Below are 72,089 nucleotides of genomic sequence, written 5' to 3' on the forward strand. Positions count from 1 at the left end.
CTTTGCAGAGAAACAACCGGCACACCCCCGCTGACAGGACAGAGCTCTGAATTGTTAACATTGACAGAGCTCTGCCCTATCTTTCTCCTTGCCGATCAGCGGTTGCTGGTAATCAGTCGTTGGCCGGCACCCACTGATCGGCTTGTGCTGCGACTAATCATGGCACAGCCGGAGCGCCCTCTACCCGGACGTACGTGATCCAGCAGAGGGGAGCCACTCTGCAGCCATTCTCCTATGGGAGGCGGTTGGCAGGTGGTTAAAGCAATACTTCACTTATTTGAGAAGGCCTTCCACACCTGTTTTTTTTTAAATTTCCTTCATGCATACCTTTTTCCAGGTGGGTCTTTTGGCAGGTGGCACGACATCCTCTTTTCTCTGTACTGACCGTAGGCAGTTTTCAATATTGCAGAGAGAATGATGCTGATGTCATAATATCAGTGCTACTTTCCTTAGTATTGAACTATGAGCCCAGGCTGAGGTGGTGATGCTCCCCAGGGTGTGTCCATGTAGGCTCACAGGCCATCATTCAACCTGGAAGAGGACCAGCAGTGGAGCAGCAGCATTTCTGTGGAGGACAACACTGGGGACAAGATGGGTATAGCAGCAAGAGCTGCTTTATTTTATTCTTAAAAAGCCCAGGCACTTAATTATTGAAATAAAAGAAAAAAGAGAGCGGCTTTAAAGGCTTCACCTTAAACAAAAAGAGTTACAGGTAAAAAAAAAGTGTATTATTTTTTTAACACTGGGATGGGTGCAATGTCATTCTGCAGCACACTCTCCCTCCATATCTCTGCCCTTACCTCTGTGCGGGTTTTCAGTTAGAAAGCTGGAGGGAGTGCAAATGGACTGATCAGTCCACTTATAGGCCATTGAAGCTAAAAGTCCTTCTGCTGCAGTGACAGATGGGACTTGTAGTTTATTCACAGATCCCTGTAAATGAATGACAGCAGCACTAATTTCAAATGAGACATCAGTTGCGGGGAAGAAGAACCCTACCCACTGTCTCTTGGAGGGAAGGGGGGGCTGCGGAACATGTTACACCCTAAGTATGGGTGTAACATGTTCAAAATGTAAGCTTGTCCTTTAATGTGAGTGTTTCCCAAAGTGTGGGTTGTATAGCAATGAAAGTGCTCTCCTTCACTGTGTGTACAAACACAGCTTTTGTTTTTTTTTTAAAATAAAGATACAAATGTTAGTTGCCTAGCTGTCATACTGATGGCTTTAGTACATTTTCAGCTACTGACCTAGAAAAAAAAAATTATTAATGAATAATTTTATAATTTTTTAATTAATAATTTTAATTAATAATTATTAATTAAAATAATAATAAAAATAATTTCGGTGTTCTGACTACACGGGCTCTATGATTGTGCCTGGTCTGTGACTCAAAATATTGCAGACAGGCAGCCACCTGGTTGATGGCAGTGATAAAGTGTTGACATTTTGGAACATCATCAAAACAAGGAGGGGTGTGTTTTGGAGTACCTTTTCCTGCACTATGAACAGGTAAGAGAAAGGAAAGGCATTCCCAGACCACCAGACAGAGTTAGTTATTGAACATGCTTTTTTTTTTTTTTTTTTTAAATAACGGGTTAATACTCACCTGATGGAATTGCCCAGAGCAGCTCTGAACCTCCTCTTCTCATGTCCCCCACCTGCGCTTCTGTTTCCTTCCCTCCAGTGAGTGCCCCCATAGAAAACCACATTCTATGGGGGCATTTGTGCGGGATGGCTCCCAAGCACTAGTGTCTGTGTCCATTGACTCGTCCCACTCCTTTGTCACTGGCTTTGATTGACAGCAGCAGGTGCCAATGGTTTTTGCGGCCTCAGCAAAGCCTGTGAGGCCAGGGAGTGAAGAGCTGCAGATGTGCACAGCTCTGGATCAAATGAGGGCTCAGGTAAGTAAAAAGGGGGTAAGGGGGTACACCACTGCCTAAATATTTTTTACCTTAAATCAAGGAATGTATTAAGGTAAAAAATATTTAGGCTTTGGAACCACTTTAATTTGCATTGAGTGGTATGCTACAGCAATGTCTGTACAAAAACAGAAGCCTTGAGCTGGTCAGCTGTTCTCCCTTTATGTGTTACAATACTTTTTCAGTTTTGACTGGAGCCTGTTGTATGTATTGTGTCCGTGAAAACTTTTTTTTTTTTTATTTCAAATCAGTAATGCATTAAAATTTGCAGATCTACATGATAATATGCAGTTACAGTGCCTTGAAAAAGTATTCATATCCCTTGAAATTTTCCACATTTTGTCATGTTACAACGAAAAACACAAATGTATGTTATTGAAATTTTATGTGATAGACCAACCACTTTGTGGTTGTGAAATGGAAGGAAAGTGACAAATGGTTTTCAAGTTTTTTTTTACAAACAAATATCTGAAAAGTGTGGCATGCATTTATATTCAGCCCCCTTTACTCTGATACCCCTAACTAAAATCTAGTGGAACCAATTGTCTTCAGAAGTCACCTAATTAGTAAATAGAGTCCAGCTGTGTGTAATTTTAATCTCAGTATAAAAACAGCTGTTCTGTGAAGCCCTCAGAGGTTGGTAGAGAACATTAGTGAACAAACAGCATCATGAAGGCCAAGGAACACACCAGACAGGTCAGGGATCAAGTTGTGGATAAGTTTACAGCAGGGTTAGGTTATTAAATAATATCCCAAGCTTTGAACATCTCACAGAGCACTGTTCAATCCATCATCCAAAAAGGGAAAGTGTATGGCACTAAACTGCCAGGCCGGGAAAGGAGAGCATTAATCAGAGAAGCAGCCAAGAGGCCCATGGTAACTCTGGAGGAGCTGCAGAGATCCACAGCTCAGGTGGAAGAATCTGTCCACAGGACAACTATTAGTCGTGCACTCCACAAATCTGGCCTTTATGGAAGAGTGGCAAGAAGAAAGCCATTGTTGAAAGAAAGCCATAAGAAGTCCCGTTTGTAGTTTGCGAGAAGTCATGTGGGGGACACAGCAAACGTGGAAGAAGGTGCTCTGGTCAGATGAGACCAAATTTGAACTTTTTGGTCTAAAAGCAAAATGCTATGTGTGGTGGAAAACTAACACTGCACATGACAAAATGTGGAAAATTTCAAGGGGTATGAATACTTTTTTAAAGCACGGTATATAATTTGAACTGCAGTATTCAGACATTTTTATATGACTGTTCAGTGGAGGTCATAGAAGTGATCAAAGCATATATAAAAAGCGCACATCGAAACATCTGTCTGCATATTTGTTTTAGAAGAAGGGGCTGTCATGCCATGTTGATGAAAGTTATATATAAACCATATAAAACAGATTGTACATTTCTAGAATCTTTTAATAATCTGATATCTCATTATTCCTCCTACAGCTGCCGCCAGTTTCTTGGCATCTCTGTACATCGGCGATATGTGGCTGGGAGCGAAATCACCTGTTATGTTTAACACTTATGTGAAAATGGTTTGTAAAGGAGCCGGCAAGGACAGTTCAAGCTCGAAAATAAAGAGCCCCCGAAAGAAGAGGAAGGAGGACCAGGAGGCCATGGTGTCCCTCTGTAGAGACATTTCTGCTGCCATTCCGAAGAGTTGATGTCTGTTGTGTGCCTTCCTTGAATGTAGACCTTGTTTATTGTAAACGTGAGAGGTTCACCCAGAATTCTAAGCCCTGAACCAGTATGGCTCTGGGAACTTGTGACAAGAGTATTGGGCTTGGTTCTGTGTTCTCTTTTAATGTATACATAAACCCTCACCATGTAAAACAACCCATTCAGTTTAAAATAGAAATGAAAGACAAAACATTTGTATATAGATATAAGAAAAAAACAAACAATTTCCCCCCATTTTTTTTAATACGTTATCACATTCCCTCTATTCGCAGCTGTATAAAAGCAGGAGGAGGAGAAACAGCACACTGACCTTCCCAGTGAATGGCTGTGTGGGGGGGCATGCCAGATTATGGCTGATCATTGGGGAAGAGCACAGCTGGAGAACTTGACTGTACTGTGCACTCCTGCCTATTGTGGTCAGTTTTTAATAGGAAAGCAGAGGGACTGGGAGGAACACCAGGGATTTCACACAAAGGAAGCAATACAAAGGGAACAGGATAGTTTTTCATATATGGTACAGCAGGCACATATCAGGAATATGAGATATGTTGTGTTTATTTATTCTTTAACCACTTCAAGTCCAGATACTTTCACCCCCTTTTCAGCTTTCAGTGCTATCACACTTTGAATGACAATTGCGCGGTCATGCAACACTGTACCCATATGAATTTTTTAGCATTTTTTTGAGACAGATAAAACTTTATTTTGGTGGTATTTATTCGCCACTGGGAACTTTTTTTGCTATATAAATGAAAAAGTCCAAACATTTTGAAAAAAAAGTGTTTCTTATAAAATTGTGCAAATAAATGATCTTTCTTCATAAATCTTGGCCAAAATGTATTCATCTATCTTTTTAGCACAAAAAAATTTCCCAAGTTAGTTTATAACCAAAACGTATAATTTTTCAAAAACTTTTTTTACATTTTTATTTTTTTTTTTATATTATAATATTTTTTTTTTTTAAAATACTGTCACCCTAGCAGTACAGTGTCACCATAGTGACACTGTACTACTTGTGGGGGATGATGATTTATTTATTTTTTTCCACTGATTGCTTTTACACCCATAAAGGCTGTAAAAGCAATCGTTTCTCCTTCTCTCTGGCTGTATTCCTGCAGCCATTGAGAAATGCTGTGAGAGCTGTGATTGGTCACAGCTTGTCACATGGTACAAGGCTGTTGTGAATAGCCTTGTACCATGTGATCTCTGTGATCATTCACAGATTTCACAAGTAGTAATCAATGATGTTAGGAAGTGACATCTTGTTTACTACTATTCATGTGATCACTGATTGGCCAATCGGAGATCACATGAATCGGGACCTCACACAGAGGTTCCGTACAGCAATCTGTGTTTGATTGAGGTGCCGCATGCTCCCAGGGAGCATACACAGGCAATGGATGCGGGGAAGACGTTTAGAAATGTCCATCCGCTTCTTCAGCGTTTTCTACATGGGCCAGACAGGAAGTGGTTAAGCCTTCACTAAGTTTCTCACACCTTTTTAAATTCAGCATCCCAATTTACATAAAACCAATGACGGGCAAGCACATGTTTGCAGGGGCGGACTGACAACTCATGGGGCCCCTGTGTCCTTGCCCAAACTCAAAAAGCCTATGAAAAAGGTACCAGGGGCATCTCATGGGGCCTTCAAAAAAGGGGGGTTTGTGAAAAGAGATTCACAGAAAAGCGGCTACATTATGAACAGACCGTGACACTCAGAAAATTTTCCAAAAATTATGCTTTATTACACAGATATAAATATGACATATGGGCATTCGCCCTGGTTTACCATCACCTCAGTATGAGACAATAACACACAGACCTAAAACCATATAAAATGACATCAAGACCGGTCTAAATGTATGTGCAACAGAAAAAGTGACAGCAAGAGTCTAATATCTCTGTAGTACAAACACATAGGTAAACACTTCCCTAAAGAGGTGTATCCAAAAATTATACCATAGGTATACCATAATATTGAATAATGAATTTACACCAATATCATAATGGTGAATCCCAAACAGGGAATCCAAAAATTATACTATGGATATACGTATATCACATGTATGAAATGCAGTAAGCACAATAAGCGTGAAGAGGGGAACAGTAAGCCTCAGGCCTGTTTGGAAAAAGACATAAATGTCAAATATATGATGCAATATGACGTCATACGTCAGATACGTCACTTCCGGTCATGCGCACTAGGTGGAACGCACGCTGACCCATAAGGAGGAAGCCATCTTCACATGTTATGAGGCAAGCGTGAGCAGCACAGGCGCTGAGAGGGGGCTGGAACCCGCGGTATATCGGCGGATGTCAGCGGTGGTTCCTGGGCCTCTGTGGCCGTGTTTGGCAATATCCATGAAGGACATCTCTTTCATTCCCTTTATCCACGGCACAGGTGGTGAGTGGATTGTTACAGGACATTAGATATACGGTCCTCTGTGATTAATATGACCTACATATCTTATTGAGTGCAAGCTCTGTCAGTGACTTCCCACATTATTTGTTTCACTACAGGATGGGGACATTATGGTGCTTTGTGTAGGATACAGGGCATACCGCATATAGTTCAACAGGCAGAAGATTCCTTGGGATATGTCTTGCTTTTCCTACAAAGGGTGGTGTGTAGTCCACATACAGTGGTGAAGACACCATTTCAAGCAGAGTGCTGCAATCTGCACCTTTTCTCCCATCCTGGGAATAAATGGGGCTTATTTCCATTCAAGAGCTTTATGACACAGCTGTTTACATTACAGATGAACGGGCCCCAACCACGTGTGCCGGCACAGGAATGTATTGCATCATATATTTGACATTTATGTCTTTTTCCAAACAGGCCTGAGGCTTACTGTTCCCCTCTTCACGCTTATTGTGCTTACTGCATTTCATACATGTGATATACGTATATCCATAGTATAATTTTTGGATTCCCTGTTTGGGATTCACCATTATGATATTGGTGTAAATTCATTATTCAATATTATGGTATACCTATGGTATAATTTTTGGATACACCTCTTTAGGGAAGTGTTTACCTATGTGTTTGTACTACAGAGATATTAGACTCTTGCTGTCACTTTTTCTGTTGCACATACATTTAGACCGGTCTTGATGTCATTTTATATGGTTTTAGGTCTGTGTGTTATTGTCTCATACTGAGGTGATGGTAAACCAGGGCGAATGCCCATATGTCATATTTATATCTGTGTAATAAAGCATAATTTTTGGAAAATTTTCTGAGTGTCACGGTCTGTTCATAATGTAGCCGCTTTTCTGTGAATCTCTTTTCACAAACCCCCCTTTTTTGAATGCCTTTTTTGGCTACTGAATGGAAACCAAACATTGGGTGACACGATAACTTAATTAACAACCTCTTAATAACTACCTATAGTATATATGCATCTCATGGGGCCCCCTACTGACCTCGGGCAGTGCCCGAGTTTCCAAATGGTCAGTCCACCCCTGCATGTATGATTAGGAATTTAGTCAGGCAACTGATTAAGTATAATACGTTGGGCAAATTGGTTCTAAATTTCTGCAGAGATGCTGTTATAGGTAGCATTAGAGCAGTGGTTCTCAACCTTCCTAATGCCGTGACCCTTTAATACAGTTCCTCATGTTGTGGTGACCCCCAACCATAAAATTATTTACCCAGTAATTATAATTCATGAGTGTCGTTTTACCTCCAATACTGCTGCTTTCAACACAGCAGCTGCTTTCTACACAGTAGCTGCTCTTTACACATCGGAAATATGTGTTTTCTGATGGTCTTAGGGGACGCCTGTGAAAGGGTCGTTCCACCCCCAGGTTGAGAACCACTGCATTAGAGGATGCTGAGAGTAAGCAGAAGCCCCTTACCCATGGCCTACACCACGGGTAGGCATCCTCGGCACTCCAGCTTTGGTGAAACTACAAATTCCATCATGCCTCTGCCTCTCGGAGTCATGCCAGCGGCATCATCTTGCAATGCCTCATGGGAAATGTACCACAGCAGCTGAATTGCCAAGGTCGCCTTGCCCTGGTCTGTAGTGTGACGTGTTCAGTAAACAGACATTCTGTATAGTGTAAGGTGTATTTTTATAACTTAAGACATGGACATCGGGTTATAAAACCTTCTGTTGTCTAACAAGTTGGTAGATATTTTTATACCTCTGTGTTCTATTTTTGTATTTGTATTTTATACAGACTGATACTCCTTCTGCATGTATGTGTAAGGACTGTCACTAAAGAGGAGAATCATTGTGCCATTGTTCAGAGCAGGGATCTGATTATAGAGATGCTTCAGTGAATGGAATTAATATGAAATCTTTGGTTTCCCCCACAGTGAACTCCCAAACTGTCACTGTCAGTTGGACTGGTCCATGTGATCGCTCTTCCGCTTCCATTTTATTACTACACAGTGCCGTTTGTTTTGTAACTAAACCTCAACTCCTGGAGGATATAAAAACACAAATTAATGCAGCTCTGTATTCATTACATTATGTGTTTTCTTCATTCAAGCAATGTAAGTACCTGTATTTGATTTGGTATTGGCCTCTTGCAGTCCACGTTCAGCAGACTGGGAGAAAGAGCAGCGGTACATGGAGAACGGTCAACCGTGCTGTAGTGATCATATTCCAGCATGTTGACAGGTGAAGAGAACAAAGTGACAGAGATGTGCTCATCAGCTTTCTGCTTCTTTCCCTGCCCAGTCCCATGCTGTGGGTGGGGCAAGACCTTTACGCTTTTCTGAACTGCAGCAGAGAAAAATCAGGTCTCATGGTTTGCTGGATAGGGCTGGGCTGTGTGAATATTAGAATTGTTCCTTTGGCATTCTCTCCCTTATACGAATTTTATCTGTTTATTTAGCAGTTTGCATTGAGTTCAGATTTATTTAAAATAAATCCTCTGTATTTCTGGCTGCAGCTAAAACTGCCAAAAACATTTTTTTTTTTTTGTAACCATGGCCACAGTAGTCTGCATTCAGAACTCCTCAGTCTTTACCCCCCCTTCTCATAGCATTAGCTCATTGCTTTTCCAAAGCAGTCTGCATACAGTCTAAAGGAAATAGGCTGCCATTGCTGCTAGTTGCATGGCTGTTATGTTAATGCAAAGGCTTTATTACTGCTAAGTATTCAGGCAAGGTGTTCTTATTTTCTTTGACTTTACTAGCTGCATGCTTGTTCTGATCAAATCCTGGTTTTCCAGCATATCTCTTCAACATAAGCTGGTCAGTAAAGTGTTACTAAACCCACAACAGTACAACAGTACCACTTTAAACTGGCTTTTGTTGAGCAGACAGCTGTACACACTGACCGGAAGTCAGCCGGTTCCTGCTGAGCCATATTCGATCAGTATGTACCCAGCTTTAGAAAGTATTGAGGGTAAAGGTGGTCAGGAACCTAACATTTCAAAACCAAGTCAGTCATGACAGCCTCCATATTTCTATTGGTATAGTTTTCCTTTAACCACTTCTCGATTGCCCTATAGCAGAACTACTGCTACAGGGCGGCAGGGCTGTGCAAAACCACACACACACACACGTATTTGAACACCCTGCGATTTTGCAGGTTCTCCCACTTAGAAATCATGGAGGGGTCTGGAATTCACATTGTAGGTACATTCTCACTCTGAGAGACAGAATTTAAAAAAAAAAAAATTCAGGAAATCCCATTGTATGATTTTTAAAGAATTTATTTGTCTTGCACTGCTGAACATAAGTATTTGAACACCTAAGAAACAGCAAGAATTCTGGCTCTCAAAGACCTGTTACTGTGTCTTTAAAAAGTCCACCTCTACTCCACCCATTAATCTAACTTAGTAGCACCTGTCTGAGCTCTTTAACCACTAGCCTACAGGGCACTTATACCCCCTTCCTGCCCAGGCCAATTTCCAGCTTTCAGCGCTGTCACACTTTGAATGACAATTGCGCGGTCATGCAACACTGTACCCATATGAAATTTTTATCATTTTTTTTAGACAGAGCTTTATTTTGGTGGTATTTAATCACCTCTGGGATTTTTATTTTTTCTTAAACCAAAAACCACTGAAAATTTTGAAAAAAAAAAGTTTTGTCTTAGTTTTTGTTATACAGTTATGTAAATAAGCGATTTTTCTCCTTCACTGATGTGCGCTAATGAGGCTGCAGTGATGGTTACTGATAGGCTGCACTAATGAGGCACTGGTAGGTTGCACTGATGGGCATTGGCAGGCATCACTGATGGGCACTGAAAGGCAGCACTGATATATGGCACTGATAGGCAGCACTGACTGGCACTGTTAGGCGGCACTGACTGGCACTGATAGGTGGCACTGATTGGCATTGATAGGTGGCACTGACTGGCACTGATGGGTGACATTGAAAGGCAGCTCAGATGGGCACTGATATGTGGCATTGATGTGCACTGGTGTGCACTGATATGTGGCACTGATGAGCACTGACTGCTGGCACTGATGGACACTGACAGGTGGCACTTCTGGGGCCACACTGATCATCAGGGCACACTGATCATCAGTGCCCTGATGATCAGTGTACATGTCCCCTCCGCAGAAAGCCGATTACCGGCTCTCCTCTCCTCTCCTCTCGAGATGTCAGCATGACAGCTCGAGAGGAGAGAAATGCCGATAACCGGCATTTCCGTGTTTACACGTGATCAGCTGTGATTGGACACAGCTGATCACATGACAGAGCCGATATCTTCGGCTCTTTCCGTGATCCGCTGTGTCCGAGGGACACAGCACACCGGCGATCGCCGCGCTGCTCGCTCGCGCGGTGAGAATGGAAGGACACGTCCTATCAGAACGAGAGAACCACCTTGCGCCCATCATTGTACTATATGGCGGGCGGAAGGTGGTTAAAAGCACCTGTCAACCCCACAGTCAGTCAGACGCCAACTACTACCATGGGCAAAAACACTGAAATTTTGCACATCACTGAGCAAAGTCGCAAAATCGTTTTCAGTGTCTGATGACAAATTTCTCCACAAATCATCACTCAATTCTGCAAGTGGTTCTAATTTACTATCGCTGTTCTCTAGCCGGTCTAAAACCGATTTGGACCTAAAGGGACGCTTTTTGGACGCCATGGACGTTTTTCAGTTTCCAGGCAGAAAGAACAGTAAAAATGCAGGCAGGGCGCAGGACAAAGCACTCGGGACAAATGTATGTGAAATGGTTTGATACAGTAATGTTTTACTATGTTATTTTAGTGTATTTAGTGAATGTCACTTTTTGTCATTTTCAAATTTCCCACCGTTCTGTCCCCCATACGTCCCGAATTCGCAGGGAATGGAACCCAGAAGACAGATGCCGGCATCGGCCGGAGGACATTTCAAGGTAAATGATCGAGGGATCCCGGAGCAGCGCCGCATGGTAAGCCTGAGTGTAGCTCGGGGTTACCGCTTGTGGTACTGAAACTTTACCCCGAGCTACACTCGGGAATACCGCCAGGGAGGCTACGAGCCTAGCGCATCCAAAGGGATGCTGGTGCAGCAACGTTTCTTATTACAATGCTAAGGGATTGATTTACTAAAGCTGGAGGGTGCAAAGTCTGGTGCAGCTGTGCATTGCATCCAATCAGCTTCTTACTTCAGCCTGTTCAATTAAGCTTTGGAAAAAAAAAAAACTGGATGCTGATTGGTTTCTGTGCAGAGCTGCACCAGATTGTGCGCTCTCCAGTTTAGTAAATAACCCCTGAGCCTCTTTAGATATAACGTAGGCAGAGCTCACCACTTAGCAGTTAGTTTTTGAAAGTGCAGGCAAGGTCTCCCTCAAATCTAAGAGAAGAAAGTAGATAATGATCTAAAATAAAGTTTGCTAAAATCCTTGTAGCGTGCACAGTTTACCTGGAGACAATTTTATTTTTCAGTGGAACTTTGCTTTAAGATGGAAAAATTAAAACCAATTGAAATATCATGTATTATGCCAACTTGCAAATTATGTTGATTACTGTAAGTTTCAGATACATCCAGAGCTCTGCATGATGTACTTTGGTGCCTTATATACAAGATTGGCGGCAGGGGTTGGGAACACCTAAACTATCATTTTAGCATTAACGGCCACTGCGAAGGATCGCTCTGGTGGGTATTTGAAAGCTGTGCATTGCCAATAAAATCACAAAATTCATAAAGCTGCACATTTTGTAAATGTGTTTAAAACAAAAGCTCCTAAATGAGGAGACAAATGTAAAGTGGCTCTGTGATTTTCCAGTGCAGGGCAAAGCAATTGGTTTACTTTAATCCTGACTCAACTAACTTTTTACTTACCACCTCCCCCCCCTTTTTTTTGCCACAAAGAATGAGAAAAGTTATGCTATCCATACACAGCTTGTATTTTAGCTGTCCTGCTGAATTGCCCTGACAATTTTCCATCAATTTTCAATCAAAGTATGTTGAGATGGATTGTACTGACAGGGCAATTCAGTACAATCCATCTCAACATACTTTGATTGAAAATTGATGGAAATTTGTCAGTCAAACCGTGACTGCATTCCTATCAGATGCAGTCACTGTTCAGGTATTCAGACAGCCATGGGAGTCGGTGGCTGTCAGAATACAATAGGCAGCAAGGGATTCCTCCATCCACCCTGAATGAGAGAACTCAAAGCATGTATGACCAGCCTTAGACCGTTATAAGCTGCAGGATGTGACTTGCAGCTTGTAGAGCAGCTGAAGTCCACCTCCATGTGACAGCACTCCTTGACCAATCACCAGTATTGTCATTGGATATTGTCCTTCACTCCCATTGGTTGAACAGTATGGCAGGGAAAAAAAACAAAGCCAAGGTGAGAATGTGCTGCAGGTGCTGCTGCCATTAGAGTGAACCTGTTTCTTCAACCTGCATGGGCAATATACACTCACTGGCCACTTTATTAGGTACACCTATCATTACATCACCACCACCAGCCTGAACCGTTGATACAAGGCAGAATGGATCCATGCTTTCATGTTTACCCCAAATTCTAACCCTACCTTTTCAATGTCCCAGTAACCAGTCTGCCCATTCTCTTCTGACCTCAACAAGGCATGTTTGGCGACAAGTGCTGCTCACTGGATATTTTCGGACCATCCTCTGTAAACCCTAGAGATGTTTGTGCGTTAAATCCCAGTAGATCAGCAGTTTTTGAAATACTCAGACCAGCCTGTCTGGCACCAACAACCACGCCACGTTCAAAGTTACGTAAATCCCCTTTTTTTCCCCATTCTGATGCTCTTCACTGTGTCTACATGCCTAAATGCATTGCATTTCTGCCATGTGATTGGCTGATTAGTAATTGAACAGGTGTACCTAATAAAGTGGCTGATGAGTGTATAGGTTCACTTTAAAGATGTGCTGCACAGAGGCTTGCTGGTGAATATCCCTCTTCCACATGATACAGTGAAGCAGATCTCTGGGAGTGCCAAAATACACTGAAGATTGTGATGGCTAAAGCTGGCCATAGATTGATCGAATTTTGGCTGGTTCAGCAGGGACCAGATGAGATTCGATCCATCTATAGACAGGCTGGTTGTACCCAAGTCGATCCATCAATCAACTAGGAACAACCATCCTGTCGATTTTTTTTGTTCATGCAGTTACTGCCTGCGGCTATACCCCCTAGCAGTAATCACTGTATTCTGATGCCCAAGAAGACTCCCCACCGGCAGAACACAATAGTGCTGTGGGCAGGATTCCCTTATCAACACTGTTGATGGGGGAATTGATTAGATTTTCTTTCCTTCCTCCACAGGTGGAAAGAAAAGAAAATTGCACGTCTGTGGCTTGGCAAAGGCTGCTGGAGCTAAGAACAATATTTCATGGGCTGCTGGCTTTCACTTTGACCAAATTGCATTAAAAACTAATGCAGATAGTGTCCCACCCCTTATCTTTTGGAGCATGACCAATAACGTCATCCAGCACTGAAAGTTTCTCCTGCACAATCCATGGAACTCTGGAGCAGGGCTAGAAAAGCAAGCCATTAATGCCCCTCAACTGTCGGCGGTGCAGGAGCACATACCTCACCTTGTATATTGCATCTGTCTCCTCTGCACCTTCACTGAGCTTCATACTGGCACATCACAAGTCCACTAAGGCTAGGTTCACACCCATGCAGGTTGCGTTTGAGCCGTTTCTGCATTGTGTTTTTGCCTCGGTTTGCGTTTTTTTCCCTTGTTGCTAGGCAGATTTAAAACGCAGGACATGCTTTTCTGCAGCATTTCCATTCAAGTCTATAGAATAAAAAATTAAACTTTTTGCATTAAAATTAAAGTCCCTGACCCTTTCCAAAAAACGCACTGAGTGAAAACGCGGAGATGTGAAGATGTCCCATAGGAAATCATGTTAAATGGACTGTACTGCGTTTCTGCAAAACGCTTAGGTGTGAACCTGGGGTACAGTCCACACACTTCAGACCACTGTATAATGTGTTCATGTACCATAGTGTCTGCGTTAGACCAAAAGAAGCTGAAGAATGCTAGGTAACTTCCACATGAAACAAATACATGAAGTTGGGACTTTTGGTCATTTTCTTAAAAGCAGGTTTTATTTTTTGACAAATAATGGGAGTGTTTTTACTGGTTTTACTGACTCTACTGGTACAGCTTTTTCTTCTGGGTCTTCAAGGTGCTCATTTGTAATTTGCAGATGCTTCCTCCTTGAGGTATATCTGTTTAAACAGAAAATATGTCAGTGTCACATGTAATGGGGACCTAGAATCAAGTACACAGCAGGGGTGGACTGACCATTTGGAAACTGCCCGAGGGCCCGGGGTCAGTAGGGGGCCCCATGAGATGCCCCTGGTACCTTTTTCATAGTCTTTTTTTGAGTTTGGGCAAGGACACAGGGGCCCCATGATCCCCTATTGCCCGGGGGCCCCATGAGTTGTCAGTCTGCCCCTGGTACACAGTTTCCATATGCTTTGATGTTCAAGAAGATTCACCTAAATTTATAAGGGTAGCTGCATGATTGGCCCACCTCTGTCTGACCGTGCAGCTAGCAATGCATAACAAATGAAAATTGATGGATGGTACCTATCTCCAGGTTTCATGCACTTGCCTGAGACTGTGCAAGGGGAAGGGACATGCCACAGCTTGCCTTAAATCAGAACTTTACCCAAAACTTGATGAAAAAAGGTTTTTTTGAGCACAAAACTTACATTCCGCAATATTTTTGTGTGCTGTGAATTGCCTCCAGTATCAGTCATGTTTCTTCTTGCTGGAGGCTGCTATGTTGCTGAAGCCCAGAGCCCCTGAGCAGCAGTAAATCTTTAGGCAGTCAGCAGATTGGCCTCTACATTTTCGGAATGGTGCCAAAAAATAGAGAGTAACTGAGCATGTGCAGAACAGGGTGAGACAGTGTATTACTGAATTTTAAATATTATACGCACTTATTTTTAGTGTTTTACATAGCTATACCTGCAAAAGGGGCCAGCATGATGTGATCTAGCAGGGTTTATTTTCTGATTAAAGTTCCACTTCATTACCCTGACCCTCAGACACACAGATCTGGCATCCCCTTCACCAAGTTCCCCCTGTTCAATCCCGTTTGCCTCACTGTGGCTTAATCTGGCTTCCCCTTCACCAAGTCCCCCTGTTCAATCCCCTGTTTGCCTCACTGTGGCTTAACTGGATCAGTCACCTAGGGATTACTAGGATGCAGGCAGCCAAGCCACACAGCATCGTGCATTTCTATGGTGCAGGCGGCTTCCAGCACCATGCCAACCAATAATGCTGAATTGCTAGGTGGTAGGTCTGGGTAAGGTAGCAGAGTGATGTGCTGATGGGAAGCCTGATTGAGGGAGTTGTGTTGAATTGTTGACTTTGGGCTTTAGATACTTTGGGAAAAATGTGGGCTTTAGATACTTTAAGGACAAACCCACCCTTGGTAACAGCTGCTCGTTGCCTTAAAGAGTAACTCCACTTTTGGTGAGAAACAAATATTCCCCTCTGGGTGATCTATGTACATTGCAAGGGTTTTAACAAACTTTGTTGCATATTCCTTCTTTTAGTTATTCTGAAGAGAGAGTTGTTTGTGTCCATGTGGAAACTGAACTTAACCCTTAGACGCCGATTGCACGCAAATATGCGGCCTCTCGGTGTCTGGGCCTTGGCGCCAAGCGGCCACATATCTGCGTGCCATTAGAAAATATGTGCTGAGAGCGCGTGCCCTGCATGCTCCTAGCACATATGTCCGTGACTCATGAAAAGGTCCCATCTCCCCTTGCGATCGGGACCTTTTCTAATCATGTGACTGCCGTGATTGGGAATTACGACGGTCACATGACCCTAAAACCCGCCAACCTCCCGGCTTCTGAAACTCTTAAAGGGCCGGGCAGCGCCGGCGCAAAGGGGTTAATGTAAGTGATTTTATAATCCTCAATCAGCTGCTGCACCTGCAGGGCTCTAATGAGGAAAATGGCAGGGCCTGCATCCCTTTAGATGTAATCTCCTATTGTAAGTATCTCACCAAAAAATTACATTTTCATTGCAGGGGATGTCTGAAATCTGACTTGTATCTTAGTGCAGACTTCTGAGAAAATCAGTGAGCCATCAAACAAGTAGGAAATGATCTGTATACAGAACACCTCTAGGTAGCCATATTCCATTGCATTTTATGGAAAATTACAGCATTGCAAACTGAAAAGGAAAGGGGATTTTTAATAACATTCAGTTACTAAAAGACTTGTATTGCAAATGTATATGCTTTATTATTTACTTTTTATTTGTTAAGAAAGTGGAGTTACCCATTAACTGCACAGAGAACTTTGCATGCTGACATGCTTTCCTCCTGCAGAAATGTTGGCTACCATCATATAATGTGCTCTGTAACTTAAGGCCGATTAACGGCAGGTGCACTTGACCTACTGCTGACCTGCACTATACCTCCTCCAAGCTGCTTTTGCATCCCCATAGACTTGTATGGGGAGAATAGGAGTACTGGCATGAGCAAAACCCCATTGACATGTATGAACAGAAATGGTACAACCCGAGTCTGTAAAACTCACATTACACTCTGTTAGTTGAACACCTTAGTATTTGCAGTCTGTGTGTTAAGCAAAACCAGTAAATCAACATAATGAATTCTAAATAAAGCTCCTTGATTGAGAATAGCAACATCCCGAAAAGACTGACAGTCGCAGTGTCATTTTATTCTCTTATCTCCAGTCTGCATGAAAATGGTTTTAAAGGCTGCAGGATAAAATTAGAGAGGACATTGTAGATCCATTTGTTGCCGATTTTTCCAGAAATCTTTTTTGTTAGGGTGAATGTCTATTATTGCAACATAAAATGAACCATTATGTTGCTAGTCTTTGACAGTAATGTGTCTAAGGCTCCATTCACACCTATGCAACTTTGGGGTCCAAAATCGCATAAGTCGCCTCCCATGTTTTTCAATGGGTACCATTCATATCTGTGTGATTTCAAGTCGCAGCGACTTCCTAGTAGTTCCTGCACTACTTTGGTCTGACTTTCATGTAACTCGAGGGCCATAAACTTCATGTAAACCCTTCAAAGTCGCACCTGAATGTTGTACATGTGACTTGTGTGCGACTTTGTACAGCAGAAACAATTATCCTTCGTCAAAGCCAAAGTTGCACTTATCCAAAGTCACATCCAGTTGCAATGAAAATCGATTTTTAAGTCACACAAGTGTGAATGGAGCCTTGGAGAGAACATAGTCTATTTACCAAATTTTTAAATGCAGTTCAAAAGAGATCAGTTTGATGCCAGCCAAAATGTTTTTGTTTTTTGTTTTTTTTTAATATTTTATTGCAGAAGCTCAAATATAACATGACTTGTTGGGGGGACTATAAGGCTTCTGCCTTCATCGGGGCTTAAATTGATTATTTTGTTGACCTATTATTAGCCAATAGAGATCAAATCAACTAGGATAACTGGCTCCTTTATTCCAAAACCATTTCCAGAACCCACAAAACGTATTGGCTTGTTGTCCTTGTTAGCTTCGGACTTCTGCGATAAAGAAGAAATACTCTTGTACCCTTGTGGCCCGCAGAGCGCTCAAACCAGGAAAGTGCATGCCCATGCTCTGGGATGGCCGGTCCGCATGCCCAGATCGAAATCAACAGGTTGATGACCTGCCATCCCACAGAATTGGGTTTCTTGGAGGAAGCAGGCGGCTGCTCAGGGATCAGGAACTGCGTAAGCAGATGCGTCTTCTATAGCAACGGCTCCTGTCCCAGTGGAGTGATACCAAGTGCACTTCGCCTGGGACCTTTGTAGCAGCCTGAAGAGCAATGCCAACAGAAGCTGGAAGAGGAATAGGTCAGTGTATTAGACACATACACTTGTATCACTTATTTCAGAAAAAAAAAAAATGATTACGCTGCTTTTACACTAATCTGCCTGTACAGTGCAGTGCACCCCTATGGGTTAGCTGCACTAAGCCATAGACTTCTGTTGTACCCTGCGGGTTTGGTGCACTTTCAGAAAGTGCACCATACCTGCAAGTTGTAATAGAAATGTGGCTCAGTGCAGCTTAGGTGCAGGTAAATCGAAGCACTCAGTGTGAAAGCAGCCTTTTAGGGGGCTCAGGACAGTTATTATTATTATACAGTATTTATATAGCGCCAAAGGGTATGCTCAGAGCTGTACATTACAATGGGGTACAGAAAATGAGACAAGACCGTAACAATACAATACACGAGGGGTTCGAGGGCCCTGCTCTTTCGAGCTTACAATCTAGCAGGGAGGGGAAGCTGGTACAGGAGGAAATGGCTGTGGGGGATGGAGTGGTGGGAGGAGTGGAGGAGGTTAGTTGTTAGGTGAGGTCGGGTGTTAGGTGAGGGTGGGGTAGGCTTCTCTGAAGAGGAGGGTTTCAGGGTGCACCTGAAGGTGAGGAGGGTAGGTGACAGTCTGATGGATTGGGGTAGGGAGTTCCAGAGGATGGGGGAAGTCCTGGAGAAGTCCTGCAATCAGGCGTGGGAGGAGGAGACCAGGGAGCTAGAGAGTAGGAGGTCCTGTGAGGAGCGAAGGGCACGGGTAGGGTAGTATTTGGGTATCAGGTCAGTTATGTAGTTTGGGGCGGTGTTGTGAATGGCTTTGTAGGTCAGAGTTAGCGGTTTGAATTTGATGCGTTGGGCAATCGGGAGCCAATGAAGCGATTGGCAGAGGGTGGTGATGTTGGTGAGGTGGATGAGTCTAGCTGTTGAGTTTAGGATCGACTGGAGTGGGGATAGCGTTCGTTTGGGTAGGCCAGTGAGAAGGGAATTGCAATAGTCCAGGCGTGACATGATGAGGGATTGTATGAGTTGTTTAGTGGTGTCTGGGGTGAGGAATGTAAGGACTCATTTGTATTTGCAGTTTGGGGGGTGGTAAAACCCCATAGTTCATTATGGCCTGCCGCTGGGTACCAAATTCCTTACATGTCCCTCGCTCTTCCAAAGGTTGAGCAACCCTGGCTTAAACCATCTAACACTTTTATTGCTGTCTGGGGAGATTTACTCTTACGTTGTATCCTCTCAGTTGTAAATTGCATGGAAAGTAAGGGTTAATCCACAAGTTTAAAGTAGATGTAAACCCCTGCCGTGTAAAACAAGCCATTCAAGTTAAAAATAGAAATGAAAGGAAAAACTTTTGGGTGTATATTTTAATGATAAATACTTTTTTATTTTGTCTTTCTTTGTTATTAGTGATTACATCTGTTCTCAGCTGCATAAGGAGCTTGGAGAGGTGTGGGTGGACACTTGGGAGGGGTGTTAACTGGAGGCAGAGAGACAGCAGCATACTGATCTTTCCAGTTGCCTGGCATGATCGGTCTGAAATAGGAAAGCAGTGTGTCAGCACTTGGCCATTGGAGAACAGGTAGGCTATGCGGCCAGCACAGCCAAAAAACTGTCCTCACTGGAATGGATGTGCTTCTTTGCCTGGCATGATCAGTTTGAAATAGGAAAGCAGGAAGACTGGCTGCATCACCAGGAATTTCACACAAATAAAGACAGAAAACAGACCATGCAAACAGGAAACACACTTATCAGCAATATGAAATGTTGGGGTAACATACAGAGAGACTAAATTGACATCACATCTTGAAAAGCAAAAATGTACATATTTCTGCTTTCCAATCCTTAACTGCTTCCTGACCGCCCTATAGCAGAAATACTTTACAGGGCAGCACAGGTGTGCAAAATCACGCATTTACAGGTAGGGGGCGCGCGCCCTACCTGTGCTGCCATCCACGGCTGTCAATCTCCGGGTCCCGGCCGGTGATTACTAACGATCACCGACGGGGAGGAGGGCTGCTTTGTTTACTAACAGTCGTCCTCCCTGTCAGCTCGGTCACACTGCTCTGGATGGCTGCACAGCCATCCAGAGCAGTGTGCTTACAGTGAAGCACCAACACACCACCCCCCACTAAAACACTCTCAGCACACAGTTAATCCTTTGATCGCCCCTTATGTTAAACCCTTCCTGCCCGGTGCCATTAGTACAGTGTCAGTGCTGTTTTTTTATAGTACTGATCACTGTACTGGTGTCTCTGGGGATGTAAACGCTATAACTTTCACGTAAACCAATTAATTTACACGTATTGGGGTTTTTTTTTTTTAGCAAAGACATGTAGCAGAATACATTTTGGCCTAAATTTATGACGAAATTTGATATTTTAAATTTTTATTTACTGGACATGTTTAAAGTGTTCACCTTTACAGAAAACATGCATGTTTTCACACTGGAACCCTTCCCCACCACTGCTCCACCAGTCCAGGGATCTGAAATTCCTCTGCTCTGTCAAAAATCCATTGACAGAATTGTGGTGCATTGTTGGCCAGCACCACAGAGGAAAACAATTTGGGGGTACTTGTCTCACATGATTGCAAAATGGCAGTGGGAATAACAAATAGAATTCTAGGATGCACCACTACAGGGGTCTCCAGCAGGAGGAAGGAGGTCCTGATTCCCCTACATAGACCTTTAGTTAGATCTCATTTAGAATACCTCACTTACAAAAAGATATTGATAAGATAGAACGAGTCTAGAGATGGGTAACAAACCGTGAAAGGTCTGGGGGATAAAACATATCAGGAAAGACTGCAGATACTTAATATGTATAATCTGGAGGAAAGGAGGGAAAGGGGAGAAATGATTAAAACCTTTAATAGGGGGTGAATAAGGTTCAAGAAGACAGTATTTCAATATGAACCCAAGATCAAGAGCATGCGGACATGACCTCAAACGAACAAGAGGAAAGTTCAAAGCTAATCTAGAAATTAGAAAGTATTATTTAAGTGAAAGGATAGTTGATGCTTGGAATAGGCTTCCAGCAGAGGTAGAGAGTCAGTCAACAGTAAGTGGATTCAAAAATGATTGGGACAAACATAGATCTATACTAAAAAGTTAACAAAAAACAAAGAATACAAAAACTTGTATAAATAAAAACAAAAACAAAATGGAGCAGACTGGATGGGCTACTTAGTCTTTTTTCTGCCATCACTTTTCTGTGTTTCTATGCTTTCGCTTCTCTCTGTCCAGCACTACCAGTACAGACCCTAATGAATTCTAACTGGAGGGTGCTGATCAATCAGAATCTGGCCAGTCCACCCTTGAAGAACTACAGAGAGGAGAGAAAGCAGCCAGACTTTCAAATCCCCCCAGACCAATGGAGCACCTTGCAGGAGCCTTGACAGCTCAGGATCACATGAGGTAAGAAGAATGCAGACGAGGGGCGGAAATGAGGAGGGGGTCAGGAGCAGGGGCGGACTGACCATTTGGAAACTCGGGCACTGCCCGATGGCCCGGGGTCAGTAGGGGGCCCCATGAGATGCCCCTGGTACCTTTTTCATAGGCTATTTTGAGTTTGGGCAAGGACACAGGGGCCCCATGATGCCCTATTGCCCGGGGGCCCCATGAGTTGTCAGTCCGCCCCTCGTCGGGAGTAAGGTTGTAAAGCTTTGAATTGGGTGCGGCAAAAATATATCCTTCACAGAAAGCTGAATAGAGGTGCCCTGCTGGTGGAGAGTTTAAGGGGTTAAAACAGAAGGTGAGGAGGCAGTATAGGACCTCCTCACTGACTGGCAAATGCCCTTTGAAGAATGATCTGTGTTGCATCACTCTTCAAAGGACAGTGCAGAAGCAAGTGTGTTACTGATCAGATCAACATTGAAAAGAAAAAAAAAAAAAGAAAAAGCTTGTGCATCTAATCTCAAGACTGGTAAACTGTAATATATTACATTTTGGGTTTAGATACGCTTTAACTATAGAAACGTAGAAGAGTGACCGCAGAAAGAGACATCACGGAGGCTGTCATTTATTTATTTATTTATCTGAAGCCACTTGAGTTTTTATTGAAAAGAATTCAAATGTAACTTCCTCGCAACTATGGCAACTGTATTCAGTTTTTAGACTCAATGATTCTTACATCTGTAGCTGAGAGGCCCGCTGCCTTTCAGACATTTGCTCAGAGTTTGAGGTCATATCACTGATGCTATCCCCAGCCAGGACTGCTATATGCTTCTTATTACATCTGTTATGAAGTCACATACACCCAAATGCCTAGTAAGTATGAGCAAATCTGCCTGGGTTGGGTTTTGCAAATCTTGGTTAAAGTGGTAGTAAACTCTTAAAATAAATTAAAAAAAGGTTTCCCCCTTAAAGGCAACGGCATTGCATACTAGCACATTATGAAGGAGTTGCCTTTAAACGAAGCCCTCCAGTGTCGCTGTTGTCACGGTCGCCTGATCGCCACACTCAACATGCGACAATCGCACGACCGCGACCAACAATATGTCACGCCCGCGGCGTCGGACCCCAGACCTTCTCACCAAACTCGTGACCAAAGGACCGGCCGATCTAAAACCGCGATGTGACGTTTGTAACAATGCCACACTCAGCTGCGCCCTGTACAACGATTGTCCAGCTAATGGAACGCAATGGACGCAGCGGCAGCCTGAATGCGCTTGTTACTGGGTCGGGTTATTTACGCAACTAACCCTTCACTGCCACCACCCCTTTTTGTACAGAGAAAGGGGAAACTCTCTTTATCCAATATACACTGTAATGGTTGAAAAGTCGCCTGTCCGGTTTAAAAAGGAAGAGGTCCAATTAAGAGATATTTTGGTGGGGGATAAAATAGGATCATTTGGGGAATTGAAAAAAAAAGAGGGTGAGATTTTCACTAAATTAGACACATGGCGGTATTTTCAATTGAGGAGTTTTGTTGGAAGTTTGCCAAAACCTTTAAGGACAAGAGACAATTGGAACTTGTTTGAAAAGGTTTTGGGTACACAAGGTGATGGGAAACACGGGATTGCTAAGGTATATAAAATACTCACCGAATTAGATATAAACACAAAACCAACATATATAACAAAATGGGAAACTGATATGGGAAGCGTGATAGATGAGGAGAAGCAGAGGAGAATATATAGATTAACCCACAAAAACATTTCTATGAGAGAAGTAGAGATGAACTATAAGTGTTTGACAAGATGGCACATTACACCAAACGTTGAAAATAAGATGTGTGAAGAGAGTTCACCGTGGTGTTGGAGGGGATGTGGTGAAATAGGTACAACATATCACATATGGTGGGGTTGCCCAAAAATCCAGATATTCTGGAAGACAATAACCCATTTGATAAGAAAAATAACAGAAATAGACATTGGCTTAGACCCAGAAGTGTGTATTTTGCATAACATGGATATATCAGTCAATAAATATAAAAAATCAGGGATATGGTGCTACATAAATGCTGCAAAAGCTCTGATACCCAGGTTTTGGAGGCAAATAGAGGCACCGAAGTAAGAAGACTGGATTGAAGGAGTTGAGCAGATTAAAAAGATGGAAAGGTTGTGTCATGTCCAGGAAGATAGGATGGAGATCTATAATAGGAAATGGGAGAACTGGGAAAAAGCTAAGTTATATATGAAATATAGGAAAGATTAAAGAAAATAATAGGAAAACTACACATGCTGAGATAAAATGATGCAGAGAAAAGGAAAAGCAGGAAGATGGGATTTGGGTGAGGGTGGAGGAGGGGGGGGAAATTTGGTATAAAGTAAATAAAGTAGAAATGTTGGATATTATAATGTATAAATATATTTATATGTTTGTATATCATGATGATGAAATGTATTTAAAATGAAAATCAATAAATATTTAAATTATAAAAAAAAAAAAAAAAGAAAAGTCGCCTGTCCAATACAGTCACTGCAGGCCGATTGGGCAGAAGCTTAAACAAACACAGTAGCGTCTCTTCAAAAGGCAGGAATTCGTGAATTGCAAGTAAGCGCTTAGAAACAGTTTAACGCTTTCAGAAAGAAAGATTTATTACTAAAAGAGTCAAACAGGTGCAATAAAATATTTACAAAGAAAATGTAACTAGATATATTTATATATAAAAACAGCATATCACAGCCAAGAGATAACAGGGAGAAGTTAAAAGGTTAAGTTAATTGCCATATTAAGCCTTGAGGTAGCAGATCCAAGTTGCAGAGCGAAGGGTCTTTGATCTCCTGCTGTTACGATGTTAAAATTAGGAGATGTCTTTTGCTTTGCTCAGGCCTACAGCTTGTGCTTTTTAAAGTCCCCCAGCAAGGGGGTGCCTTTGAGTAACTGGCCAGTACTCTGTTTAGGGAGGGATCTCGGGCGGACTCTGAATTAAAACCAATATCTTCATAATCCATGATATGAAACGCAGGGGACAAACTGACTTGAGGAATGTTTGTTTAATTCTGTCAGGAATGGACTGGCAAGCAATGGTGGGACTCGCCTGCCTTATGGGCTGTAGTACCGGGGCTGGCCAGCAGGTGCTCCCAGCAATCAGAGACTCAACCTTGCAGCCAGCTAAACACCTGAAACTGCTTACACTGGTGTATTTAAGGGATGGCCAGACCTGCAGACTCTGCCTTGGTGTGTGTTTCTCCTGGGCCCTGTATCCTGTTCCTGTCTGATTCGTTGCTGACCCTGCTCTGATCCCTGGCTTTGTCTGACCATTCTCCTCTGCCTGACCCTCTGTACCACGCTGCCCGCTACCTGCTGAACCTGGCTTGTGACCCCGACCATTCTCCGCTTGCTCCCCCTGTACCTACCTGCCCGATTGATATTGACCCGGCCTGCCTGACGACGCTTGCATTGTATGTACTGTCATCTGTGGGTGGTTGGTTTGGTTTGGTTTGTTTGCACTGTATTATGTTTAGTATTGCACTGCGTTTATGTTTGTATTGTTAGTGTTAATAAATTACATTGTTTATAACATATCTGAAGTCTGCGTTTCCCTGCGTCAGTCACACACCTCTGGTCACACCCGGGAGCCCTGACATTACACCAAGGCCAATCCTGACCAGAAGTGGCTGCACAGGGAAGCCATCTTGGTTTGTTGATGGGAAGGATGGATCTTGATGAGGTTGCGTATTTATATCTGCTAGTGTTTGATGACAGAGAGTATGCTTATCAAACTCTGAAGGAGTATCCCCGGGATGAACTGCTAGAATGTATACGGCTCGCTCATGTTCTAGTAGATCAGGGCACAGAGTTCTCTGAGGTGCAGCCATTGATTCAGATTTGTGCGGAGTTGGTTTCATCTGGTACCCCCGAATGCAGGGATGAATTTTTGCCGCCATTTAGTGCCGACCAGGTAGAGTCCCTGGTGTGGTTATTAGAGGATGATGTGGATTGCTTCTTGGAGCATTATGCTGCATGTTCACCACAGACACTAAGAGATTGTATAAACGCAGTGCAGTCTTTGGTCAGACAGGCTTTGTGTAAGCTCAGCTTTGTTTAACCCATACTGCAGACATGGACAGATTTGTTGCACCCAGCCTCAGTCAGCTTACAAAAACCCAGTCCTGCTTCTAATCTATTTCCTCAAAGCTCTATTCCTGCATTCCCAACAGCTCCTCCTGCCCTGCTATCTACCGCATGTCAGTACCCTGTTCCCACTCGCTGCACCTATCCTGCCTTTAACCCTGTAAGAAAGCCCTCTGTAGCAACTGTCCCCTCCTCTGTTCCATCCTCCAGCTCTTCTCTGTCTGCAGCTGTTCCATTTGTTTGCAGACCTGCGTTTACTTGCAGTGCTCCAGTAGTTAAAACCAGAAAAAAGCGAAAATTCTTTCCAACCAATACCATCCTGCCAGTATCCAAACCGGTGAGCCTGCTGTCTGAGAACCTGCCTTCCGTGGTTCAGCCTGATGCCTCTACTCAGCCTGATGCCTCTACTCAGCCTGGTGCCTCTACTCAGCCTGGTGCCTCTACTCAGCCTGATGCCTCTACTCAGCCTGATGCCTGTACTCAGCCTGATGCCTGTACTCAGCCTGATGCCTGTACTCAGCCTGATGCCTGTACTCAGCCTGATGCCTGTACTCAGCCTGATGCCTGTACTCAGCCTGATGCCTGTACTCAGCCTGATGCCTGTACTCAGCCTGATGCCTGTACTCAGCCTGATGCCTGTACTCAGCCTGATGCCTGTACTCAGCCTGATGCCTGTACTCAGCCTGATGCCTGTACTCAGCCTGATGCCTGTACTCAGCCTGATGCCTGTACTCAGCCTGATGCCTGTACTCAGCCTGATGCCTGTACTCAGCCTGATGCCTGTTCTCAGCCTGATGCCTGTACTCAGCCGGATGCCTCTACTCAGCCGGATGCCTCTACTCAGCCGGATGCCTCTACTCAGCCTGGTGCCTCTACTCAGCCTGGTGCCTCTACTCAGCCTGGTGCCTCTACTCAGCCTGGTGCCTGTACTCAGCCTGGTGCCTGTACTCAGCCTGATGCCTCTACTCAGCCTGAAGCCTCTACTCAGCCTGAAGCCTCTACTCAGCCGGATGCCTCTACTCAGCCTGGTGCCTCTACTCAGCCTGGTGCCTCTACTCAGCCTGGTGCCTCTACTCAGCCTGGTGCCTGTACTCAGCCTGATGCCTGTACTCAGCCTGATGCCTGTACTCAGCCTGATGCCTGTACTCAGCCTGATGCCTGTACTCAGCCTGAAGCCTCTACTCAGCCTGAAGCCTCTACTCAGCCTGAAGCCTCTACTCAGCCTGAAGCCTCTACTCAGCCTGAAGCCTCTACTCAGCCGGATGCCTCTACTCAGCCGGATGCCTCTACTCAGCCGGATGCCTCTACTCAGCCGGATGCCTCTACTCAGCCGGATGCCTCTACTCAGCCGGATGCCTCTACTCAGCCGGATGCCTCTACTCAGCCGGATGCCTCTACTCAGCCGGATGCCTCTACTCAGCCGGATGCCTCTACTCAGCCGGATGCCTCTACTCAGCCGGATGCCTCTACTCAGCCGGATGCCTCTACTCAGCCGGATGCCTCTACTCAGCCGGATGCCTCTACTCAGCCGGATGCCTCTACTCAGCCGGATGCCTCTACTCAGCCGGATGCCTCTACTCAGCCGGATGCCTCTACTCAGCCGGATGCCTCTACTCAGCCGGATGCCTCTACTCAGCCGGATGCCTCCATTCAGCCGGATGCCTCTACCCAGCATGATGAACTGATCCAGCCTGACGATCCTATTAGGCCAGTTGACTCGATGCCCGCTGTTGATCCAGACGATCCGGTACCTGATTCGGTGCCCGCTGTCGTGCCAGTTGACTCAGAGCCCGCTGTCGTGCCTGGTGACTCGGTGCCCACTGTCTTGCCAGATGACGCGGTGCCCGCTGTTGAGCCAAATGACCTGATGCCTGGTGACCCGATGCCCGCTGTCCAGCCAGACGATCCATTGTCTGACCCAGTGCCAGCGGTCATGCCAGTTGACTCGGAGCCCACTGTCGTGCCAGGTGACCCGGCGCCCGCCGCTCCGCCTGAGGGTCCGGTGCCCGCCGCTCCGCCTGGGGGTCCGGTGCCCGCCGCTCCACCTGGGGGTCCGGTGCCCGCCGCTCCGCCTGGGGGCCCGGTGCCCGCCGCTCCGCCTGGGGGCCCGAGACCTGTCGCTCCGCCTGGGGGTCCGGCGCCCGCCGCTCCGCCTGGGGGCCCGAGACCTGTCGCTCCACCTGGGGGTCCGGCGCCCGCCGCCCCGCCTGGGGGCCCGAGACCTGTCGCTCCGCCAGGGGGTCCGGCGCCCGCCGCCCCGCCTGGGGTCCCGAGACCTGTCGCTCCGTCTGGGGGCCCGCCGCTCCGCCTGGGGGCCCGTCGCCCCGCCTGGGGGCCCGCCGCCCGTCGCCCCGCCTGGGGGCCCGATGCCCGTCGCCCCGCCTGGGGGCCCGATGCCCGTCGCCCCGCCTGGGGGCCCGCCGCTCCGCCTGGGGGCCCGGGGCCCGCCGCTCCGCCGGGGGGCCCGGGGCCCGCCGCTCCGCCGGGGGGCCCGGGGCCCGCCGCTCCGCCGGGGGGCCCGGGGCCCGCCGCTCCGCCTGGGGGCCGGTGCCTGTCGCCCCGCCTTGGGGCCCGGGGCCTGCCGCTCCGCCTGCTGATCCGATGTGCCTCCGCCCGGAGTCCTGCCCGATGTGCCTCCGCCCGGAGTCCTGCCCGATGTGCCTCCGCCCGGAGTCCAGCCCGATGTGCCTCCGCCCGGAGTCCAGCCCGATGTGCCTCCGCCCGGAGTCCAGCCCGATGTGCCTCCGCCCGGAGTCCAGCCCGATGTGCCTCCGCCCGGAGTCCAGCCCGATGTGCCTCCGCCCGGAGTCCAGCCCGATGTGCCTCCGCCCGGAGTCCAGCCCGATGTGCCTCCGCCCGGAGTCCTGCCCGATGTGCCTCCGCCCGGAGTCCTGCCCGATGTGCCTCCGCCGGGAGTCCTGCCCGATGTGCCTCCGCCCGGAGTCCTGCCCGATGTGCCTCCGCCCGGAGTCCTGCCCGATGTGCCTCCGCCCGGAGTCCTGCCCGATGTGCCTCCGCCCGGAGTCCTGCCCGATGTGCCGCCGCCCGGTGTGCCGCTGCCCGAGGTGCCTCCGCCCGGAGTCCTGCCCGATGTGCCTCCGCCCGGTGTGCCGCTGCCCGGAGTCCTGCCCGGTGTGCCAGTCTTTGATATCCCGCCAGTTACCAGACCCGGGCGGTGGAACATTTTGCCCAGCTAGGACTGTTTGGAGCGTCCTGAGGCCGCTCCTTGAGAGGGGGGTACTGTCAGGAATGGACTGGCAAGCAATGGTGGGACTCGCCTGCCTTATGGGCTGCAGTACCGGGGCTGGCCAGCGGGTGCTCCCAGCAATCAGAGACTCAACCTTGCAGCCAGCTAAACACCTGAAACTGCTTACACTGGTGTATTTAAGGGATGGCCAGACCTGCAGACTCTGCCTTGGTGTGTGTTTCTCCTGGGCCCTGTATCCTGTTCCTGTTCCTGTCTGATTCGTTGCTGACCCTGCTCTGATCCCTGGCTTTGTCTGACCATTCTCCTCTGCCTGACCCTCTGCCTGACCCTCTGTACCACGCTGCCCGCTACCTGCTGAACCTGGCTTGTGACCCCGACCATTCTCCGCTTGCTCCCCCTGTACCTACCTGCCCGATTGATATTGATCCGGCCTGCCTGACGACGCTTGCATTGTATATACTGTCATCTGTGGGTGGTTGGTTTGGTTCGTTTGCACTGTGTTATGTTTTAGTATTGCACTGCGTTTGTTTGTATTGTTAGTGTTAATAAATTACATTGTTTATAACATATCTGAAGTCTGCGTTTCCCTGAGTCAGTCACACACCTCTGGTCACACCCGGGAGCCCTGACAAATTCTGTCACCTTAAGCTGTTAGGTTTTATGAGGTTACAATCTCTTTCAATTCCTGGGAGAAGCTGCCTTATCTGTTTTATGATGTGTGAGCCTACACAGGTTCTTGGGTCAGTGCTTCCCAATTCTCTGAGGAACACTGGCCTTATCATGACTTCGGTGAGGAAGGCTACACTTTCGTAGACTGCTCGGTACCGAACTAGAGATGCCTTGCCCTGCTGTTGACCCATAACCAGCACACACCATCTGTCACTGTGCCTCTCAGGAAGGGAGGGGGAAGGAGAATAAAAGATTGAGGGAGAAATGTATGCTTTTCTCAAAATGGATGTGCCTGACAAAATGGTGGCACTGCGTCCATCTCTTGAGTGCAAGATTGCTACAGCTGTCACCGCTGCAGAGGCTTCCATCTTCACCTGGTCTTCCTTCCGGGTTCAAAGGCTGCGGCCGCTTGAATGTCAGAGCCGCGATGACGTCCCTCCTACGCATGCGCACGGGAGTCTCGACTGCGGCACACAGCTCTGAAGGAACAGCACGGGTGTGCTGTTCCTTCAGAGCGCATGCGCCGGTAACGTCACTGGCTGCTGCTTGCTAGAATATCTGCTAAACAGTGCACATTTAGGAGATATTCATTTTACCTACAGATACGCTTTATTATAGGCTTGCCTGTAGGTAAAAATAAAGAACGAGAGTTACTACCACTTTAACGTTGCAGCAAACACTCGTTAAGTCTATGGTGGTGAATCTTGTTATTCAATTTTGGCCATTTGTAATTCTAAAAGGCTATTGTCAAACAAAAGTCATCGGAAGCCAGACACTGCCATGGGGAACATGTACCACCCTTTTATAGAAAGGTGGATGGGTTATAGTCAGTCCTTTAAATGATTGGCTTTTGTGACTCTGCTGACCAGGGGAAATTACTATACACTGTGTTACAGGCTGTTCCTTATTTCTGGTGGTCAACCTACAACTTTTTAGGCAAAATGTTAGCAATTCTCAAATCTCAAATCCAAAGGATTCTCTGTTTCAGGACTGTCTGTACCACAAATAGAAACTGATGAGGGTTCTGCATCCAATTAACAGGGATTGCGGCAGTTTTCAGATGAGAAAACTGCCTAAAATCCCCGTCAGATTGTATCTGGTCTACAGGTTGTGAACTGTCTGTTGTAACCTGGTAGTCCGCTCACAAGCCTCTCTCTGCCTGTGCAGTGGACACCCTACATGGACAGAGCCTCCATATAGACAGGAAAATTCCCTGTTCCTGCCTATATGACTTGATATTAACCCTGGAAAATACATGGTAAACAGCCTTCCTACCCCCTCTCAATCTCTGCTGGATGGTGGGGGGGCATCAGGCAGAGGGAGTTGAAGCAAGCAGCTTGAGCTCTTCTGCTCTGTATGCTGAGTCTGGCAGAGACACAGCATTGAAAATGGAGTAGATAGCTCCTAATTTACAAAGGGGCCTTCCCTTTATTATTTGGGAGCAGGTTGTGCTCCATTTTCTTGATTTAGAACAGGGTTTCTCAACCCAGGTTCCATGGAATCCTGGGGTTCCTCCAGTGGTTGCTAAGGGTTCCTTGAGCAATTTCTGCCTCCCACTGAAACCACTGATCCTTTTAGCTATCTGTAAGGGGTAATTATCCCAATAACCACAAGTGTAAGGAGCATTCTTCCCGCTGACCATCACACTAATGTATCATGGGCTGTAGATACAGTTCCCTGAGACCAGAAAGTTATTTCAAGGGTTCCTCTGTGTTGAAAAGGTTGAAAGAAACTGGTTTAGAAGAGCAGCAAAAAGAGAGAAGAAAGGCACCTCTGAGTGTAGATTGTCATACATTTTTATTAAATCAAAGCTCTGCTTGAAAAAGGAGTGAGCCCGACGCCGGTCGATGTATGCATGCTCTGAAACGTGTTCCGTCATTTCCGGTGACATCAGCTCACCGAGCACCGTGATCGCTTGTGCTCCAACTACTTCCCAACCCTTGGTTTGGGTCCCCCTCACCATCCAGTTGGCCTGTGACCAAGAGGGTGACGGCTATACACAGCAGTGGTGGAGGATGCACCACCGTTGTAAAGACTTAAAGATGTTCCTGCTTTTTACTACTATCATGTAAGTGCATTTCAGCTTTGGTTTTAATAAAAATGTATAACAATCTACACTCTGAGGCACCTTCCTTCTCTCTCTCTCTTTGCATGTACCTATGTACCTGGAGATCGCTTCCTCTCTCTAAAAGAAGGCTTGCTATGAAGTAGATATTGTCTACTTGTCCCACTGGCGCTACTCTTTGAATTAGTTGAATTACCATCGCATCTGAAGGCTACTGTTTACAGCAGGGGTCTCCAAACTTTCTGAGCAAAGGGCCAGTTTTCTGGTCTTCTGACTTTAGGGGGGTCGGGCTGTAACCAGTGGAAGTGGGAAATGCAACGGAAATAGTGCCCAATCATTGGCATCAGTAGAAGGAATAGAGCCCTATTATTGGTATCAGTGAGAGGAATAGCACCTCAACATTGGTGTCAGTGGAAGGAATGGTTCCCCAACACTGGTATCAATGAATGAAAATTTGCCCCAATACTGGTATCAGTGGAAGGACTGGTGCCCCAACATTGGTGTCAGGAAAGGACTGGTGCTGCAGCATTGGTGTCAGTGGCAGGAGTAGTGCAACATCGATGGTGTCAGTGATATCAGGAAAAGTGAACTATCTTTAGTGATAGTGGAAGTATTATATCATTCTGTACCAGTAAAGTCCCATAGTCTTTTTAAGGTTTTTTTTATAGTTGTTAGTGGAATTAATAGTGTTCTGTAGTTTATATCAGTGGGAGGAATTCTGTCCCAATGTTGGTGTTAGTGGAAGGCAGGGGCGGACTGACCATTTGGAAACTTGGGCACTGCCCGGGGACAGTAGGGGGCCCCATGAGATGCCCCTTCTACCTTTTTCATAGTCTTTTTTGAGCTTGGGCAACGACACAGGGCCCCATGATCCCGTATTGCCCAGGGGCCCCATGAGTTGTCAGTCCGCCCCTGGTGGAAGGAATGGTTCCACATATCATTGAGAGGAATAGTGCCCCAAGGGCCAGATAAAGGCAATCAAAGGGCCACAGTTTGGAGACCACTGGTTTCCAGGGTTACACCAGTCTACACCAGGACCACACACCCTTTAGAGGAGCAGCACAGGCTGGCTTTATGCTTGCACCACTCGTTATTTCCCCCAGCTTAGTAAATTGAGCCCATGGTGTTTACAAGAGACTGACACGTCAGAGAACACCACAAAAGCAGCAGATTTGCAGCCAACAGGTCAAGGTCCTCATGCACTAAAATGTCTCATTTGTACTGTCTTGTTTGATATTCTTAATACTTTTGTCTAGGGAGGGGAGGGGAACCTTCCTTTCTGTTGTCCCCACTAGTGTTCGCTTGGACAAGAAATGAGACAAAATCTCTCCGTGATGGAAGAGGTAAGGACCATTATTTTTTGTTATCACCTCTGTCAAGTTTTTCTTTAAGATGGATGGGACAGGAAGTGAGAGAAAATCTCCTCAGCAGAAGTCTGGGCTGGAATAAAAACCCAAGTCTTCTCCGCTTGGGCAAGCAGATAAAGTGATGACTGGAATTTTTTTATTACATTTTACATTTTATTACATGAAAATTCACTGTGCCGACTTACTTAGATCGGGGAAGATCAGTCCTGGATATGTAGAGCAAACAGAGGAAAAGAAACACAGAAAAAGCAACAAGGCCAACCCAGACTGCGATAACAATGGAATCTGTGAACACATAAAACACATGGATGTGAGTGTTGTCATGGTCAGTCTTACCTTTCAATATGTCACTTTTTCAGAATTGACCCCATCACTCTAGGCTGTATTAAAGCCCAAAACAACTATATACTGCAGCTTACCAATCCTTAGATGTGATGGCTGCATTAGTTTTATTTTTTATAGTCTTTTTTTTCTCCCCCTCTGTTTCACCTGGTGATCTGGTCTCCTGTATTAGAGTGCCTCCACTCTGGATGAGGGAGCACAGGGGGCACCTTTGGACAGCAGACTTGTCAATCTGGGATGGAGGGGGTGTTAGACTTATTAACAGAATTCGATACACTAACACATGGAAGCTGAACTCCAGCTAACACTTTATAAGTAATTACAGCAAACAGTTGTGTTCCTTTTGAGATAAATGTTTTACATACGTAAAAGCTGATCATTGTAAGCACCCCTGTCAGTGGTAAATAGTTTGTCTCAATGCCACTTCCTATATTTGCAGGAGAGCTTGTTCTGTTGAAAAACATCATCTGGTGAAAATAAAGGAAAGGAAGCCTAAAAAAAGAAAGCGAATGCAGCCATTGCATCTAAGAACTGATAAGCTGCAATATAATAAACATTTGCTTTTGGGTTTAATACTGCTTTAGTCTAGGTTCACACGTATGCAGGTTGGGTTTGGTGCGTTTCTGCCGCAATTTTGATACATTTTGCGTTTTTTTTTTTTTTTTTTTTTTAAATCTTGTTACTAGGCAGATTTAAAACGCAGCAGAAACGCAATACATGCTTTTCTGCATCATTCCCATTGAAGTCTATAGAACCAAAACTGCAATGTTTTGCATTCAAAGAAGTCCCTGACCCTTTCCAAAAAACGCACCGGGTGAAAACACAGAGATGTGAACATGTCCCATAGGAAATCATGGTAAATGGACTGTACTGCATTTCTGCAAAACGCTGCAGAGAACACATAGGTGTGAACCTGAGGTGAAAGTATATCCATTATACAGTATATTTAGTCTAAAGTCTCCATTTTTCTACATTCACTATACATTGCACTCCATATGTAATGGTTACTACCAGGGATGGACTGACCATTTGGAAACTCGGGCACTGCCCGAGAGCTCGGGATCAGTAGGGGGCCCCATGAGATGCCCCTGGTACCTTTTTCATAGGCTTTTTTGAGTTTGGACAAGGACACGGGCCCCATGATCCCCTATTGCCCGGGGGCCCCATGAATTGTCAGTCCGCCCCTGGTTACTACCTATATAGACCTATGTAGTATACATTATACATACTATTCCCATTTTTAGATTTTTTTTTTTAGGCTATCATAGCAATTTATACAATGTATATTACACACACTGTGCCCTCTTTGTGTTGCCTTGTTGCTGATATATATAATCGGAACTAAAAAATTCCTGTTTTTACATTTTACATCCTCTCTAATTATGTAATTCGAGATTTACCAATTTGTATGGTCACATTTTGTATATATAATTATGTTCCTGGTGATAATCATAATAATCATGTATGCTGAATTTGTAATCATGTAACTATATATATAGATGTGAATCTGTGTGCATTTAACCTAATGTTCCATATATATGTTTTTATGTAGCTTCCATGAGATGTAGAGAACACTGGCATAATTAGCACTTGCTGCTTTGAAAATCCTTTGCTGATTTTGCCGTACTGAAAGTGTTACTAAACCCACAACAGTAAAATCAGTCTGTATATGCAGTAAAGCATGCTTGTTATACTCACTGTGGAACCTAAGGGGTTAATCCTCTGCATTGTGTATGTTTGATTCTGACTTCTCTGATCCTCCACTTCTTCCAGTGTCCCCTTATCTCCTGATAAGACGCATTGTGTGGAGTCACTGCTCACATACTCAGTTTGGTGTGTATTGCTAGAGAGGGTTTTTTTTCTTCTTTGGGAGAGTTCATGTGATTAGCACAGGGCCAATTAGCACTGTCCAGACAGGGGTTCTACATCCTCCTAGAGCAAAATGAAAACTTCTCCTACAAACTTTAACCAGTGCTGTGCTGGACACTGATAGAAGTCACAAGACTGCTCTAACTTCTGATGAGAAAAGGCATTTAGCAGTTTATATTTACTAAAATAATTTCATTTGCATGTTCTGTGTACTGTGGGAGACCAGATATAGTGAATACCGGGTCCTGGTTTAGTAACACTTTAAGTCCACTATTCAGCACAAGATACTTTGTAGTTGATTTACTAAACCTGGAGCACACAGAATCTGGTGCAGCTGTGCATGGTAACCAATTATCTTCCAGGTTTTATTGTCAAAGCTTAAAGCTGATTGGTTCTCTGCACAACTGCACCAGATTCTGTGTGCTGCAGTTTTAGTAAATCCCCCATAAATTATGATCATGATGAAAGGTTTTGGTTAGAAAGGTCACCCATCTTTTTGAAAACTTTTTCATATTGTCTCGGATGTCTAAATGTTGTAATGTGTCGTGAATGTCGTATTAGATGTCTGTAGTGGTGTGACCAAAGCCATCTGAACATACACAAATGTTTGGCTCAATACAATCTATCAGAACTGGCTTTTGGCGAGTGGTTGGCAATGGTAGGACCTGCCTGCCATGTGCCTCCTTTAAAGGCTCAGTCCACCCAAAACTGATATTTCAGATTTCAGTAGACAGTTAAAGCACATGACATTTTCTTACGTCTTTAGAATGTATTGGTAATGTAATGTATGAGTTCTTGATTTAAAATCCTGCCTGTGTCTGCAACAAGCAAATATGGCTGCTCCATGTACATATAAAATGATGAACTATAGGCAAAAATAAAGGGTTTTTTTTTTTGTTTTGTGGTTGTAAAGGCTTGAGGTTTTTTTACCCTTATGCTTGAAGGTAAAAATCCTGTGTGCAGCATCCCCCCCAGTCCCCCCAATACTAACCTAAGCCCCCTCTCGATCCAGCAATGTGCACTGGAGTCATGGCTATCCCGGGACTCCCTCTTCTCACTGGCTGAAACAGAAGTGGGAGCCATTGGCTGTCAACCACAGCCAATGAGCCGAGAGATGGGGCGGAGCCGAGCCACGGCTCCATGTGTGAATGGACATAAGCAGCGGGTGTCCCCATAGGAAGCTACTTGCTGTGGGGCACTTGACAGGAGGGAGGAGCCAGGAGAGCCAGCGGGGGACCCGAGAAGAGGTTGCTGTGTGCAAAACCAATGCACACAGCAGGTATGTATAGACATGTTTGTTATTTTTTCTTTAAAAATATATAAGCCTTTAGAATCACTTTAAACATTAAGATTCATGCAGATGGCTGTACACAGGACACGTAATGCCTCCCCCAAGACCCACTGCTGCCATGTACAGCAATTCACTGAAGCAAATGGGAAAAGTAGGCTGTACCTGGCTGTGTGCAGGGCCTAGACAAGGGGTGGTTGTCTTGGGTGCAGTGGGGATTTGGACGGGGGGAGATTTATACTAGAAGTGTGGATTTCTGTTAGGAAGGGGGATTTGTGCTATAAGAGACGATTGGGTGTATTTGTGCTAGGTGGGGAAAGGATTAGTGCTAGGAAAGTGGATTTGGGGGGGATTTTTGCTTGGAGGGGGTATTTGGGGAGAATTTGAGCTGGGAGGAGGGACTTCTACTATAAGAGGGGAAGTTTTTACTTGGGAAGAATTTTGGCTTGCAAAGGGAATTTATGCTTAGGGGTAAGTGTAAAGATTAGTGTTCAAATGTTTATTTGGGGGGAGGGAGGGGATTTACTTTTCGCTGACACATAATACTCATACTTTTTTTTGTGGGGGGTGCTATTTGGTATTTTCACCCTGGATGATACCTAACCTTGTTCTGGAACTGGTTGTCCGCCAGGGATTGCATGCACAATGACAAGTGCTCTGCATGCACACAATCTTCAGTTGGGGCATATGTCAGTATGCATGAGCGCTGGGCTAGCCCCTGCATGAGGCTTATTAGACACCAGGATAAGGGGGGCATGAAAAAAAAGGAATCTCCAGCCACTTGCTGGGGATTTAGATTTTTAAAATGCTCATCTCCTGTTCCTTGGTGCAGCTCCCTTTCCCCTACCAGGTGCTGCATGGCTAGGGCTAGTAGTGTATGGTAAGCTTTAGGGACAGAAGGATTTGGCACCAAGTGATTGACAGAGTCAATAGGGATACAATGAGGGACAGAAGGATTCAGGAGCAAATATGGGGCAAAAGGAATTGGGGCCAAATAGGAGGGAGATCGAAGACCAAATGAGGGACAGAGGAAATCAAATTAGTGAAAAAGGTTACTGGGGACAAATGAGAGGCCAAATTTGGAACACAAAGAGGGACAAAGGGAATATTGGACCAAATGAAGGTGTCCGTTTATGGACCAGCGGTAATAGATCGCTGCTCAGTTCTCCGTCATTCTCGGAGAACACAGTTCTCCTGTGAATGCAGTTTATGAAGCAGTTCTCCGAACGAAGGGAGAACGGTCTCCAAACGCTGGAGAACGGTCTACAAACTCTGGAAAACGGCTCATTTTACTATAATCTCGCGAGATTACAGTAAAAGATCAGTTTACTAAGCAGAGGTAAATTATCTCTGCTTAGTTTTCGGTCCCTCTGATTCTCCAGCTCTGGGCTGGAGAATCTGGAGGGAGAACACAGATCTCCAGAGAAGGGCTGACATGATCTCCTGAGTGTCATAAACTGTGAATGACCAGAGAATAGCTGAGATCCGTTGAATCGCAGCTATTCTCTGTGTCATAAAAGGACACCGAAAGCTGGAAGGATTTTGGAACAAATGAAGGACAAAGGGAATTTAGAAAAAAATAGGGGACAAAACAGTTTGGGATGGAGGAATTCAGGACCAGATAGCGGGGTTGATTTACTAAAAATAGACTGTGCACTCTGCAAGTGCAATTGCTTCAGAGCTTAGTAAATGAGGGGAAGCTTCACTTTGCAAAGAATACCCAATCAATTGCAAGGAATATATACAGTGAGGAACAGAAGTATTTGAACACCCTGCAATTTTGCAAGTTCTCCCACTTAGAAATCATGGAGGGGTCTGAAATTCACATTGTAGGTGCATTCCCACTCTGAGAGACAGAATTTAAAAAAAAATTCAGGAAATCACATTGTATGATTTTTAAAGAATGTATTTGTCTTGCACTGCTGAACATAAGTATTTGAACACCTAAGAAACAGCAAGAATTCTGTCTCTCAAAGACCTGTTACTGTGCCTTTAAAATGTCCACCTCTACTCCACTCATTAATCTAATTTAGTAGCACCTGTCTGAGCTCTTTAAAGACACCTGTCTACCCCACAGTCAGTCAGACGCCAACCACTACCATCGCCAAGACCAAAGAGCTGTCAAAAGACACCAGAGACAAAATTGTGGACCTCCACAAGGCTGGAAAGGACTATGGGGCCATTGCCAAGCAGCTTGGTGAAAATAGATCAACTGTTGGAGCAATTGTTAGAAAATGGAAGAGGCTAAAGTCGACTGTCAGTCTCCCTCAGACTGGGGCTCCATGCAAGATCTCACCTCGTGGGGTATCACTGATGATGAGAAAGGTGAGGAAGCAGCCCAGAACTACAAGGGAGGAGCTGGTGAATGACATGAAGAGAGCTGGGACTACAGTTGCAAAGGTCACTGTCGGTAGAACACTACGCCGTCATGGTTTCAAATCATGCATTGCATGGAAGGTTCTCCTGCTCAAGTCATCACATGTCCAGGCCCGTCTGAAGTTTGCCAATGACCATCTGGATGATCCAGAGGAGGCATGGGAGAAAGTCATGTGGTCATATGAGACCAAAGTAGAACTTTTTGGTCTAAACTTCACTCGTCGTGTTTGGAGGAAGAAGAAGGATGAGTTGCATCCCAAGAAAACCATCCCTACAGTGAAGCATGGGGGTGGTAACATCCTGCTTTGGGGGTGCTTTTCTGCAAAGGGGACAGGACGACTGCACTGTATTAAGGAGAGGATGAATGGGGCCATTTATTGTGAGATTTTGAGCAACAACCTCCTTCCCTCAGTCAGAGCATTGAAGATGGGTCATGGCTGGGTCTTCCAACATGACAACGACCCGAAGCACACAGCCAGGATAACCAAGGAGTGGCTCCGTAAGAAGCATATCAAGGTTCTGGAGTGGACTAGCCAGTCTCCAGATCTAAATCCAATAGAACATCTTTGGAGGGAGCTGAAACTCCGTGTTGCTCAGCGACAGCCCCAAAACCTGACAGATCTAGAGGAGATCTGTGTGGAGGAGTGGGCCAAAATCCCTGTTGCAGTGCAAATCTGGTCAAAAACTACAGGAAACGTTTGACCTCTGTAATTGCAAACAAAGGCTTCTGTACCAAATATTAACACTGATTTTCTCAGGTGTTCAAATACTTATGTTCAGCAGTGCAAGACAAATAAATTCTTTACAAATCATACAATGTGATTTCCTGAATTATTTTTTTTTAATTCTGTCTCTCAGAGTGGGACTGCACCTATAATGTGAATTTCAGACCCCTCCATGATTTCTAAGTGGGAGAACTTGCAAAATTGCAGGGTGTTCAAATACTTCTGTTCCTCACTGTATTAAAAAAACAAAAACAAAAAAATGATTGGATGATGGAAGTTGGCAGAGCTTCCCATTATTTACTAAAGGTCTGGAGCAACTGCATTTGCAAAAATGCCTTTAGTAAGTCAACCCCAAAGGATGGAAGGATTTAGGATGACATGATGAAAAGAGGGATTTGAGACCAAAAGAGGGACGGAGTGAATTCAAGACCAAATAAGAGAGAGATATTTGGGACCAGATACTGACTTATATAATTATGATAAAATGGGGGAAGCAGGGATTTAGGACCAAATAAGGGAGAGAAAAGGAGGCTTAGGACTAAATGAGGGACAGATGGAACTGGGGCCCAATAAGGGAGAGAAAAAGAGACCTAGGACCAATGGAGGGACAGAGAGAATTGGCATCAAATTAGGGAGAAAGTAATTTGGGAACAATAAGGGATGGATGAATTTAGGACCTACTGAAGTAATAAAGGGATTCGAAACCAAATGAGGGACAAAGAAATTTGGGATGGAGGTATTCAGGACCAAATGAAAGGATGGAGGGATTTAGGACCAAAAGAGGGACAGAGCGAAATTGGGACCAATGACTGACATAGATACTTGGGATAAATGTGGGACAAAGGGATTTGGGACTAAATGGGATATAAGAAATTGGGGCCAAATGAGGGGAAGGACTAAATGAGGGACAGAGGGAACTGGGGTCAAGTTATGTACAGATGGAATTATGATCAAATTAGGGACAAAGGTAATTGGGGAAAAATGAGAAACAGACGGATTTAGGAGAAAATGAAGGAATTAAGGGATTCTGGACCAAATGAGGCACAGAGGGAATTGGGAAAAATATAGATAATGCAGTTTGAAGCAAAATAAGGTGTGGGGGGATTCAGGATCAAATGAAGGATGGAATTTGGGATTAAGTGAGGGAAAGACAGTTGGGACCCAATGAGAAATAGTTAGATTTGGACCTAGAATTGACATATTTTAGGTAACTGGGATACATTGATGAGGGACAGAGGGATTTAGGAACAAATGAGAGACAGAAGGAACTGGGGCCAAATGGGGGGGAGAGAGAGATAGATCTAGAACCAAATGATGGACAGAGGGAAATGGCATCAACATACTGTAGGGACAAAAGTAATTGGGGAAACAAATGCGAGACAGACTGATCTGCGACAAAAAGAGGGACAGAAGGATTTTGGACCAAATGAGGAATGGAGGGAATTAGGATCAAATTAGGGACAGAGGGATTTGGGAAAAAATGAGACACAGAACAGTTTGGGACAAAATAAGGGACAGAGGGATTTAGGACCAGATTAAGGACAAGTGGGGGTTTGGATCAAGTGACAGAAGGAGATATTTGGGACACATTGAAGGACAGAGGGAACTGGGAAACAATGAGGGACAAAGGGACAAAAAAAAACACAAACTACTACTCACATTTGTTGGCCTTCAGTTGACTTTCATCAAATGAGACTGGATCAACATAGTCAAAGTAATATTCGTATGTCACTGTATAGTTGTCAGCTTTATTTTCCATTTTGGCGCAGCGCCCACTGCTCACATAATGCACCAGTTCTGTGCCAGTGAATGCTCCTGGTCCGCCGTCAGTTCCTACAGTGGCTGGAAAGAATACTGTATGTTTTTTGTGAGTTTACTTAGACGGCAGAGCTCTTGACCAGTTATTTACTTTCTACCCCCCTCCCTCCACTGCATAGATACAAATCTAAGATAAACATTAGGAATAGTTCAGTGTTATAGAGGAAATCAGAGGGTACACAGTGATCCTATGTCAATGCACAAATAATAAAATGAGTAGATAGGAAATCTATGAATGAACAGGGATTGACAAAACATATGTGTTTTAGAAATTGTGATTTATTTTAGATGGGAGAGATCACAGCTAGATTTCTTAAAGCCACTCATTTACTAAAATTAAACTATGAATACAAGCCATCCCAGCAAAGTAGATAGTAAATAATTACCACTTCTTCTGCCCACAGTGCCCATTGCCAATGTCCCAATACAAGAAACAGTAGTGACATAGGGACTATCGGGAGGAACCACTGAGCATAGAGAAGGAATGGAAGATTGACACTCTAGGAAGAGTCAGTTTCTGAAGAGTCGTGATTATTACCTCACCACCTATGCAAAGTTTTCTATAGGAGAGGGCCTTTTCTGACCATAAAGATCCCTTTTCCTATATGATATAGAAACAGACGGGAAACAGCAAAAAAAAAAGACCAAGTTGTCCATCAAATCTGCCTCATTTGTTTTTCGATTTATGTATGTTTTTTTTAACTTGGGACAAAGATCTGTTTGTCCCAAGTATGTTTGAATCCACTTACTGTTGACTAACTCGCTACCTCTGCTGGAAGTCTATTCCAAGCATTGACTACTTTTTCAGTAAAATAATACTTTCTAAGATTAGTTTTGAACTTTCCTCCTGCTAGTCTGAGGTCATGTCCTTGTGTTTTTGGCTTCAAATTAAAAATACTGATCTCCCAAATCTTATTCACCCCCCTTGATGTATTTAAAGGTTTCAATCATGTCTCCCCTTTCCCTTCTTTCCTGCAGACTGTACATATTCAATTCCTGAAGTCGCTCCTGATATACACTATATTGCCAAAAGTATTGGGATGCCTGCCTTTACACACCCATGGACTATAATGGCATCCCAATCTTAGTCCGTAGGGTTCAATATTAAGTTGGCCCACCCTTTGCAGCTATAACAGATTCAACTCTTCCATGAAGGCTATCCAGAAGGCTTAGGAGTGTGTTTGGCCATTCTTCCAGAAGCGCATTTGTGAGGTTAGGCACTGATGTCGGATGAGAAGGCCTGGATCGCAGTCTACGCTCTAATTCATCCTAGAGGTGTTCTATCAGATTGAGGTGAGGACTCTATGCAGGCCAGTCAAGTTCCTTCACCCCAAACTCACTCATCCGTGTCTTTATGGACCTTGCTTCGTGCACTGGTGCGCAGTCATGTTGGAACAGGAAGGGGCCATCCCCAAACTGTTCCCACAAAGTTGGGAGCATGAAACTGTCCAAAATGTCTTGGTATGCTGACGCCTTAAGAATTCCCTTCACTGGAACTAAGGGGCCAGGCCCAACCCCTGAATAACAACCCCACACCATAACCCCCCCTCCACCAAACTTTACACTTTGCACAATGCAGTCAGACAAGTACCATTCTCCTGGCAACGGCCAAACTGAGACACGACCATTGGATTGCCAAACAGAGAAGCGTGATTCATCACTCCACAGAATGTCTCCACTGCTCTAGAGTCCAGTGGCGGCGTGCTTTACATTACTGTATCTGAAGCTTTGCATTGCACTTGGTGATGTAAGGCTTTGATGCAGCTGCTCGGCCATGGAAACCCATTCCATGAAGCTCTCTACACACTGTTGTTGTGCTAATCTGAAGGCCAAACGAAGCTTGGAGATCTTTAGCTATTGACTCTGCAGACAGTTGGCGACTTCTAAGCACTGTGCGCTTCAGCATGCGCAGACCCCGCTCTGTCATTTTACGTGACCTACCACTTGGTGGCTGAGTTGCTGTTGTTCCCAGTTGTTTCCACTTTGTTATAATACCCCTAACAAGTGACCGTGGAATATTTAGTAGCAAAGGCATTTCATGGATGGACTTATTGCACAGGTGGCAACCTATCACGGTACCACGCTTGGAGTCACTGAGCTCCTGAGAGTGATCCATTCTTTCACAAATGTTTGTAGAAGCAGTCAGCATGCCTAGGTTCTTGGTTGTATACACCTGTGGCCATGGAAGTGATTGGAACACCTGAATCCAATGATTTGGAGGGATGTCCCAATACTTTTGGCAATATAGTGTATTTTATCCCCCAGACCTGTCACCATTTTTTGCCCATCTCTGGACTTGTTCTATCTTATCAATTTCCAATCAGTAATCTTTTTGTAAGTGAGATCTCCAGAACTGGACACAGTATTCTAAATGAGGTCTAACTAAAGATCTACATAGGGGCCCTTTATGGGATCTTTATGTCCCAGGCTATGCTGCCTTTCTGTAGCATGTTGCAGCAGAAACATGGGATGCCATTGTTGACTTGTTTGGTAAAGTGCAGGTGTCAGGATGTTCTATAATATTTTATAGATCTAACATTAGATATATTTTTCCATGTTAAGGGCATGAATGCTAAGTGAAGTGGAGGCTAAATCTAAGGCCCCATGCACACTGGGCATTTAGTTCCGCTGCATGGGGCTCTGGTGCTTTGCTGAGGGTGGGAGGCATAGGCGTCCCCTTCTACTGGTGATCCCCATGGGGCAGTATTTGCTGAGGGACAGATGCCTAGAATGCAAGAAGTTAGCATTTTTGGCATTTGTCTCAGGGTGCATCAAACCCTAAACATTTGTACAGCTAAGTACACTGTTCCCCAGTAAAAAAAAAAAAGTTAACAAAAAAAAAAAAGTTTATATTCACACAGTATGTGAATAAATAAACATATATTGAAATTCTGGAAAGGGCTGGGTGTCACTGCAGGGGAATGGGGGTTCTGGAGGGAGTTGGGGTATTCTACAGAAGACTTGGTGGTCTTTTTAGGGGATGAGGGTGTTAAGGAAATGAGGGGGATTGGGTCTCGGGGGGCTCTCTTGGAGGCTGGAGGGATTTGCAGGGTGCAATGTTGGAGACCGGAGGGCATTGTGGGACACTTCAGGGGCACTATGAGGACTGGAGGCTCTGCGGCAAGCTAAGGGGTACTGTGGGAGGTTGAGGGGCACTGTGGGGACTGCTGGTTTCTTAGGTGGCCTGGCGGCACTGTGAAAGGTTGAGGGGCACTGTGGGCCATTATGGGAGGTTGGACAGCTATGGGAGCTGGGAGGCACTGTGGGAGGTAAAGGGATCTGCAACTAGCTGGAGGCCGGAAGGAAGGAGACCTCAACCTGGCAATGGGCTGAGAACCACTGATCTAGTGTACACAAGCCATGATGAAAGACAAAGTGAGCAGTGCCCCCTGTATGTCCATTTTCCAGTTCCACCAGGGTGTCCATTGCAGTTCTCCATGCCAAGGGACTTGCAGCTCACTTCCATTGATCACCAGTTGCTAATTATCATTATTGACAAGTGTTTACTGTGTTGAGATGAGGCAGCTTCCTGTGTGTTGTAGAGTGAGCTCCAGTGTGATCTTGTCTCATGCCAGACCGAATTGGCTGAGAAAAGTCGCAGACAGCTGCCTCGCTGCCTCTCCAATCCTTCTGCTGTGCTGGAGAAGAACCAGACGATGAATAATTGATTGTAGAACCTCAGTAAGATAAGGGCTACAGCCATTTAAATACGCCGCTTTACCGGCACTCCATACTGTATATCCTTCATAGAAAGAAGGACTCTAGCACTATAATGCAGGATTTGCTTTTCAAGTATTATATACAAATGAGTAGTAGAGGGATTGGTAGAGGCAACCAATTAACTATTTTCATTCTATTTTTGGAATGAGTGACTGATTAACACAAAAATCTTGCCTGATACGCTCATTCTCCAAGCCTCTCCCCCTCTACTGCGTTATAATGTTTGACATTGCATCTCATGCAGGAGCAAAGCAGGGAAAGCCTAAATTGAACTCCAGCCTTCCCTTGAGTCTTGCATAGTTGTACAGCGTCCTCTAGTGGACTGAAATTGTATATTTTAATTTCATTGCACACTCTGAGCTCCCCGCCATGTGCAATAGGTTCACATAGAGCCTGCCTCCTTCCCTGGCTGGAGGACATAGAAAAATCTTCTACAGCTTTTTCCCAGCCTGACTGTCCCTGGCCCACCCCTTTTCATTTGTTGGACTTCAATTCTTTTAAACATGGAAGCTCAGCATCACATGTGGTCTGCATGCAAATACAGCCTTGCTTTGGACTGTCCTCCTCTAGATTGACATCCACCCACTAAAGTGTTTGCAAACCTTAGACATGAAATATGAACAAAGCACATCCCTCTATAGCAGTGGTCTCCAAACTGTGGGCTGCACTTTGTTTGCCTTTATCTAGCCCTTTTATGCTATTCCTCACTGATGTGAGACACTATTCCTTACACTGGTAACAATGATGGGGCATAACTTCTTCCTGTGACACCAATGATGGGGTGCAATTCCTCCACTGGTACCAACAATGGGGCACTATTTCTCCCATTGACACCATAGATGGGGCACTATTACTCCCATTGACACCAATGATGGTGCACTATTCCTCCCACTGGTACCAACAATGGGCACTATTTCTCCCAATGACAGCAACGATGGGACACTATTCCTCCCAATGACAGTAAAGACGGGGCACTATTGCTCCCAATGACAGTAACGACGGGGCACTATTGCTCCCAATGACAGTACCGATGGGGTGCTATTGCTCCCAATGACAGTAACAATGGGGCACTATTCCTCCCACTGGTACCAATGATGGGGCACTATTGATCTTTTGTTGAAAAGAATTGAGCAAGAAAATTTTATACAAAAGTAAAAAACATAACCATAGTACAGTCATACTTCAACAGAAAACAAAAGGAATGCATATCCATGTTCAGAATATATACAATATATACAGAGTTTACTACCAAAACTTCCAAACTATAGAAAACTTTTATATAAAGCAGCAGAGAGGGCCTAAGGATCACAACCCATCACCTATGTACGCAGCCATTTAAAAAAAAAATGAAGCATCAAGGAACAAAACTAGGGTGATAAGAGACAGACACACCCCAGAAAGAGACTCCTGAAAGTCAAGGAGGCTTGAAACCCCTCCACGCCTTCAACCAATCCCCCTGACCCCACTTGTCTCTCTCAAGCACTCAAATCTTTTCCACCTCATGCAAAATGTCACACACCAATACCTGATCAGGAAGGATTTTACGCCGAGTGGTGACCTGACACCGTGCATTCCAGGTGAAATAACGGACTACTAGGCTAACTAAAAAAAATTGTATCCAACCAAAAAACCCCACCAGTGTTTAATGCTCCATACACCTGCTCAGCATAACCCAGCCTAGAGAGGAAAGGAACACCGAGGGCCCATCCCACCTGTTTGTATACCTCTACCTTAAAAGGGCAATGAAGCAGAAAATGGTTCATAGTCTCCTTCTCACCTGCGCACTCCTCCAGAGGACAACCACGATCATTTCACTGCGGTATTTCAAATTGCCCCAAACATAGAGGTTCCCGTGGAAGCACAGCCAGGTCAGATCCTTAAATCTAAGGGGGACTCTATCCAAATTAATCAGCCTTAACCCTTCTCTCATAATTTCACGTGGGCAATCCCTTAAGGCCAGTGGGTCATGAAAAACTTTGCTCCAGACTCGGCTCATAAGGACTTTCTTTGGAGCAGATCTGAGATCTTCAGCCGACAATCGCCACTGCAACTTCAGGCACGGAGAGACATAGGCTGGAAGCTGACCACAATGACCCCTGAGATCCTTTACTTGGCCACCTTCTTACCAAAGTCTTATAAAAGGCCTAAACCAAGATCTAAACATGCCTGCCCATCCAGAAGGTTACACTGCAAGCATATTACCAATGTTAAACTTGAGAAAAAGCAGTGAAAAGAAAAGAACTCGGTTGACCAATCCTAAGCCTCCCTCCTTTCTGGACAGATTGGTGACATTCCTCTTGATGAGGTTTAGTCTGTTCCCCCACAGCATGTGGAAGAACACACTAGAGACTCTACCATAGAGAGACACTGGCAAGATGTAGACAAAGCTGACATACAAGAAGATTGGAATCAGGTAAGTCTTAATCAAATCAGCCCTTTTCCTCAGAGATAACTTCCATCTCTTTCAGCTAATCACCCTAGTATTGGCAACTTCCAGCCTGTAATGTCAGATATTCAAGCACAGTAAGAACCATCCATATTGTAATTGGAAGTGTGCAAGACTTGGACCCATCACTGCTGCTTTAATAAACACTTGCACTGTAAATCCATAAACCTCAAAAGAAACAGAGCTGTGAGAGTGAATAGGTTTAAACCTCACATCGAGGTGTACCTTTATTACAATCAAGGATCAAAATATAAGGTGGTCTGGGCAAGGTAGCAGACCCATTTGCTCCTTCAGCTGCTAGCCTCAGGACATTGGCTGTAGGGGTTGCCTAGGCACAGGTGCAGTCCTTGGCCCCATGACCCTTACCCCAACACACTAAACATATTAAAGCTGAACAGGAGGATCTAAAATGCCCCTTTTCTCCACAGTGGTGACACAATTTTGGCTGACCAGGATAGAAAATAGTCATCCTGTCCCTGCCTATAAAAGCAGAGGACGGCAGGTGACGAACAACATTCCCATCCCTGGCCAACCTGACTGTCACCGACCAACCCCCAGTCCAGATGCTGTGCTCATCAAGAATTTTATCCGGTTTTGTCAAAACCTCCCCATAATGTCTCAACCAGAGCTCTAGGTCCCGAGCAGGAACATTCTCATTACTGAGGATGATGGTTATCTTTTTCACTGTTGACCTCTGTGAGACAGCAACTGGTGCCAGACCTCCCATTTGGGGCTTGACCTGCACTGACCTCATTCTGTTTCCAAAACAGGTAAAGACCCTCTGGCCTGGTGAAGCCTATGGTGTATTCCCGGCTCCCAGCTACATGAATAAGGGCATAGAGGTCATTTGCCTGCAACCCATTTCAAGATTAAATCAACCACTACACGCCTTGCTGGAGGGACTGCAGCACCTTCCCATTTAAGAATGAAAATATTTGGCCTTGGACCCCCGGCAGATGTCAGAGACCCAAGACCCGACCCTGGGTTACTCAAAGTTATGGTATGTGGGGGAAACCCACTTGGAAGTGGAGTTCCCCTTGACTGCAGCCCTGGCTTGATAACATTACCAGGAGCAAAGCCTACCACCTGAGAAAAGGAAGGCTTATCAGGGCCAAGGCCCCACACTGACACACTATTAATCCGCACATTACTATTCACAGATGGATCTGAGCTGGTAGGACTGTCCTTTATACCTGTCCTGGTATGATTGTCCATCACGCCTGCACTAGTAGGACTGTCCTTCACACCTGCACTGGTAGGATTGTCCATCCAACCTGCACTGGCAGGACTGTCTATCACACCTGCACTGGTAAGACTGTCCATAGTACCTGCACTGGTAGGACTGTCCTTCACACCTGTAGGATTGCCCATGACACTTGTATTGGAAAGACTGTTATCAGTCATACAGACATTAACCTTTCTAGCAGGTGCGTTCAACTGATGCTGCACTATAAGGCCTTGTTCAGCAGCTGGGACTGGGCAAGCAGCTTTGGATTTGGCCAAAGAAGAGTTAACGGGTTCTGCTGCCACTTGTAGTCACCCTGCAGAAATGTCATTTTTTTTAAATGCACAGTTTGCTGACCCCTAACACCATCAGTCAAAGCATTGCTGGACATGAGGTCACCAGGTTGGGTGTCACTGGGCAAACTGTCAACTGTTAAAAGACACAAAAATTGTCTTATCCACAGTTTGGGGCTTGATAGGCTTTACCTTATCAGGCCCGTTATCAGGGATGTCCTGGCCATCAAACACTAGCTGATTCCGCCGCATTGGAGACTCCGTTGACTGGATCACCCTTAGCATGCCTCCTGAGTCCTGAGAAAGCATGGGGCTTCTTACCTCACCCTGAGGGGGCAGGGAGTCAGAACTGGGGGTCTCCTCCTCCACCTTTGCCATCCTTGCAAACTTTCTGTGATTACAAAATTTCTCCTTGAAAGGCCCATCTCTTCGTTCCATCATGGCCACAATGGCTTCCTGGTGTTCCACCCGGACTTTAGCCAACTGGATTTCAGTATCCATGGATCCACGGTTTCAGCTATACATGCTCTCACGCTGCTTTCTCAATCGCTTCAACTCCGCTCTGAGCTTGTACAACTTGTCTCGCTCCCTATTCAGGACCTTAATCCCGGCCACCACTCTCTCCCGAATGGACTCCGTGCCTTCATCTTCACCAGGGGCACATAGAGCACCAGCCCTGGCTTGCATTGAGGCAGGCATGTCACTGGTCAGCCCAGGGGATTGCTGCGAGCCCCCAGCAGGAGAAACACCGCTGGCCTCCATGGCTTACCCAGGAAAGAGCCAAGAGGGCTGGGAAAGATTTCACCACACTCCCCACACACACAGGAGCTAGAGCACCGGACAGCAGGAGAAACTCTTCCCTCCTGACACACCTGTGCTCAATGATGGGGCACTATGCCTCCCACTGACACCAACAAGGAGGCATTATTCCCATGGGGCATTATTCCTCCCAAGGACACCAACAATGGTGTGCTATTCCTCCTGCTGGCACCAACACTGAGGCACTACTCCTCCCATTGACACCAATGATGGGGCACTATTCCTCCCACTGACACCAACAAGGAAGCATTATTCCCACGGGCCAAAATGGGGCGTTATTCCTCCCAATGACACCAACAATGGTGTGCTATTCCTCCTGCTGGCACCAACACTGAGGCACTACTCCTCCCATTGACACCAATAATGGGGCACTATTCCTTCCACTGACACCAACAAGGAGGCACTATTCCCACTGACCACAATGGGGCACGATTTCTCCCAACAACAGCAACGATGGGGTGCTATTCCTTCCACTGGCATCAGCAATAAGGCACTATTTCCCCCACTGACACCAATGATGGGGCACTACTCCTCCCATTGACACCAATGAAGGGGAACTATTCCTACCACTGAGATGAACAATGTCACTAGCACACCGAGGGTCTCCAATGGGGTTCCAAAGCTTTAATGAGACCCTCGGTGTGCTGGTGACATTGTTCTCCTTGGATTTCTCTTTCACTTGACTATTCCTCCCACTGACACCAAAAAGGAGATATTATTCCCACTGGCCACAATGGGGCACTATTCCTCCTAATGACATCAACGATGGTGTGCTATTCAACCCACTGGCACCAGTGATGGGGCACTATTGCTCCCATTGACACCAATGAACAGGCACTATTCCTCCCACTGACACCAACAAAGAGACACTATTCCTACTGGCCACAATGCAGCCCCCTAAAGTCTGGAGGAGCGTATACTCTCCCTTTTGTTTAGAGGAGACCCCTGCTCTGTAGTGTAGTGTACATGTCTCAATTAAGAGCACAAAGTGCCATTTCTGTCTGCTGATTCAAAACTTCTGACATGTTTTCCTGACACCAAGAGAAAAATGGTGACAGGGGAGAGACCTCCAGCAGATTGACAGCCTCAACTCTGCTCCTGTGAGCTCTATGAAGTGAGTGTCTCTTCCCTCCAATCAGCGCTCAGAGCTCTCCTCACTGAGCTCTGCACTGTGTAATTTCATCTCTCTGTTCCCTGTTTTCTGCACTCTCAAACAAGCTTTATACATTTTGTACTTTTTGAATGAAGACTGCAGATATACAGGTCCAACTTTTGTAGGAGGATTTGTTTCATCTCTGTGTATCACCTGAGGCCAGTCACTTCACTGGGTAAATGTAAGGCTTTACAACTACTTTAAGGCATTTTGATATTTGCATAACCCCTCCTGAGGGCCAACCCACTGCTTACTGCAGGGCTGATGGCTCTTGAGAGGAGTGCAGAGGCAGCATACTGTGATGTTTGCAGAAAGCTGTGTACAGCACCTCCCAGCCCCTCCCACCAGCCATGATCTGCCTGCATTGCATAGAGAAGCACAGAGACCCCACAGGGATGATGTCAATGGGTCTAAAATAAGGTATGTATTGCAAATGGAAACGTTTTGTTTGAAAATATCATTAGCATGAATGGGGAGGAGGGGGACCAAAGAAGGCTAAACATAAGCAGGTTAAACTGTAGCTGTAGTTGTGTCATCAATTCTTCGCTGGTTTAGAGCCGCTCAGTGGTATCATGCTGAGTATCATTGTGGGGTGGTTATATAAAGGCACATTTACATTTCTTCATATGCACCTGGCAGCTAGTTTTCTGCTCACCACCTGTGCTATAAACCAGATCTGCAGAGAAAGACACAAGGAGAAAGGAAATGATCCACAAGGCTCCTCTTACTGCCAGTAATGGATTCCTACAGTGTCAATGTATGAGTGTTACCTATTCCACCTCTCCTGCTGCGCCAAACCAAGGCATGGTCATGTGACCTCTGCCGAAAAATAAAATTGCCTAACTCAGCTTTAAAGTGGAACTTCACTCTCTCAATCAACATGGACTAGTTTTAATCCTCCTGCTGCTAGCCTTAGTAAATAGATAGGAAAGTATATTAAGAAAATATATTTATAATATATATCTGCCACCCCTCTCTGCCAATCCCTCCCCTGGCTTCCCATTGCTCAATGGATAAAACTCAAAACATTAACAATAACATTATTACTATTATTATTACATCGAGTTTATATACCGCCAAAGGGTTTGCTCAGCACTGTACAATAGAGGGGGGGACAATACCTGAAACAGTACAACAATAACAAACAACGTACGAGGGGTAAGAGGGCCCTGCTCTTTCGAGCTTACAATCTAGGAGGGAGGGGGTAGAGGTACAGGAGGAAGTGGTTGAGGGGAATGAAGTGGTGGGAGGAATGAGGGAGAATGGCCGTTGGGTGAGGGTGGGATAGGCTTCCCTGAAGAGATGGGTTTTGAAGGAGCGCCTGAATGTGAGGAGGGAAGGCGACAGTCTGATGGATTGAGGCAGTGAGTTCCAGAGGATGGGGGAGGACCTGGAGAAGTCTTGCAGTCGTGTATGGGAGGAGGAGACCAGGGAGCAGGATAGAAGGAGGTCCTGTGAGGAGCGAAGGGTACGGGTAGGGCGGTACTTGGAGATCAGGTTGGTGAGGTAGTCAGGGGCAGTGTTGTGAACGGCTTTGTAGGTCAGGGTTAGAAGTTTAAATTTGATGCGTTGGGCGTAAAGCCATTTACAACTCTGCCCCAAATTACATCCCCAATCTTGTCTCCAAATATCACCCAATCCGCACTCTTCGCTCCTTGCACGACCTCCTGCTCTCTAGCTCCCTTGTCTTCTCCCATGCTCATCTCCAGGACTTCTCCAGAGCTTCCCCCATCCTCTGGAACTCTCTACCCCAAAATGTATCAGACTATCGCCTACTCTGCTCACTTTTAGGCGATCTCTGAAAACCTATCTCTTCAGGGAAGCCTATCCTGCTCTCAGCTAATAATGGAATCTTTTAATCCTCCTAACAATCCATCCCCCATAGTTACTACCTTTTTGTATCACTAGCCGCTCCCTCTTAGATTGTAAGCTCCAAGGAACAGGGCCCTCCTAACCCTCTTGTATTGAACTGTATTGTTGCTGTATTGTCTCCTGTTATATTGTAAAGCGCTGAGCAAACTGTTGGCGCTATATAAATCCTGTATAATAATAATAAAAGTAAAAGTATATTAAAAAAGTATATTTAATCCTTCTGCTGGTAGCATTAGTAAATAGATAGGAAAGTATATTAAATGTACTTGTTTAAGGGCCAGTTCACACCACATGCAGTCTAGTGCATTTTTATTTCTGCATTAAAACACATTGATAGCAGGTTACATGGCTTCCAATGGCAAAGTTTGCACCAGTGCGGTCAGTTCCAGAAAAAAAAAGTAGAACATGCTGCATTTTTTCTACACTGAACTGTACTGGAACGCAGTAAAACGCATACAAAATGCACCAAAAACACACCTAAATGCATTGGAATGCACATATTCTTATTAAGTTGAAAAATAAGAAAGGAGAAAAAAATGAACCTGGAGCGTATCAAAGACACCCTAGAACACGTCAAAACGTGCATACAGAAATGCATCTGGACTGTGTTTCTATAGTGTGAACTGGCCCTTAAACTTTTTTTTTTTTTTTTTTTTACATTTCCTCAGTTACTTCCAGGTTTCTTGCCTTAGCTAATGATGTCATACACCTGACATTCAGGAGAGAGGAGGGGTTTTGTCATCCTCCTGGATTCCAGGAAATCAATGCTACATGAATCATCTGCCCTTACTCAAGATGGCCACGGACGGAAATGCTAGAGGGGTATTTTTCAAAATGATTTCTCAGCAAAATAAAGCAGGGAGACATAGATGGATGAGTTTGCTTTGAATATTAGAAATGAATCAAATAGTATTTTTGTTTTGTGGTGCTCAGATACAGTGTAGTTCCGCATTAATGTCTAAATCCTAAGTGCTCATGACTTAAAGTGGAGCTCCACCCAAAAGGGGAACCTTGTCTGCCTCCTCCCCACCTCCACTGCACATTTGACATTTTTTTGGGGGGAGGGGAGCGAATACTTGATTGTGACAGGTACCCGATCCCACTTCTGGAAATTCAGGCCCCCCCCCACAGTCATCTGGGACACTCCACAGGTTCCAGAAGACTGTTGGACTAATCAGGAGGTGCAGCGTGACTCACACATGCGCAGTGGGCACCTGGCTATGAAACCACAAGCTGTCACAGCCTGGTGCCCACAACTGAGATGCCGGCACCAGGGAGAGAAGGGACAGTGCGGGTGAGTACATCGCTGGATCCTAGGACAGGTAAGTGTGTGTTTATTAAAAGTCAGCTGATACAGGTTCTAGAACTCCGCTTAGAGCTGGCCATAGATGATTTCCTCCATCCACACAAATGAGGATGATGGAGGAATCCCCTCCGCCACCGGGATACTGTATTCTGACAGAGGGACTCAGTAAGAAGTGAGGAAATCCCTTCTTAGACAGTTGTCACAGAAGCAAGTGTCCCCAGTAGAATATTTCCCCCATAATCCTGTTTCTAGGGGGCAACCTAAAATTTTGGATTAGTCCTCACTTTTATTCCTGGTGACCTTGATAATCGGGACAATTGGAGAGTCAGTCTCTCTAATGGGGATACTGGCAGCAATACAAAACTGACAGAGGTTCTATCCCTTCACCAGTCTATCCAAATCTAAAAAAACAACAACTTGTCTTTAGTTATAGTTTATCTCTCAGATGAAATTTTCATGCTATGGCAGAACTCCGCCAGAATCATGGCTGTAACACAGAACTGTCCAGCAGAGGGCGCTGTAGAATCACATTTTACAGTCTCAGATTCTGATTGCCTACTTAGAGCAGGGATGTAACCTTCAGAATGATCTATAGAGTATTCCTAGTCATAGACATTTATTTATTTCAGGTACTTATATAGCGCCGTCAATTTACGCAGCACTTTACATATATATTGTACATTCACATCAGTCCCTAACCCTCAAGGGGTGTACAATCTAAGATCCCTAACTCATGTTCATATACAAGGGCCAATTTAGACAGGATCCAATTCACCTACCAGCATGTCTTTGGAGTGTGGGAGGAAACTGGAGTACCTGGAGGACACCCACGCAGGCACAGGGAGAACATGCAAACTACAGGCGAGGTGAAAGTGCTAACCTATCAGCCTGACACATCACCTGAGGGTGTTTAGTTTTAGACATAAAAATAAATTGTTTGCTGCTTGAAGGTTCCTGTGTATGTGGACATTTGCAGTATAGGGTAATGATCACCTCAGAATTTTGGAGCCACAATTGGCACTGCTTAACTACAATGCAAAGCAGGGATTTTTTCAGTGGGATTGTAGGGAAACGCAATTTCAGCACTGAATGAATATAATGGAAAGAGGTGCTGAGGTGTGCTGGAAGGCCTACTGATGCTGGCTGCTGAGGGATCGATTGTTACTGAAGGGGATCTATGTTTTCATCTATTGCTGCTGGGAAGGTCTGTTGTGGCTAGCAGGCGATCTGTTGTTGCTGGGGGGCAATTATTGCTGGGAGGGATCTGCTGATGAGGTAGGTTTCTATTTGCTGGTTGTTGGTGAGCCTATTGATGTTGACTGCTGAGAGATCTGCTGTTGCTGCTGGAGGTCTGCTGTTGCTAGGATGGTATTCTGTTGCAGGGGTCCATTGTTGCTGAGGGGGGCTGTTTTTGCTGGGGGTCTATTGTTTCTGGCTGGGGGATTTATTGTACTACTTTTCTTGTTATCATTAACAAATTCCATACAAATTACTTAGCAACACAAAATAATACTCGGCTCTGTATTTTCTAAATGGAGCAGTACTGGGAGGTGGAACCAAGTGAAGGTGCTCGGAAGTGAGTAGGGGGGCAAAGATCAGAAGTAACACAGAAGGGGGAGTTCCTGCGTCTATTTTCTGAGGAAAAAAAATCCCTGATCCAAACATATAAATAGATACTATAACCAGGGCTGTATTTAGCATAACAGGACATGGGTAACATGGGATGGCAGGGTTGGGGGGGGGAGGGGATACAGCACTAAGCCTCAACATTCACAAATTTGAGGGTTTTTCTTTGTTAGTCCTCTTGTCTCCACATCTGGACATCTGTGGCTGAATTCAGCAAATGTCCTACAGAGAAAGGGTCCACAGGGGCAACCCGACTACAGCCACAAGTTTTTACTTATTTTTGGATAGATTGGCAAAGGGCTAGCACTAAGGATGAGTGAATCTGCCTGGATTCAATTTGCCAAGGGTTTGTTGAATCCTGCTTGAAACTTGGTGAACCTGAAAGTAGCAGTGAATCCCATGAAAGTCTATGAATGGAGGTGAATCTTGCTAGTACATTCTGGCCATTTTTAGGGCTGATAGGCAAGCTATTAAAAAAAAAAGTCATGGTAAGGTTAGCACTGCCATAGGGGACATGTGCCACTGCCAATATTTACAAAAAGCACTGTGTCGCGGGAAGAGGGTCCTTTTTATGTGCTATTGAAGGCTTACATCACATGTCTGGAGGACGCTTTGATAATGTATTACTTTCACAAACAGATTTTTTTAATTTTACAATTAGGTTGGCTTACATGCTTACATTTCTCGAAAAAAACGTTTTTATCATGTAGTTTTAACAGCAACATCTGCTTTTTCATCAAGCAGAAATAAGCCTGGTTTGACAGGCAGACAGCAATTGACCAGACGTTTATAGGCAGGTTCCTGCTTTTGGGGTGCACACTACTTCTTGTTGTTACTTTGCACTGTTTTACTGATAAAGTATGTCCTAGAGAGTTCTATTCTGTTGGGCTGCCCGGAAGTTAGGAAGGGGTTAAGGCTGCCCTTGTAGTGGGTTATAAATACATGGGGAGGCAAACTGGGTCCTGAGGTCTTGGATGGAAATGTAAAAGGAGAACTGGAGTCACATGTAACTGGACTCTGCTCTTTGGGGGCTCCCCCATGGTGGGTATTTAGTTGGGGTACCAAAGACGGTTCATGGACTTTACTGAAAGACCTTTAAGCTATTCAAGAGGTTCGAACTGGGCAGCCTGAATTTAGGAGTTAGGTTTTTGTACGCAAGAACTGTGAAGGACTGTTTTATACTAATTTGTATTTTATCTTGTATTTTATCATTGGAGAAGGAGAGGCCATACTAGTGCTGCTATGGGTAATCAGAGTTATGTTGGGTGCTGAAGCAGCCAGCCAACGTGAAGTGTGGTGACTTGGTGTGGGCGAAGGAGGGCCCTGGTAGTGAGGGGTTTCTCAGCTTAACCCCCGCCCTAGTGATCGGTGCCCCACATACTCAGGACCAACATTGCAGCATGGAGTATCCTATGTATCAAGCCTGTAGGCCATGGGAGAGAAGAGGAAGAGAGAGAAGCTTGTCTACATGTAGAGAGTTCATCGTCCATGAGTAACTAGAGTTATGTTGGGTGCTGAAGCAGCCAGCCAACATGCAGTGTGGTGACTTGGCGTGGGCGAAGGAGGGCCCTGGTAGTGAGGGGTTTCTGAGCTTAACCCCCGCCCTAGTGATCAGTGCCCCACATACTCAGGACCGGGATTGCAGCATGGAGTATCCTATGTATCAAGCCTGTAGGCCATGGGAGAGAAGAGGAAGAGAGAGAAGCTTGTCTACATGTAGAGAGATCATTGTCCATGAGTAACCAGAGTTGTGTTGGGTGCTGAAGCAGCCAGCCAACGTGAAGTGTGGTGACTTGGATTGGGTGATGGAGGGCCCTGAGTAAGGGGTTTCTGAACTTAACCCCCTCCCTAGTGATTGGTGCCCCACATACATAGGACCGGCATTGCAGCATGTGGTATCCTATGTATCAAGCCTGTAGGTCATAGGAGAGAAGAGGAAGAGAGAGAAGCTTGTGTATATGTAGAGAGTTCCTCACTCATGGGTAATCAGAGTTATGTTGGGTGCTGAAGCAGTCATCCAACGTGAAGTGTGGTGACTTGGATTGGTTGACGGAGGGCCCCCGAGTGAGGGGTTTCTGGGCTTAACCCCCTCCCTAGTGATTGGTGCCCCACATAGATAGGACCGGCATTGCAGCATGGAGTATCCTATGTATCAAGCCTGTAGGTCACGGGAGAGAAGAGGAAGAGAGAGAAGCTTGTGTACATGTAGAGAGTTCCTCACTCATGGGTAATCAGAGTTATGTTGGGTGCTGAAGCAGCCATCCAACGTGAAGTGTGGTGACTTGGATTGGGTGACGGAGGGCCCAGGTAGTGAAGGGTTTCTGAGCTTAACTCCCTTCCTAGCAATTGTTGCCCCACATACACAGAACCGGCATTGCGGCACGGGGTATCCGACGTTTCAAGCCTGTAGCTTACGGGAGCGAAGAGAAGCTTGTGTACATGTAGAGAGTTCATCGCTCAGTGTCAGCGAGTAATCTTGGATTATCATCGGGAGTGAGGTGACATGATGGCTGTGCTGGTGGAGTGGGCTACAGGCTCTGCGATATCCCCTCGGAAGTGCTGCATCTAGTAAAAGAAGCCAAAGTATGGTTAAGTAAAGTGTGGATCACTGACAGTACATCGTACACAAAGGGTCAACGGTGCAAAGTAGAAAATGCTTGCTCCCAACCCGGAGTGCCACCTTAATTCTGATTTCACATGAATGCGTCCTCCGCCTGTGAGTCCAGGCATTAGTGAGCACTCTTAGCGTGAACCCGACAGGGTGCGCTAAGCCCCATTCACAGGTTCTGTAAATCTGTCCCTGTTCCCGTAGATGCAAAACTGCCTCCTGCTGCCCAATGTATACAGTATTACACTACTATTAAACTCCTGTTAGGGCTCCATGTACACTGCAGCTGATAAACTCACGTTTAGGAGCTTTCTGCGTTTTTTTCAGCAGCCCCTGAACTCATCCTAATGTTTTCCCATGTGTCCATGTACACATCTTCGTTTACAGTCATTTACAGGCAGTTGAGTTTACAGTTGTTTTTTTGAACGCAGAAAACTTGCGTTCAGAAGTAGATTTTATCAGCGTTTCAAACGCCAAACTCTTGCAAACGTGTGTAAATGCGGCTAAACGCATTTATAAGCGTTTGCATTTAAAAAAAAATGTAACTCTTCCATTTCCAGATGCTGTCCAGAGCCTTTTTTCATCATGAAAAATGCATGCAGTGTTTTCCCGGTACTCAAATGGACCTGGCACACCGTACTTTGAGGTTTCGCATGAAAGAAAATATATTGGACACTGCTGCAATCATTTCTGCACAGAATGAGCTGTAACACATCCAAACACCACAAAAAAATAAATAAATAAAAGACCGCTAATCTCAACAAATACTGCTCTCTCTGCTTCTGCTCTCTCTATTTATCTCAAAATATCTGAAATAGTTAATTTCTTACTATTTTTCAGTGCAGTCTGGGCATTTTGGAAGGTCTCCTGAGGTTATCTTTAAAAAACACTTCTAAATGCAAACGCGCATAAACGTGGTATGCAAACGTGGCTAAACAGATGTTTTTTAACCTACGTTTTCCAAAAGTCGGTTTCCATCGTTCAGAAGTGTCCAGTGTACATGGAGCCTTAAGAATTAAGAGACTGCAGCTGATAAAGCAGTGTAGAAATGGCCAGCAGTAGGACAGTTTTAATGAGCAAGACTAGGTCAAAATGTACTACAGACACAGGGCACAAGCAGGGGTTTTATAGGAAGTAAACTATAACTAATCTGTATTTCATCCTACTGTAGCGTGACATCACGCACTACACATGAGCACGTTTTCCAATGCGTTGAGCAGGCCATTCATTTTAATTCTTGAGCTATTGGATTGAATAGCGCTGGAACGCTAGGTAATTCTACTTGGTACCTCGGATTGGTATTGTCTCATAACTCTACTATTATCATTCCGAAGGGGCATGTGGGTAGTGTGTAGGCTGCTTCTATACCCAGAGGAACCTCCACAGAAAACCTCTGGAAATTGTTAGATTTTCTGGATCAAAGAATTGGAGCTTCACACTGAAATGCTAAAATTCCATCTCATTTATGTTTGCTGCATTCATCAGCTGGAGAAGGAGATTTAAACTTTCAATACACAATTATTCTGATTCTACCTCCAGCTTGAGTCCTCCAACAGCCATTTTCTTAAGCCCTGATGAAGGAGGTGAAGTGAGGGCCCCGAAACGCATTGTAATTTTATCATTTCAGTGTGGGACCATTTGCCTTCCAAAAGATTTACCCCATCAGGCCTTCCCTTGTGATACAGCGCTATGTTATTTTTAACTGACATTTGCTCGGTCATGCAGTGCTGCCATCAAATTAAATTTATGTTCTTTTTTCCCCCACAAATAGAGCTTTCTTTTGGTGGTATTTGATCACCTCTGTGGTTTTTTACTTTTTGCACTATAAACAAAAAACGACCGTCCATTTTGGAAAAAAAAACCCAATATTTTTTATTTTCGGCTATAAAACATATTCAATAAAAAAAATTAAAATTCGAATTTCTTCATAAATTTAGACCAAAATGTATTCTACTATTTATTTGTGGTAAAAAAAAATCCCAATAATTGTATATTGATTAGTTTGTGCAAAGTTTATAGTGTCTACAAACCATGGTACATATACTGGAATTTTTTAATTTATTTATTTTTATACTAGTAATGGCGGCGGTCAGCGACTTATAGCGGGACTGTAATATTGTGGCAGACATTTTAGTGCTAACTGACACTTTGTGGGAACCAGTGACACCAATACAGTGATCAGTGCTATAAATATGCACTGACACTGTACTAATGACACTGGCTGGGAAAGGGGTTAACATCTAGAGTGATCAAAGGGTTATGTGTGTGCCTGAGAATCAAAGTCAAAAGACCACCAGTGCTCAAATCTTCGCGCTCCACAGTGTCTCATGGTAACTGTCACTTGATGTGATACAGCCCTCTGAAGATGGGGAAATCATGGCACTGACAAGAGAAAACACAACAGGGAGCACTCTCCTTGCGCATTACCGTGGTATCAAATGCTTTATTATAAAATAAGTAACAAGTGCATACTCACAAAAGGACCATAAAAACAGACATGGAGCCAAATATATCAGTCCCAGACAACGGGGGTGCGGAACAGGTTGCTGGTAAGGATAACTGACGCGTTTCGGGAGGCCCATTCCCTTCCTCAGTCCTCTCTAAGTTTGTGCCTAGCTATGTGCCTGGTGTACACAAGGTGGTGCTTTTACCAGGGGAAGTGATGGATCATTTTCTCTGCTTTGCAGAGAAATGATTCATGACTTTTCCCTGTCAAAACAGTACTATGCATAGCACTGTTCTTCCTCCCTGACCGACAATCTACATGTGTCGTCGAGCAATTGCTTATCGGGACCTGTAGATTGTGTTGTGCTGTGACAGTTCACAGCAAAAGATCTCCATTGGCACACCCACGCCCCCGTGTGGCAGAAGTGCAAAATTACTTTTTGTTTTAACGTGACTTTGCACAGGAGTGCTGCCCTGTAGCCGTAAAACTACTATAGGGCAGATGGAAAGTGGTTAAATTCCTTGATCCAACCAATATACATTCATTTAAATACATGTAATGAACACTGAAAAAAAGCTCATTCAGCTTTTGAGCTTTGAGGTGTTTTTTTAAGTTTTTTTTGCATTTTTTGCATGTTCTCTGTGTCTGGTTGACGAATTTGGGGTGCTATTAACATTGAACAGCACCACAAGCGCAACATGTGTTTTCGTGATATGCAGGCAAAAGCCAAAACATTTTTAATATTTGGATTGGTGGTGACAGGTTTTTATTGCTGTCTGTGTCCCCTTTGGGGAGATTTGCTTTCTCTAGGTGTCTGGATCATCGGGAATGAAAGTGAGGATAAATGCAAGATTTTGAGTTGCCATTAGAACAAGAATAGAGGGGAAACTTTCCAATAGGGACACTTGTTCCACTGACAAGATGAGTGTAAATGGTGATTTTCCTCATTAGAAAGATATCCTGTCACTTCCTGTTGAGTCTACAGGACAGGAAGTGATAAAAAAATCTTCCTAACGAGACACAGATGGCAAAAATATATACTGATAGTGATTTAACCCTCCAGTACTCTATCCACAGTGGAAAAATATGTTTTGGCTTTAGATACACTTTATCCTCATACTATCCAAGTGTTTATATAATATCAACTGTAAATGAAACAGAAAAACAGGATGCAGCCCCAGGATTGGATCATTTTCACTATGTGTAAATTAGACAATCAGGAAACACACAACGTCTTCCATTATTAATCAGTCTAGGACCCGGAATGACTAATGTGTTTATGATCAGACTATTAACATATGGGAGATATTTCTTACAGTCCACTATTTTGCATTTTTGGCAGTAACACTTATGTGTTTGTTTCTGGTATAGGGTGTCTTTATTGTGCTCAGATGTATTTGATCTTTTATATGGCAAAGGCATATTCCGCAGAGCTTGATTAGGGTATTAAAGAGGAATTTACCTCTCCTAGTGTTTGATCACCAACCACTCCATTGTTCATCCATACCTACGTAACCAAAAATGACACAAAGTAGAGTTTATTGGCCATAGCAACCCTTTATTGGCAAAATGTATATATAACAAAATAAGGCCCTATGCACACAGCATGTATAAAACGCAGCTTTTACAGGTATTTGACGGTTTGTTTTTTTTTTACCTCTAAACACCTCTCTATTTTAAAGTGTTACTAAACCCACAACCGTAAAATCAGTCTGTATATGCAGTAAAGCATGCTTGTTATACTCACTGTGGAACCTAAGGGGTTAATCCTCTGCATTGTGCAAAAAGGCCATTTGATTCTGACTTCTCTGCTCCTACTCTTGTTCAAATGTCCACCTGATCAGATAGACTGAACCTGTAGCCACGTGCACATGCTCAGTTTAGTGTGTATTGCTAGAGAGGTTTCTTTTTTCTTGGGAGAGTGCATGTAATCAGCACAGGGCCAATTAGCACTGTCCAGACAGAGGTTAGGGGTTCTGCATCCTCCTATAGCAGAAAGAAAACTAGATCTGCAAGCTTTAACCAGTGGATACTGATAGAAGTCACAAGACTGTTATAACTGCTGATGAGAAAAGGTATTTAGCAGTTTATATTTATGAAAATAATTGCATTTCCATGTTTTGTGTACTGTGGGAGACCAGATATGAGTGCAGGGTACTGGGTTTAGTAAGACTTTAACTCATGCAGCCATGCACACATAGGCATTTACAGGTGTACTAGAGGATGAGTGTTTAGAGCAGGGGTGGGCAAACTTTTTGACTTGAGGGCCGCAATGGGTTCATATATTGGACCCGGGGGCCGGACCAAGAGTAGATGAATGATGTGTATGTGTCATCCGTAGTAAGTATAGTAATATTCCCCCATAGTAAGCATAGTAATTAATCCCCCATAGTAATTCATCCCCCATATAGTAATTCATCCCCCATATAGTAATTCATCCCCCATATAGTAATTCATCCCTCATATAGTAATTCATCCCCCATAGTAATTCATCCCCCATATAGTAATTCATCCCCCATAGTAATTCATCCCCCATAGTAATTCATCCCCCATATAGTAATTCATCCCCTATAGTAATTCATCCCCCATAGTAATTCATCCCCCCTATAGTAATTCATTCCCCATATTAATTCATCCCCCATATTAAGTCCCCAAGTCCCCCCTGCGTCAATTCACTTACCTTTGCTCCGTGCGTTCCTCTCGCCGTATTCCCGCGCCGTTCCGGTGTAGCATGAAAATCTGTCTCCTATGAGGATCTGTCCCCCTCGACGTATCTGTGCATGTGCCAGTTTCAGGCATTAGCAGCCGATCGGCGATCTCCGGCACATGCGCAGATACGTCGAGGGGGACAGATCCTCATAGGAGACAGATTTTCATGCTACACCGGTCTTCAGGGCGGACTGTGAGAGGAGCCTAGCGGGAGCCTAGCTCCGCGGGCCGGATTAAAAGGTCTGCCGGGCCGTAGTTTGCCCATTGCTGGTTTAGAGGCTGAAAAAAAACATCACTTGCGTGTTCAGGAGAGGGGTGTTTGGTCAGAAAAAAATTATTGACATATCTAAATGCTTGTAAACACACCTAAATGCATATGTTTAGCACTTGAGCACTCATTCGTTCCTAGCCACCTTCTGCCCGCCATATAGTACAATGACAGGCGCAAGGTGGTTCTCTCATTCTGATAGGACGTCCTACCATTCTCACTGCGCATGCGCGGCTCATGGAGCACGCAGTGCAGCGATTGCTGGTGCGCTGTGTCCCTCAGACACAGCGGATCATGGAAAGAGCCAAAGATGTCGGCTCAGTCATGTGATCAGCTGTGTCCAATCACAGCTGATCACATGTAAATAGGGCTCTCGAGCTGTCACGCTGACAGAGGAGAGCCGGTAATCTGCTTTCCGCAGAGGGGACATGTACACTGATCATCAGGGCACTGATGATCAGTGTGCCCTGATGATCAGTGTGGCCCCAGAAGTGCCACCTGTCAGTGCTCATCAGTGCCGCGTGCCAGTGCCCATCAGTGCCACATCAATGCCACATATCAATGCATACCAGTGCACATCAATGCCACATATCAGTGCCCATCTGAGCTGCCTTTCAATGTCACCCATCAATGCCAGTCAGTGCCACCTATTAGTGCTGCCTATCAGTGCCAGTCAGTGCGTTCACTTTTGCGCACAAGCGCGGGCGGGGGGCACTTTAAAAAAAGTTTTTAAATTACTAATTTTTTTTACAGTGTCGCTTTCATTTTTTTTTTCGGTTTATCACTATTATTGCTGTCACAAGGAATGTAAACATCCCTTGTGACAGCAATAGACATGTGACAGGTACTCTTTATGGAGGGATCTGGGATCTATATGACCCCCAATCCCTCCTCTGCAGTTGCAAGCATTCAAAACACCAAGATCAGTTTTAAGTTTTTCAAAAATGGTGCTGATAGTTTCCGAGTAAACTGGAAGTGATGCCAGGTCATTGCTTCTGGCCTACTACAAGAGAGAGCTGATCAAAGCTGATCCTGGCTTTGTTTGGCTGACTGGCCAGCCGGCAGATGTGCCCAGCTGGTCGCTCGGGTCTACTGGTGGGACAGGAGATCCAGAGAGAGCCACAGAAAGCAGAGGGGGTGGCGGGGGGTCTCCTCCTGCCATTTGTACTAGCTAATTAGCCACTCCGATTCCTTGTACAAGAGAGCCAACCGCTGGCTCTACAAGTCGGAACCGAAGTCATGCCTGCAGCTGCAGGCATTGCTCCAGTATATCCACTAAAAGTCCAGCAGTGTACAAAGTATGTCGCTGGTCCAAAAGTGAGTAAGCTGCTTATCCTCCACTCCAAGAGAAAAACTGTTCAGCAGGGGTTAGGCAAATGTCCTAAGTGCATGAGGCCTAACATTCAGTACAATATAAATGGAGTCCCAAGGTCCTTGTAGGCATTTCTACTAAACTGAGTACCTTCATAAACCCGTAAGGTAGGCATCCAGTCACACAACACCAGTTTTTAGATAATTCCACCAATAACAGCAGATACTACTATGAATGACCCCCGATTCACTGTCACTGAACCTACAAAATAGGGGAAACTTACTGTTACATGTACTGTACCTAAGACAAGTCCTTACCTATTTACATTTTACCATGACCACCTTCAAGGACCTTGAGCTCCCCCAGCTGCTATGACTATATACAGTTGTGTTCAAAATAATAGCAGTATGTTGAAAAAAGTGAATAAAGCTCAAAATCCTACTAATAGCTTTTATTTCCATACACACAAATGCATTGGGAACACGACACATTCTATTCCAAATCAAAACATGAAGAAAAATATATCAAATTTGTGTTGTTCCTCTAAAAAAATTGAAGAAAAGTGAATATTAGACTGTTCAAAAAAATAGCAGTGTTTGTATTCTTCTTTACAAACTCAAACATTCACTATATAAACTGAAAAATGTTTGAAGATTTTGCTTTCCTTTGAATCACTTAATGAATATTTAGTTGTATAAGCACTGTTTCTGAGAACTGCTGTACATCTGTGTTGCATGGAGTCACCCAACTTCTGGCACCTGTGAACAGGTATTCCAGCCCAGGATGATTGGACTACATTCCATAGTACTTCTCTATTTCTTGGTTTTGCCTCAGAAACTGCATTTTTGATGTCACCCCACAAGTTTTCTACTGGATTAAGATCCGGGGATTGGGCTGGCCACTCCATAACGTCAATCTTGTTGGTCTGGAACCAAGATGTTGCACGTTTACTGGTGTGTTTGGGGTCGTTGTCTTGTTGGAACACCCATTTCAAGGACATTTCCTCCTCAGCATAAGGCAGCATGACCTCTTCAAGTATTCTGATGTATTCAGACTGATCCATGATCCCTGGTATGTGATAAATAGGCCCGACACCGTAGTATGAGAAACATCCCCATATCATGATGCTTGCACCACCATGCTTCCCTGTCTTCACAGTGTACTGTGGCTTGAATTCAGTGTTTGGGGGTCGTCTGACAAACTGTCTCCGGCCACTAGACCCAAAAAGATCAATCTTACTTTCATCAGTCCACAAAATGTTGCGCCATTTCTCTTTAGGCCAGTCAATGTGCTCTTTGGCAAATTGTAACCTCTTCAGCACATGTCTTTTTTTCAACAGTGGGACTTTGCGGGGGCTTCTTGCAGATAGTTTGGCTTCACATAGGCGTCTTCTAATTGTAACAGTACTCACAGGGAACTTTACACCTTTGATCTTCCTGGAGCTGATTGTTGGCCATTTTGGCTATTCTTCTATCCATTCCAATGGTAGTTTTTCACTTTCTTCCACGTCCTTCAGGTTTTGGTTGCCATTTTAAAGCATTTGGCGATCATTTTAGCTGAGCAGCCTATCATTTTCTGCACTTCTTTATAGGTTTTCCCCTCTCCAATCAACTTTTTAATCAAGGTACGCTGTTCTTCTGAACAATGTCTGGAACGACCCATTTTCCTCACAATTTCAGAAAAAAATGCACTGTAACCAGCATGTACAACATTTGCTGCCTTCCTTCCTTAAATAAGGGCAATAATTACCACCTGTTTTTCAAATAATGAATGACCTCACTAATAGAACTCCACACTGCTATTATTTTGAACATGCCCCTTTCAATTAGTGATTCAATTGCACAGAATCAGCAGCATGCATGTCATGACTGTTGGGTCTGTTGGATTTCTATTACTCTACTACACCTGCTAGTAAATTATTTGCCATGTAGAAATATCATTTCTACCAAAAACAGTGATTGATCAGGTTAGTGATGTCTGACTGCTAATATTTTGAACACAACTGTATATCAACCTGAAACAGTCCACAGTAGAAGGACAATAACTAGAGATGAGCGAATCGAACATGGCGAAGTGGAATTCGTTTCGAAGTTCAGGAAAAATTCGATTCGCGCCGAATCCGAAAATTAGCAAACTTCGGATGCACGAATCGAATTTTCCCAAAAATGGCGGCGACATGTGTGGCGACGGAGCGGGGATCTCTGGGAAGGCGCGCAGACAAGGCGCGCTGACCCATAATGCATTCATTCATGACATGTGATCGCATTAGCCAATCAGCAGCCAGCCAGCCAGCACTGTGTAATGGTGGAGCTATAAATTGCGGCCATCTTACAATTCTCCATTAGCCTCCGGTCATTCAAGAGAGACAGACCTGTCTGTATTAGGGACAGAGTTAGGGCCAGAGAGACTTTAGGGCCACAGAATCGTTACTTAGGGACACAGAATCGTTACTTAGGGACACAGAATCGTTACTCAGGGACACAGAATCGTTACCCAGGGACACAGAATTGTTACTCAGGGACAGACACAGAATTGTTACTGAGGGACACAGAATTGTTACTGAGGGACACAGAATTGTTACTCAGGGACACAGAATTGTTACTCAGGGACACAGAATTTTTACTCAGGGACACAGAATTGTTACTCAGGGACAGACACAGAATTGTAACTCAGGGACACAGAATTGTTACTCAGGGACACAGAATTGTTACTCAGGGACACAGAATTGTTACTCAGGGACACAGAATTGTTACTGAGGGACACAGAATTGTTACTCAGGGACACAGAATCGTTACTGAGGGACACAGAATCGTTACTGAGGGACACAGAATCGTTACTCAGGGACACAGAATCGTTACTCAGGGACACAGAATCGTTACTCAGGGACACAGAATCGTTACTCAGGGACACAGAATTGTTACTCAGGGACACAGAATCGTTACTGAGGGACACAGAATTGTTACTCAGGGACACAGAATTGTTACTGAGGGACACAGAATTGTTACTCAGGGACAGACACAGAATTGTTACTCAGGGACACAGAATTGTTACTCAGGGACACAGAATTGTTACTCAGGGACACAGAATTGTTACTCAGGGACACAGAATTGTTACTCAGGGACAGACACAGAATTGTTACTCAGGGACACAGAATTGTTACTCAGGGACACAGAATTGTTACTGAGGGACACAGAATTGTTACTGAGGGACACAGAATCGTTACTCAGGGACACAGAATCGTTACTCAGGGACACAGAATCGTTACTCAGGGACAGACACAGAATCGTTACTCAGGGACACAGAATTGTTACTCAGGGACACAGAATTGTTACTCAGGGACACAGAATCGTTACTCAGGGACACAGAATCGTCACTGAGGGACACAGAATTGTTACTCAGGGACACAGAATTGTTACTCAGGGCAGACACAGAATTGTTACTCAGGGCAGACACAGAATTGTTACTCAGGGCAGACACAGAATTGTTACTCAGGGCAGACACAGAATTGTTACTCAGGGCAGACACAGAATTGTTACTCAGGGACACAGAATTGTTACTCAGGGACACAGAATCGTTACTCAGGGACACAGAATCGTTACTCAGGGACACAGAATCGTTACTCAGGGACACAGAATCGTTACTCAGGGACAGACACAGAATCGTTACTCAGGGACACAGAATTGTTACTCAGGGACACAGAATTGTTACTCAGGGACACAGAATTGTTACTCAGGGACACAGAATCGTTACTGAGGGACACAGAATCGTTACTCAGGGACACAGAATCGTTACTCAGGGACACAGAATCGTTACTCAGGGACACAGAATCGTTACTGAGGGACACAGAATCGTTACTGAGGGACACAGAATCGTTACTGAGGGACACAGAATCGTTACTGAGGGACACAGAATCGTTACTGAGGGACACAGAATCGTTACTCAGGGACACAGAATCGTTACTCAGGGACACAGAATCGTTACTCAGGGACACAGAATCGTTGAATTTAAGAGTATGTCAGACAACACGCAGAGGAGGCAATGTTTCAGGAGCGAGCAGACGTGGCAGCAGAGGAAGGGGTCGAGGCAGCACTAGTCGCAGCCAGAGGCCAGTGCTCCCGGTGTCATCCAGCGGTCGTGTCTCCACCGACAACCCTGCCGTCATCGATTGGTTGGCTCGGTCGTCTTCCTCTTCCCAGGTCACCTCTGACACCTACAGCCAACGGTCGGTGGGTACGTCAGACACAACCGTTAGTTGGCATGGCCCGGGAGCAAGCCCACTGAAATCACGTGTCCTCTACCTGCCCCTGTCCTTTGGTGTTCCCTCACCAAGCGAAGTATCGCATGCTGTGGGCTCAGCCCCACTGTACAGTGAGGAAGAGCTAACAGAGGGCGGTCAGGAACGGGGGGAGACATCCACCTCTTCAGCAGCCAGGCGAAGAAGTACTGGCGAGGAGAGTGGCTCGGTAGCCGGTCTAGAGACAGGTCTGTCTCCTGACCCACACGCAGCCGAGGGGGCTAGTAGTGAGGCGGAGACCCTAATTGATGATGATGAGGCTGATCGCACTTGGCAGCCTCGTCGTCATCTGCCAGGCCCGTAATCTGCCATGGGCCCCCGTACCGACTCCTCATGCTGCTGCCAGGCCCGTAATCTGTCATGGGCCCCTGTACCGCCTCCTCATGCTGCTGCCAGGTCCAGAGTGTGTCATGGGTCCCTGTACGGCCTCCCATTGCTGCTGTCTCCATCGCCACACTCTGCCATGTGCCACTTTCAGGTCTCCTCACACTGCTGGTGGGTTCCATTTTGTCATAGGGTGCTGGCAGATTACGGGCCTCCCATTGCTGCTGCCAGGCCCGTAATCTGCCATGGGCCCCGTACCGATTCCTCATGCTGCTGCCAGGCCCGTAATCTGTCATGGGCCCCTGTACCGCCTCCTCATGCTGCTGCCAGGTCCAGAGTGTGTCATGGGTCCCTGTACGGCCTCCCATTGCTGCTGTCTCCATCGCCACACTCTGCCATGTGCCACTTTCAGGTCTCCTCACACTGCTGGTGGGTTCCATTTTGTCATAGGGTGCTGGCAGATTACGGGCCTCCCATTGCTGCTGCCAGGCCCGTAATCTGTCATGGGCCCCTGTACCGCCTCCTCATGCTGCTGCCAGGTCCAGAGTGTGTCATGGGTCCCTGTACGGCCTCCCATTGCTGCTGTCTCCATCGCCACACTCTGCCATGTGCCACTTTCAGGTCTCCTCACACTGCTGGTGGGTTCCATTTTGTCATAGGGTGCTGGCAGATTACGGGCCTCCCATTGCTGCTGCCAGGCCCGTAATCTGCCATGGGCCCCCGTACCGACTCCTCATGCTGCTGCCAGGCCCGTAATCTGTCATGGGCCCCTGTACCGCCTCCTCATGCTGCTGCCAGGTCCAGAGTGTGTCATGGGTCCCTGTACGGCCTCCCATTGCTGCTGTCTCCATCGCCACACTCTGCCATGTGCCACTTTCAGGTCTCCTCACACTGCTGGTGGGTTCCATTTTGTCATAGGGTGCTGGCAGATTACGGGCCTCCCATTGCTGCTGCCAGGCCCGTAATCTGTCATGGGCCCCTGTACCGCCTCCTCATGCTGCTGCCAGGTCCAGAGTGTGTCATGGGTCCCTGTACGGCCTCCCATTGCTGCTGTCTCCATCGCCACACTCTGCCATGTGCCACTTTCAGGTCTCCTCACACTGCTGGTGGGTTCCATTTTGTCATAGGGTGCTGGCAGATTACGGGCCTCCCATTGCTGCTGCCAGGCCCGTAATCTGTCATGGGCCCCTGTACCGCCTCCTCATGCTGCTGCCAGGTCCAGAGTGTGTCATGGGTCCCTGTACGGCCTCCCATTGCTGCTGTCTCCATCGCCACACTCTGCCATGTGCCACTTTCAGGTCTCCTCACACTGCTGGTGGGTTCCATTTTGTCATAGGGTGCTGGCAGATTACGGGCCTCCCATTGCTGCTGCCAGGCCCGTAATCTGCCATGGGCCCCCGTACCGACTCCTCATGCTGCTGCCAGGCCCGTAATCTGTCATGGGCCCCTGTACCGCCTCCTCATGCTGCTGCCAGGTCCAGAGTGTGTCATGGGTCCCTGTACGGCCTCCCATTGCTGCTGCCAGGCCCGTAATCTGCCATGGGCCCCCGTACCGACTCCTCATGCTGCTGCCAGGCCCGTAATCTGTCATTGGCCCCTGTACCGCCTCCTCATACTGCTGCCAGGTTCAGAGTGTGTCATGGGTTCCTGTACGGCCTCCCATTGCTGCTGCCAGGCCCGTAATCTGCCATGGGCCCCCGTACCGACTCCTCATGCTGCTGCCAGGCCCGTAATCTGTCATGGGCCCCTGTACCGCCTCCTCATGCTGCTGCCAGGTCCAGAGTGTGTCATGGGTCCCTGGACGGCCTCCCATTGCTGCTGTCTCCATCGCCACACTCTGCCATGTGCCACTTTCAGGTCTCCTCACACTGCTGGTGGGTTCCATTTTGTCATAGGGTGCTGGCAGATTACGGGCCTCCCATTGCTGCTGCCAGGCCCGTAATCTGTCATGGGCCCCTGTACCGCCTCCTCATGCTGCTGCCAGGTCCAGAGTGTGTCATGGGTCCCTGTACGGCCTCCCATTGCTGCTGTCTCCATCGCCACACTCTGCCATGTGCCACTTTCAGGTCTCCTCACACTGCTGGTGGGTTCCATTTTGTCATAGGGTGCTGGCAGATTACGGGCCTCCCATTGCTGCTGCCAGGCCCGTAACCTGTCATGGGCCCCTGTACCGCCTCCTCATGCTGCTGCCAGGTCCAGAGTGTGTCATGGGTCCCTGTACGGCCTCCCATTGCTGCTGTCTCCATCGCCACACTCTGCCATGTGCCACTTTCAGGTCTCCTCACACTGCTGGTGGGTTCCATTTTGTCATAGGGTGCTGGCAGATTACGGGCCTCCCATTGCTGCTGCCAGGCCCGTAATCTGTCATGGGCCCCTGTACCGCCTCCTCATGCTGCTGCCAGGTCCAGAGTGTGTCATGGGTCCCTGTACGGCCTCCCATTGCTGCTGTCTCCATCGCCACACTCTGCCATGTGCCACTTTCAGGTCACCTCACACTGCTGGTGGGTTCCATTTTGTCATAGTGTGCTGGCAGATTACGGGCCTCCCATTGCTGCTGCCAGGCCCGTAATCTGTCATGGGCCCCCGTACCGACTCCTCATGCTGCTGCCAGGCCCGTAATCTGTCATGGGC

General features: G+C 45.5%; 2 protein-coding genes across 2 annotated transcripts in view; one reads left to right on the plus strand and one right to left on the minus strand.

Moving 5' to 3' along the window:
- Positions 1 to 4,415, plus strand: part of URB1 (URB1 ribosome biogenesis factor) — a 100,130-nt gene extending 95,715 nt beyond the window's left edge. The window contains exon 39 of the mRNA XM_089688935.1: positions 3,358 to 4,415. Within this exon, the coding sequence (XP_089545061.1) occupies positions 3,358 to 3,575 (218 nt within the window). The 3' untranslated portion in view covers positions 3,576 to 4,415. The remainder of the gene's footprint in view (positions 1 to 3,357) is intronic.
- A 9,649-nt stretch (positions 4,416 to 14,064) lies between these two features.
- On the minus strand, positions 14,065 to 41,066 carry MRAP (melanocortin 2 receptor accessory protein). The gene is made up of 3 exons (XM_089688936.1): positions 40,879 to 41,066; positions 32,805 to 32,904; positions 14,065 to 14,215 (listed from the first exon to the last, which is right to left on the minus strand). The coding sequence occupies exons 1-3, from the start codon at positions 40,976 to 40,978 to the stop codon at positions 14,092 to 14,094; spliced, it is 324 nt and encodes a 107-aa protein (XP_089545062.1). The 5' UTR covers positions 40,979 to 41,066; the 3' UTR covers positions 14,065 to 14,091.
- Between the last annotated feature and the right edge of the window lie 31,023 nt (positions 41,067 to 72,089).

Source organism: Staurois parvus, unplaced genomic scaffold (genome assembly GCF_062004578.1).
Source record: "Staurois parvus isolate SC_StPar_1 unplaced genomic scaffold, SC_StPar_1.0 ptg000461l, whole genome shotgun sequence".
NCBI classification, from domain to species: Eukaryota; Metazoa; Chordata; class Amphibia; order Anura; family Ranidae; genus Staurois; species Staurois parvus.

What these genes read in the sequence shown, in the direction of transcription:
- MRAP (XM_089688936.1), bottom strand. Translation starts at nt 40,978, where the DNA reads ATGGAAAATAAAGCTGACAACTATACAGTGACATACGAATATTACTTT. An exon ending in TCAACTGAAGGCCAACAAAT is followed by an intron (nt 32,905 to 40,878) that starts GTGAGTAGTAGT and finishes ATGTGTTCACAG; the next exon opens with ATTCCATTGTTATCGCAGTC. An exon ending in ACTGATCTTCCCCGATCTAA is followed by an intron (nt 14,216 to 32,804) that starts GTAAGTCGGCAC and finishes CTGTTTAAACAG; the next exon opens with ATATACCTCAAGGAGGAAGC.